This window comes from Adiantum capillus-veneris, chromosome 14, assembly GCF_014529385.1.
Source record: "Adiantum capillus-veneris isolate H3 chromosome 14, ASM1452938v2, whole genome shotgun sequence".
In the NCBI taxonomy this organism is placed as follows: domain Eukaryota; kingdom Viridiplantae; phylum Streptophyta; class Polypodiopsida; order Polypodiales; family Pteridaceae; genus Adiantum; species Adiantum capillus-veneris.
The window spans coordinates 123568187-123640275 of NC_140944.1; the positions used below are offsets into that span (position 1 = coordinate 123568187).

At 42.7% G+C, this 72089-nt stretch overlaps 1 protein-coding gene across 2 annotated transcripts; it reads left to right on the top strand.

The window, feature by feature from the left end:
• Window positions 1-19241: 19241 nt before the first annotated feature.
• On the top strand, window positions 19242-48096 carry LOC147443072 (uncharacterized). 2 transcript variants are annotated; one of them, XM_086529003.1, is made up of 4 exons: window positions 19242-19443; window positions 19631-19831; window positions 47678-47762; window positions 47873-48096. In XM_086529003.1, the coding sequence occupies exons 1-4, from the start codon at window positions 19333-19335 to the stop codon at window positions 48043-48045; spliced, it is 570 nt and encodes a 189-aa protein (XP_086385129.1). In that variant the 5' UTR covers window positions 19242-19332; the 3' UTR covers window positions 48046-48096. The 2 variants fall into 2 exon arrangements, with proteins under 2 accessions (XP_086385129.1, XP_086385130.1); XM_086529004.1 differs by lacking the exons at window positions 47678-47762; window positions 47873-48096 and adding an exon at window positions 19988-20197 and having other exon boundaries at window positions 19244-19443.
• Window positions 48097-72089: the final 23993 nt, after the last annotated feature.

Sequence of the window (72089 nt, forward strand, 5' to 3'; positions counted from 1 at the left end):
AGCGTAGAAAATTGGATGATAAGGCTGTCAAATGTATTTTTGTTGGTTATAGTGCTGAAAGCAAAGGTTACAGGTTGTATCATCCGCAAACAAAGCGTATTTTGGTTTCATGGGATGTAGTGTTTGTGGAAGATTCTATTCAGTCCTTGCTGTCATGTACTAGAGACAATAATGTAAGGTCACATGACATTTATGACACTTTGTTGCCTCTTTTCAGTGGTTGAAGTTCAAATGTAAATTCCAATGAGGCAAATGTACAGCCTATGGGGGTTTCCAAAAGTGTTATAGATCGACCTATTACTGATGTAGATGTACATGATGTACTTGATGAGGAAAGGGCTGAAAATGGGAAGGGTAGAGGTATGCCAAAATGGCTGGTGCACACTTTGTGTGATAGTAAACTGGATGCACCTTTGTCTAGTCGTACTCGTTCAGGCTCTCTCCATGCATCTTATGCATCAGATTGTTATGCTTTGGCTGTGTCTAGCTTACATGATGTTGAGGAACCTCTGTCTTTTGATGAAGCACAGAATTCAGAAAATTGGATGGCTGCCATGCAATCAAAATATGATGCACTTATAAAAAACGAAACATGGACTTTATGGGATTTTCCTCCTGGCAAAAAGGCCATTGGTACGAAGTGGGTTTACAAGTTGAAATGCAAGCCGAATGGTGAGATCGATCGCCATAAGGCTCGACTTGGTTCAAAGGGTTATGCAAAGCAAAAAGGCATAGACTATGAAGAGACTTTTGCTCGTACTTGTCGTATGACTACTGTGCATTTTCTACGTGCATTGGCATCTCATTTTGGTTGGGATGTACATCAATTAGACATTCTTACTGCTTTCTTGAATGGTGACATATTTGAGGAAGTTTATGTAACGCAGCCTCGTGGTTTTGTCAAGAAAGGACAAGAGGACAAAGTGTGCAGATGTAAGAAGGCTTTGTATGGGTTGAAGCAATCTCCTCGTGCTTGGTATGAGAAAGCTGACACTCGTTTGGTCAAACAAGGCTTTCGTAACAGTCCAACAGAAAGCACATTGTATGTAAAGCGTGAGGGTGATGTACTTCTCATTGTGGTTCTTTATGTCGATGATTTGCTGATCACTGGACCAAATGAGAGACATATTGCTGAATTCAAGGATGATTTGAATGCTACTTTCAAGATGAAAGATTTGGGGCTGTTGCATCATTACTTGGGTAGACACTTTAAGCAGTGTGATGGTGGTATTGCCTTGTGTCATAAAAGTTGCATAGAGACATTGCTATGTAAGTTTGGACTTGAGGATTGCAAACCTATTGCCACTCCCATGGAAACAGGTTTGAAGTTTAGTCTACATGATGCTAGTGATCCTGCTGATGTCACTCTTTACCAAACTTCTGTTGGCTGCCTCATTTATGTATGCAACACAAGGTCGGATATTCAATTTGCAGTCTCACAGGTCAACAGATTTATGCATAGCCCAGGGCCTAAGCATTGGCAGGCTGTCAAGAGGATTTTCCGCTACCTTCGTGGCACTTTACATCTTGGCTTGTTTTATCCCAAGGGGGGATCATTGTCGCCAGACTTGCATGCTTTTTTGGACTCAGATTGGGTTGGTTGTTTTGACATGCGAGTGTCCCACAAGTGGTTTTGTTTCATGCTTGGCAGTTCATGTATATCATGGTTGAGCAAGAAGCAACCTATTGTGGCCACTTCTAGTTGTGAGGCTGAGTATAGGGCAGTCTTCACAGCTATGGCTGAGTGTGTATGGCTCGGACGCCTTATGGCTGATTTGGGTGTTGGACAGGACACTGCCAACACTATCTACACTGACAGTCAGAGCACATTGGCAGTTGTGAGGAACCTAGTTTTTCATGCTTGCACAGAGCATATTGAGGTGCATTACCACTATGTCAGGGAGAGGCTCTTAGCAAGAGTGATCAGCTTGGCTTATGTGCCAATACAGAGCAACCTTGCCGATCTTTCCACAAAGGCGTTATCTCATGAGAAGTTCGAAGCTTTTCGCAAAGCTTTTGGCTTACTCCCCTTTGTGGGATGATCATGTCCTCAGGGCATGGCACTTCCCTTTACTCATGTGCCAGCTCTCGTTCACCGCATCACTCCAGGGGGGATTTGTTACCATATGCATGTGGTAGTGATGTGTGTGAACAATAGGACTGCCGGGGCATTTTTTCCCTCTTTAGGAGGTTTTTTGCCCCGTGCATTATTGTGTGCCTTGAGCTTCCTTCGTATTCTCCAAGCTGTGTGTGTTTCTCTGCAACCCTAATTCCAACAAAAACTTTCCACTTGCATTCTAATATTGGGCTCTCTTGATGCTCTGTCATGCTTAACATTTGGTCCACCATATTAGCATATATAAGTGCTTGTTTGAAGTCTAGACGTAGGTATGAACGATTCACATCATGATTGGAGGCTACATGCTCAGGTCTTTTACCACATTTGAGGTCAATACATAGCATCCTATGATCCGATTCCGGATTCCATTCACCAAGTGTAAAGCTTTGTATGCATTCTAGAGTGGCTTTTGAAAACAACATATAGTCCATGATGCTATCACCATTGTGCTTTCTACATGTAAAGTCAGTGGTGCCTTGAGAGAGAGAGAGAGAGAGAGAGAGAGAGAGAGAGAGAGAGAGAGAGAGGTTGATTTTTGAGAGTTTGATCATCGTCTAGCAAAATTAACTATTTCGAATGTAACCACTGTGAATCCAAGAGATGGTGGCGGTATTGTTTTGCTTTTGTAGAACGTATAAGCAAACATCAGCGTTTTGAGAAGAGAGTGGATATGAAACGCCACCTTGAACAAAGCATCAATGTGAAAATGCAGTCCTACCACCGCTTCCAGTAGGTCGGACAAAGGGAAACATAAAAGCACACAAACCCACTTCTTCTAGGTCACACATTCAAAGCAAGTCTCGATTTTTTAATGTTGAGCACAAGCTTAAGAATGCTAGAAAGGCATACGATAAAAGCAAGAGAGAACAAGGAGAGTAAGGATGGGCGCTTTGCACACATAAGCAGAAATGAAAAAAAGCAAAGGAGTCATGGATAGATGAATTTGTCCAAAGGGGGGGCCATCTGTAAAAGAGCAATGTGCAACAATGGGCTTTAAAGACCCTAAGGTTCAATCCATTAAGACTTCCAAAATGCTAAGGTTCCAAAATTCAAAGGTTTTGTCCAACGGTCAAAGCTTAGTTTGGATGCTTAGTGTGTCTACCAAAAAAGTCTTCACAACTCCTACAAAGGAGGGGGCAAGCCTTGCAAGTAGGGGATGAGAGAGAAACACATACACACACACACACACACACTCACAAGCCTCCTTGGCACAAAGGGAATGAGGGACACATGTCAGCTCGCTAGCCCAAATGCCCACAAGATGTACTCAAATCCTAGGATGGCCATGGAGGTGGACCAATGAGAATTAGACTAGAGTAAATCTAGTTTAATCAATTTAAAAATGCTTAATAAAAGAACCAATAAGAATTAAGCTCTCTAGAAGACTATTAGACAGTCCCAAGGGGTCCAATGAGCATTCAACATCCCAATGGCTTGCCTGATTCCTATTGGCCAAGAGACAAAGGGGTCCAATGAGAGTTTAGTTGCATTAATTAACTACCTAAAGCTCTCACAAAAGGGGAAAGGGATACACATGTCAGAAGGCTACCACTTATGCTCCTGAAATCCTATTGGCTAAGCCTGGAGAGGTCCAATAGGGTGTCAGCAAGAGAAAATAGCATGAGGGGTCGAACAAGAGAGAGAGAGAGAGAGAGAGAGAGAGAGAGAGAGAGAGAGAGAGAGAGAGAGAGAGAGAGAGAGAGAGAGAGAGAGAGGGGGGGGGCTGATTTTCTCAAGTCATTATTCCACACACACTCACACAAGCTCATGTGTGAAGCAAGAAGACTCTCTCTCTCTCCTTCTGAAGCTTTAATGGAAAGCTTATCACCTACTCCAAGCTTGTGAGAAGGGAGGCCTACGCCAACAACTCTTGGCTTTGTGATGCAAATCCAACCAAGATCCAAGCTTCAATGCATGCTCATCTCCTCTACCATGCTAATTACTAAGCTAATATATGCTAATATGAGTGATTATGTGAGGAAATGTACATCTTTCTAATAAGACTCCTCCTTCTTCCTCTCAATCTACTCTCATACCCTGCTAGCTCTCACCATCTTCGAAGGTGTGTGAGGTCTTGGGTATGAGACCGTGAGAGAATTGATGTTGTGTTTGATAAGTGTTTTGCTTAGTGCTTGAAGTTCCCATCTTCATTGCACTAGCTAGTATTGAAGGAACACAAAGAATTGTATTGTAAAATGTCTCTCTTGATGGGAAAAACCTATAATACAAAGCCTTTTCCGGCTCCATGAAAATCCGGTCCTCAATTGTTGTCAATAGCTTAATTTCTCTCTTTTGAAGTATTGTTCATGCTATCTAACTAGGTGTTATGCTTTTTGTTGCTCTGTCCACCCAAGCACTATTGTTATTCTCATTAGGAACCTATTCTAATGAAATGCTCTCTATGTTCGTGTTATTTTCCGCTACACACAAGCTACTAGGCCATTAAATGTTACATTGGTATCAGAGCACAAGGTCTCTCTTTTCTTGCTCACGAAGGGAGGTCCTCAAGCTAGCTATAAATGGTTGGTATTATTAATTGCAATTGAGTAAGTAGAATAGGAATTTTTCAACCTTGCAGTGCGCTTGCCTTCGTGCAGATAACGGGGCATCACCGGCGAGAGCTATGGTCTTAATAGTGGAGTCCTACGGGGCTTGCTTATGGCTTAACCACTATTGAGCTATTAGAAGCTTGAGATGAGCCCCTCTCTTCTATTCCTTGCAATTAATGGTATTCGAGCCACGGGTACAATAGCTTGAGTCCTTTTTTCAAAGGGGTAAAGAGAAGTAGCAACTAGGGCTTGAAGTGCCAAAGTACACCTAGAATGGCTGACAATAGTAAAGAGAGTGAAATTAATGTTGATAACTTTAATTTTGCTAATGAGCAGGTTACTAATGATGCCCCTATGCTTGTTAACTACCTTGTTTCTAGGCTTCAACAAGCCATGGGCAATCCATCCCTCCAAAGTGAAGTGCAACAGCAGCTTCGTGCTCATGGGATTCTCCAAACTCCCCACCATGACGAGAGAGTACCTAGGAAGCCTCCTTGCGAGACTCCCAAAAGGGCCTCTCTCCGATTCGGGAAGAAGAAGAGGATCCATACGAAGGGCTCAAAAATTTGCTTCTTGATGATGCACCTCCTTATCAACGGAGAACTCAAGAGCCCCCATCAAAGTAACCAGAAAGAAGTGATTCTCCTGCCACCTCGGTGGAAATGGCTCCACGAAGATGACGGGCTAAACGCTCTCCATCGCCTCCTAAACGGAGAAGTCCATCGCACACTTCTCCACACCATAATTCAAAGAGGGATCTCAAAAAGCAAGAGAAGAAAAAGGCAAGAAAGAGGACACCATGTTCTCTATCTTCTTCATCCTCTTCCTCTTATGAAAGTGATGGCGCAGACAAAGAAGATCAAGGCAAGAGAAAGACGAGAAAGAGGTCACCCTCTTCTCCATCTTCCTCGAATTCTTCATCTTCTGGAGAAAGCGATTGTGCAACTTTTGAACCATCGAAAAGAAAAGGCCATAGGAAATCCTATGCCGCTGGGAAGAGGTCGTCCAAGCTCAAGAAGTTCAAAGAGGGAGGAAACAACGTCTCTTTCCTTACCTACGATGGCACCTTTGATGCTACGGACAAAGTCTTGGCTTTTATCCAACAATTTGATGCGGCGTTTTGAGATGAGGGCTTCACGGAGTCCTCTAAGCTACGCCATGTAGCTTGCACTTTCAAAAGTCCGCAAGGCAATGGTGGTCTAGCCTACGGGCCAATGGTGAAGCTCCAGAAACGTGGAAAGCTTTAAGAGCTTCCATTATGAAGTATTTTTTGGCCATCGATGCCAAAGACAAAGTACTCACCGAATGGAAAAGCTTGAAGCTCTCTCCCTACGAATCCATTCACAAATATGTAGACAAGTTTTGGGACCTACATCTCAAAGCCATTGTCTCCAAAAAGATGGATTTTGGAGAGCAAAAGCAGCAATTTTGTGCAGGCTTAACTAAATAAATGGCGGAGTATGTCAACTCCCAAAGGCCACGCACCATATCGGCGGTTATACACCATACTATGGTGGCTTCTTGAATCAATTTCCAAACAGGGGCTAAGAGAAATTCTAAGCCCACAGAAAACAAGGGTTCTAATTAGCCTAAGGGGAAGGACAATGTCCAAAAGTCTCCTAAGGGCAATTCCAACAAAGCTAAGGAGAAGGGAGTTTACAAAGGCAAAAACAAACTCTCTCCTGAAGAGGCTGAGCGTTATTGCAAAGATAACCGTTGTTTCAAGTGCGACAAGCAAGGGCACGTGTACCGCGCTTGTCCCCAAAAGAACACCCGCCATGAGCCTCCTAGAGCTACCTTGGTCAAAATCCAAGAAGAGGAAGCTCACCACAAAGGATCTCCTCTATGCCATGCTTGGGGAAAGGTAAGAGAACATGATGCTTTTATTCTCTTTGACCCTGGTTCTACTCACAAGTTCATATCCAGAGAGTTGGCCACCAAGATAGGCATACAAGCCTACGAGATGGGAGATGTCCTACCCCCGCAGACGGTGCTTTCAAGGGGCAAGAAGCTTCAGTCACTCCCTTAATCGAGAAATTGAGGCTCCATGTCCAAAGCTATGTGGACAAAGAGGACTTCTTTCTCTCTCCACTCAAGCACAAGGATATAATCCTAGGGGCACCATGGTTTGATTGCATGGCTGCCAATGTTAAGTTCCCTAAAAGAAGAATCTATTTTAGGTTCAGGGAAAAAGATATGTACATAGATGCTAAGGAAATGGGTAACACCATACCCATTATACATACGCAAGCTTTCAATAAGTCAATAAAGAGCTCTATTTCTGTGTACATGATTTTTGTTGAAGATTCTCAAAATGAACCTAATGCTTTAGCAAAAGAAAATATAAACAACCACAAGGAATTAGAGTTATCCAATTTTCTCAATGGGTTTCAAGATGTCTTTATTGACGACATCCCTTGTGAACTACCTCCTAAAGGAGGCAATGATGACCATGCAATTGAACTTCTTCCAGGAAGTTCACCGCCTAATAAACCTCGTTATAGAGTTTCTCAAGCTCAACAAGAGGAGATTATGCGGCAAGTGCATGAGTTAGTTGAGAAGGGCATGGTTAGGCCTAACTCATCTCCCATTTTGCTCACCTGTGCTATTAGTGCAAAAGAAAGACGGCACATATCGTATGTGTGTCGACTATAGAGCACTGAATAGGATCACTATCAAGAATAGGTTTCCCGTTCCATAGGTAGAAGACCTATTTGATAAGCTAGAAGGATCGACCTACTTCAGTAGGATTGACCTAAAAAGTGGCTATCATCAAATAAGGATAGTCGATCAAGACATTGTAAAGACCGCATTTCGCACTACGTTTGGTCTTTACGAATATATTGTCATGCCTTTTGGCTTGACCAACCACATTCAATCGCTTGATGGACAAGCTATGCCACACCGAACCTTTACTGGGATGTTCTTTGATGATATTATCATCTACTCTAATTCACTAGATGAACACAAGCAACACCTCCAAGTAATATTTCAAGTTCTAAGAGAGAATAAACTTTATGGTAATTGAAAGAAAAGTGAATTTTCTTGCAAGAGATTCAATATTTAGGTCACAAATATCTCTCAAGATGGCATCCAAATGGATCCATCAAATTTAGAGGTTATAAAAAAATGGCCTAAATCAAGGAATCTTCATGAACTAAGAAGCTTTATAGGTATGTGTGCATACTATAGATGGTTCATAGAAAAGTTCTCACAAATCGCAGGACCGTTACATGACCTAACAAAGAAAAACGTTAGGTATACATGGTCTACCAAGGAGAACAATGCTTTCGAAAAGCTTATCTCCCAACCTGTGCTTACACTACTGGATCTCTCAAAGCCATTTGAGGTCCAATGTGACGCTTGTGGTGATTGCCTTGGAGCTGTCTTGCTCAAACAAGGGCACGCCATAGGCTATGAATGTCGAAGGCTTGACCCTGTTGAGCAAGCTCTAGGCATATATGAAAAGGAACTCCTCGCATTTCTACATGTCTTAGACTCATGGAAGGACAATTGATTGGGGACTCCTTTCATTGTGCCAACGAATCACCAATGCCTTAAGTACTTCATGACACAGACCAAGCTCTCCGACAAACAAATTAGGTGGGCAAATTTCCTTTCGCAATTTCGTTTTCATATTGCTCATGTTGCTGGAAAGCATAATCAAATAGCCAATGCACTCTCAAGACGACTGAGAAGGAATGCGGTTTCCATAGCAACTCGCAATGCTCTATCTTCTATGATAGATGAGTATGCTATTGATCCCGATTTTAGAGATGTGATTGGCATGAACAATACTTTTGCAAGAGAAAGACTATTAGAGAACATGACAATAGTTGAGGACTAGATTTATTTGGAGCTGTTCCCCCCTCCAAAAGGCGTTTGGATTATAGATTCTCCCATCAAGAGAGACGGTACAATACAATCTTTGTGTTCCTTGTGACCTTGGTGATGCTATGAAGATGGAAAGATTCATGCATCACACTAGCATAACATAAACTTTGCAAAAAGCATCAACTATCCCAAGGCCTCAAACACCTTTGAAGGTGGAGAGAGCTAGCGGGGAATGAGGGTAGGGAGAGGAAGAAGAATCATTCATAGGAAAATGAAATAAATCCTCACTTATCATCACTCTTCTTGTCTAGCATAGTAATGAAGATGAAGAAGATGGCAAGCTTAAGCATTGAAGCATGGCTCTTGGTTGGATTTGCATTCCATAGCCAAAATTGTTGGTGTAGGCTCTCGAGAAACTTCTCAACAAGCTTGGAGAAGGAGATGGAGCTCTTGCACTTTGCACTCCACACAACGAGAGAATGTGTGTGTGAGAGAGAGTATACCCCCTCTCAAGCTTGGTCCACCCCTCTCTCTCTCTCTCTCTCTCGTATTATTTAATTATATCATTTAGACACGTGTCCTCTTTTTCCACTTTGAAAGAACTTAATTACTTATTTTTATGCATCTAAATTCTCATTGGACCCCTTTAAAGCCTATTCAATAGGATTCAAGCACATAATGAGGGCCACATGTGGAGGATTTTGACATGTGTCTTTTATGCTTCTTAAGTCATTTGGTTTGAATTGAACACTTCAAGCACTTAGTCAATTAAGCATGGAATCTGTTTATGCCTCTTGAGAGTTTATCTTTGAATTGAACACTTAAAGAACCTTAGTCTTTTAAGCATAAAAATCACCTCAAGCTTTGAGCAAAGTCCCACAAATACTTTAAGCACTTTAGTTAGCAAGCCGACAAGCACCTCATGCTTGGGTAGGATTCCCACCTCAAAGTCAACAGTCCTAGCTTGCCTAAGGTCAAAGGACTGTTTTAAACTACCTTTTGGACGTCTTTAATGAAGCTAACTCTAAGGTCTTTTAAGCTCCATTAGATGCAGGTTGCTCTTTGATATACTACCTCCTTTTAGACCTCTATTGAGATGTAACCATCTCTCCTCTTGGTCCCTTGCCGAGGTAAATCTAGAAACACTTATTGCACATTGCTCTTTGGTAGACCGTCTCCTTTTGGACCCTATTGAGATGCAACCATTTCTCTTTTTGGTCCCCTATTGAGATAGGTCTAGAAGCACGTATCTATATCCTAACTCTTGTTCCCCTTTCATCTTCCCATATTAAATGATCAGTTTAAAATGAGAAAATCATTTGGTAAAGTTAGATATCATATTTTATGACAATGCATGAGGAAGATTAGATGGACACTTCCTTGATGGTGTAAAGGATATCAATGAGCAACTTATTTCTGCAGGCAAAGTCATTTCTGACAGTGCCCTTGGGCAGACTGTTCTTGATGCTTTGCCAGATTCTTACCAGACTTCTGCTAGTACTTTGAGACTTATGACAAGGAAATCCAAAAGTTGTCAAGTTTGATGCATTATGCACATTGTTGATGCAAGAGTCACTTTTGAGAAAAAAAGACTAAACAGTGTGCAATGGAACATGCCATCATTGCTGCTCAATGCAAAGGTGGTAACAACAATGTAGCCACTTTCCATGGTTCTTCTACGAGTGGTAGATCACCTGTTTCTAATGCTTCTGCTGACAACAATTTGTTTGGGAATTTTTGTGATAAGGGCAAAAAAAAGAGATGCATTGCCATTATTGTAAAGCTAATAATCACTTGATCAAGCAGTGCCCAAAATTGGAGGCAAAAAAGGCTAAGACGAAAAAGGTTGGATCAACTACAAGGTCCAATACAATTGCATCTATTGTAGAGGCTTCTGTGAAAGGAGATTGTGATCCTGGTGTAGATGGAGAGTGGGCTTTTAGTGTAGAGTGTACTTATGATCCTCTTGTCCACAAGGCATACTTGTCAATTGCTACAGATTCATTTGACATTGGTGCTACAAAGCACATTACCTCACATCGTGATTTGTTTCCCTCTCTTGAGTTTTTCCCTCGTGGAAATCCAGTCACTTGTGCCAACAACGCCGTTGTTGGTTCAGGGAGTTGGAAAGATTGCGCTTACTGCAAAATGGTAGTTATTTTACACTTGTTGATGCATTATAAGTTCCTAGCATCAAGAAGAATCTTTTGTTTGTATCTGCACGTGCAAGACTTGGCCTTGTAGTCAAATTTGTGAATGACAGATGTACAATACGTGATCTCAGTTTTGGTAATGAAATTGTTGCATCTGTCATTTTATGTCGTGGGCTGTATAATCTCACTTTATATGAGAAGTGTGGGCAAAATTTTGCAAATGTAGTTGTAGATTCTAAGGCTATTTCATATGCAAAACTTTGGCATGCATGTTTTGGACATCTGAATTTTGCCAGTTTGTTGCGTTTGCCAAAATCTGATATGGTTGCTTCTTGACGCCTCTTGAAGCACTTGTCAAACATGTTTGTGAAGGCTGTATACTGGGTAAGATGCAGCATTCGAAGGATGGTTCAGTTAGGGCCACATGCCGATTGCAGCTTGTGCATAGTGATGTTGTGGACCCATGCAAACTCCGTCCTTGGGCAATTACCTTTACTTCGTGACCTTCATTGGTGATTAGTTTAGGCATGCATGGGTGTATCCACTTAAAGCAAAGTCCAAAGTGTTTATGTGCTTCAAACAATTTTCTACTATGGCTGAAAATGTCTCGAAATGTACTATGGGCACCCTCCATTCCGATCGAGAGGGGAGTATATGTCTCATGAATTTAATGCATTTCTGGCGAGTCGTGATATAAAACACCAATATATAATGTTGTATACACCTCAACAGAATGGTATTGCTGAGAGGAAAAACAAGTCTCTTATGGAAATGGAATGATGGATGGTCAAAAGTCAAGCTTTACCACATTTGTTTTGGCTTGAGGCATTATGTGTGCCACTTATGTACTTAACAGGTGTCCTACAAAAGCTTTATAGTCTATGACTCCTTATGAAGCATGACATGATAAAAGCCTTTATTGAGCACATGCGTGTTTTTGGTTGTTTGGCATATGCTTTGGTGCCACAAACACATCGCTAAAAATTGGATGATAAGGATGTCAAATGTATTTTTGTTGGTTATAGTGCTGAAAGCAAAGGTTACATGTTGTATCATCCATAAAAAAAAGTGTATCTTGGTCTCACGAGATTTTCTGTTTGTGGAAGATTTTGTTCAGCCCTTGTTATAATTCCAATGAGGAAGAGATTCTTCAATATATATTTCCTGAAATTTGCTCTCCATTTGTAAGCCATAAGTTAGGGCTTATGCAATACTTACATTATGATCATGCAACATCTCTTCCATAATCTTTTTCATTCCACCTTTTCCAAAATTGGTTTTAAGGTGTAAACCTACTTCCCTTAGGTGAATCTTACTATCTTTCCAAAAGACCAAATTTTTGCTCTTAGCTTCTTCAAATTCTTCGCAATCATTCTATATGTGATCAAGGCTATCACACCCTATGTAATGAAATTTCTCACTAACTTTTTGAGGGCTTGGTTGTATTTGATGTTGAGTTTTTATCATCAAACCTGAATTTTTTTAGGTTGAGGTTCAATTCCTGTATGCCCTTCACAAGCTCATCTAGAAGTCGCATCTCCACCTTCAAACCCTTTCTCTTTTGGTCACAGAAGTACAACTTCATCGATTGCATCAAAACATGTGCTAACCACAATTAATTTGTCAAGCCGCTTATGCCACAATTATATCTACTGCTTTAATCACCTCCTTCCAATCTGACTTCAAGCCTCATTGACCCGTCGATCCTCAAGAAGATCCCCCAAGTTCTTCTCCAATTTTTTATCAACAAATTTTACAAACAACTCCACTTTCTAAAGATAAAATGCTCTCTGCTCGGTTAATTCCCTGAGCAATTTTGGTGCAAACACACCCTTGTTCTACTATTGTACCCATTTCCTAAAACTTTTCTTAGTTACACGCTCTTTATCTTCAATGAAGTACTCCTCTTTGAGAGCTTTCTTAAATCCTGTCCATGTGTTTCCATGCATGATATAAATCTCATCAATTTGCACCCACAATTTTGGTGCCATGATCAAGGTAAAATTCTTAACCGTGGCTTGTTCATTCCCCCCTTTTTCCTCCATTGCATGCTCATAAATTTTGCAAAAAATTAGACACATCATGCCCTTCAAATTCACCCAATTTATTTGTTATCACTTGTCTTGCTTTTCACTCTCTAAATGCGATCACCTTTGCTTGCACCTTGGAGATATAAGCTATTTGTGCCATGGCAATAGGATACTGGTGATATTTAAGAAAACATATATGGCCAATATGTATGCCAAGTTCACTGCACTTCTTTGTATGCGAATGACTATGGGGTCTTGGACTAAAACATCGTGGGTGGCATTGCTTTTGTAGGCATGTGAGTGTTGTTTTTGCTCCCTTTTGTATTGTTTATTCACAAAATGACAAAAAGTGCAACATGTAAGCATTGTTTTTTATTGCGTTGGTGTCTTATATTCACAAAAGGACAAAAGTGGCTAACAAGAAACATGTTTGGAATGCTACCTTTGGGAGAGCATTGATCGCAAAATATGTATAAGATAACATCTCTCTCTCTCTCTCTCTCTCTCTCTCTCTCTCTCTCTCTCTCTCTCTCTCTCTCTCTCTCTCTCTCTCTCTCTCTCTCTTCTCCCAGTCTCTGGTCGTCCGGAGGATGGTCACACACTCATGATTATAGAGAGAGAGAGAGAAAAAACTATGACTTGTGGAATACCTTGAAAGATACTGGAATGGGAACTGGTCCCATCAGACAGCTTATTCCAGAGTTAGAGTTTAAAGCTATTCATTATATCGGCAGTTCAATTAATAAGAACTAGAACAAAGTACTAGACTAAAATAGAGAACTGACCTGGAATGATATTTTGAAATGAAAGACAAGGCTGGAAGACTGGAAATGATAGTTGCAGATTCAGATTAATAGCTCAAGTATAACCAGTACAATGTACAATGGGTTTAAGCTTAAGGTGATTACAGGAGTAAATCTAGAAGCTAAGAGCTCGTAAACCAAAAGTGTTTAGAAAGCCAAAAGCCAAAAAACTAAGAATCCCGATTAGAGTGTAGCGGGTCGAATTTATAGCTCTTAGGAGTTACTGCAGCAATTGCCTTCGATAATTACTGCCAGTGTAGCTGTTCTCACTTCCCGTTGGTCGGCCTTCTAAGGGGAAGTTCTCGCCTGCTGGGACTATCCTCGCCTTCTATATCCATCCCTCCTTTCTCGAATTTTGGTATAAATCTACCTGATTCTGATTTGGTGTTGAGAAAACCATCTGGTTTTTTGGTATGGCCATCTGGTTTTTTGCTTGTTGAGTGCTTGACACCCCTATAGTTGTAATTCCAAGGGTGCTCAACCAAGGAGATTCCAGTGCCTAACTGGGAAAATCCATCGTCTGATTTTGAGATGGAACTACCTAGTATCCTTCCACTGAACCCGCTTCCTCTTGCCCTTCTTTTGTGTTGGTGCCTCAGAAGTCCCAGTGCCTAAGTTTGTAAATGGCCTCCTGCTCAAGCTGATCCCGCCTTTCATTGGACATCTCAAATTCATAAGGCGTGAGGACGTTGTAGGATTTGGTGTTGGGATCATACAAACTATGTTTGCCCTTTATCAAACGGGTTCTGGCCAATGTATGACAATGCGAGGGTGTGTGGATGCATCCCTGCAAAAGAGGCTGATTCGTCTTAATTCTAGCTTCAAATAGAATCTCAGCCATCTCTCTGTATTGTGGCCCCAGTCCTGGTTTGGCAGCGATATCCTTCTCAGGAATCTTGGAAGACTCCACAGTCAGTTGAAGTAACTGATTTATGATCTTCGTTAATCCACAGAGCTGGATCTTACACTATCCCATACAGAGTTTGACCTTCTGCATTTCTCCATGCAGATCCATGACAGTATCCATTTTGAGGGCGTCATTGATCAGTGATTTCCAGGCTTTCCATTCCATAGTGGCTCGCTTATACCAATCTTGGAGTTCATTAGTGATGCTGAAGTAAGTGAGCCGATCCGCTGGTTCTGGATGATGAGGATACAAGGATGGAAAAAATCTAGGCAGTTCAGCCTCTTTAGCAGGTAATGCATACAGGAGAACTAGAGAATCAGACACAAACTCCATAAAATTGAGAACAGTTTGGTTCTTTTGCTGCATCATATTCCTAGAAATTCGGACCAGCTGAAAGAGTTTTTGGAGAGCAGTTGCATGTTCTCCTACTGTCATTTGAGTTCAGGGTCCTTTACTGCTGGAAGACTAATCTTTAATGATGGCCTGCACGCTCTGATCCAAAACTCCTCTAGCAATTTGCATCTGAAGCAAGACTTCTTTCAGTTGAGTCCTGACCTCCTTCATACATCTGTATGTAGGTCTGTTTCCTAGTAGTAGATCAAGTTCAAGAGCTAGAGAGTGTCGATCTATAGTGGATTGTCGCTGCCAATGTGGACTGATTGTCATATCATCAGAAGTCAGCGTCCACTCAAGTACCCTTTCCAGTAGCTGGATCCTGCTGGGATGCTCAGGTAATTGACACAACTCTTGATCATGAAAGGCAGCTGACTTCTAGTGCTGAATCATTTCTATGGCTCCTACATATAGCCTTTAGAAGCGTTCCAGATCAAAGATAAGAGTGTCATCCTCCAAATACTTTCTAGTAATAGGAGCTTGCTGAAGTCTTAATCTCTTGTTCAATGTGATGAGCTATAAGGAGCGTTGCTCATCAGCCTTAAAGGATGCAGTCACAGCTTTGGCTTTTCCTTTGCTGTCTGGAATGTGCCGTGACTAGTGTACTAGAGAATCTCCAATGTTGAATATTCATTGCTGCCAGCATCCTCTCAATCTTCTTAACCCCATACTTCTGGCAAAGCTCTTCTGGTCGCAATGCCTTCTTCTAGCTTTTGGTGTTGTTTGTATGGATCTGAATTCTTCTACTGGTGCCTTGTATTGTCAGGGTCTGATTGGCATAATCATGAACAGCATGCGCCGTCTGCAGCCATGGGTGTCCCAGTAGCATCCCATATGCTCCTTGAACATCCAGTACCAGGAAGCTGGTTTTGAATTTTTCTTTCCCCACCCTTATCTCCATATTCTCGATCATACCAGTTGCCTGAAGAACTCTATGATTGACCATTCGAACCTTAAAGGGTGCTGGTTTCAAATATGTGATGCCCAGACTTTGCTGAAGGTGTGCCCCAAGGATATTCACACCTGCTCCTCCATCCAGTATGACACCGGATAGCGGCTCCCATTGTTTCCTAGATTTGTAGTCTACCTTGATTACCGACACTTCATCATCTCTGACAACTACCAAATCAACTGCTCTAGCATCGGCTTCAGACTTTCTTCGCTATCTGATGAATTTTGCTGCTTCAGGCAAAGTCTTCCTGATATCTTCTAATTCAACTATCAGTTTTTGAATTCTGTCACAAATTTTGACATGAATTTCTTCTCTCTTGACCAGAGTTATTATTAGAACTCGAGGAATCAGGACTATCTTCACAGTGCCAATCCTCTGTCATGGTGTTTGCTTTCCCCAATTCAATGTTTCTCATTGCAGTCTGATTTGACGTTCCCTAGATCTTCCACCAGTCCTTGCACTATAGCAAGCATAGTCTTAGAGATTCCAGATCCTCACTGATCTGGTTGCCTTTTCTCAGAAGACTAGGCTGATATCTTTTGAATAACTCGAGCATCAGAACTTTCTGGCTGTTCTGGTAACTTCTTAGCTAGATCTTCTGTGATCTTAGCTGCCAGTTCTCTCTGCTCTTGCCATTCATCGACTACCTTCTTCTTGCCCTTTGCCTTCCAGACCTCTCTCTGTTGAGTCCATTTGCTAGTTTCAGGAGTGACTAGTTTCACAAACTCATATGGGATTTCTTCAATGACTACCCCTTTACTGCGTGTGACTGCTCGTACTGGAACTAGTTCTCGGGCTTTGGCCTCAGTAGCCGCAATACTGGGTGCTTTTGGACACTGAGCCGCAAAGTGCCCATACTTCCCACACGTATAGCAGTTAAGGCTTTGATTTTGAAAATTAGCCTCGGCCAATACCCCCTTGGTATCTGCCGCGCCCAGTACCAGTGCCAATGGTACCTGATTTTTCCTCTTGAGGCACACTGGTCATCTCTACCTTAGTTGGTTCAGCATTGGTAAATGCCACTAGAGACATATCTTTTTCCTTCTTGAAATTGTGAATTCGAATGTCACAAAGGTTCCATAAATGGCCATATGCTTTGCAGTAAGTACATTGTGGGCATTCATTGGAAACATGATCTTTAGATTTACATTTGGAACATCAGGTTTCCATTCTCCTAACTGGTTGTCTGGTCGGGCTGATTCCAACAATTTGTCTAGCCATTTCATCAAACTTCCCGGACCAAGACCCTTTCTTAGCCTTGTCCTTGCTCTTTTCATTTGAGCTGCTGTCAGAGCTGCTGGAGGTCTCACTAGAATCGGAATCTCAATAGAAGACTGCTACTGCTGGACCTTTGCTTCTTGTGGCTTCTCTCCTTCTTAGCTTGCTGTTCAAGCTTCAGAGCTCTCTGCACCAAGTCATTAAACTTCTTTGTTGGTGCAGGTACCTGTTGCTCTCTCAGCTTCTTGCTGTGGAACCCATCAGAAACCATGCGCGTAGCCTTTTTTCAGAAGGTGGCTCCTGTAATTGCCTTGTTAACTCCTTGATCTTTTCAACATAACTTCTCATAGACAATTTCCCTTGTCTGATCTTGTCCAGCTCACAAAGGATGTCTTCATCACCTCTGTTGTCTGAGTACTCAAGTCTGGAACTTGATGTTGAGAGCGAGATCCAAGATATTTACATGTAGCAAGAAGAGGTGCACATTGTGAAGATCTATCACGAAAGAGAGTTGATGCGATCTAAGCAATACCTAACGTAAGGAAGAAAACAAAGAATATGGAGCAAAGAAGAGCCATACTATATTTAATGACATTTGATGCGTGTAACCATGCTTATTGTTTTTCTACTTCAAGAGTTATTTTCTCTCATGCATGTATATGTGCCCATGTCCATCATTAGCACTACAAATACTCACTCTGTGATATCCACCTACTTTATTGATGTTTTGAGATGTGTTGTGTGTGCATGCGTGCGCCCTTTGCTACAACCTAGAGCAAAAAAGACATGGATGCTACAAAATCATTTATACAATACTCTCTTCATGAGACTTCATAAGGGAGGGTTCATACTGCCTCGAACACCATGCTCTTCGTCGAGGTGGCGAGCCTTTTCAAAAAATGATGGTAAGGTTCTCGACCCACCCACCAAAAGCACGAGCAACCTTCACCCCTCGGAACAAATGCATGTCCGTGTACTTTTCATCGCAAAACATGGAGGAGCGTTTGATCTCTGGCCTTCACGTGTAGCGCTCAATCGTATAACCACGGGCGCTTATCTCCTTTGTTTGCTACAACGTTGAAGTTTTCTTTTCCATTATTTACATCAGTAAGGCTCCCCAATCTCGAAAAAACAAAAATTCTTTCAAAACATCTCAAATGCATAAGTGAAAGGTGAGTCTAGGAAATGAAAAGCCGCATGGAATTGGAAAGTCAAAGGACTTTTCATCTCTATATAAAGAAGTGTTCGACCTTAAAGTGTGAATTGGTTCATTTTATTCTTTCTTCTTTGTCTAGCGTTTTCTTTCCTTTAGAGCTTCTTTGCACTATTCACTATGTAGGTAGTGAATTTATTTCTTTTGAAGCCATCGGTATGGGGTACCCAATCATTTTAAAGATTTTATTAAGAAGAATCGTCAAAGATCCCCGCTGGCAAACATGTCGTAGGACGAGCTCGCAGGCACGATGCTGTGCAAGAATTGAAAGGAAAAGAAATGGAAAGAGGGGAGGGGGTGGGGGAGGCTACGACGAAGCAGGAGGCAGCGACGAAGTAGGGACGAAGCAAGAGTGAAGGCGGGACGATGTAGGGCAAGGAACCCATGCCTTAAAAAAAAAAAAAAAAAACCCCATCAACTGCAATGTCGAGCGCGAAGGCATCTGGTTAGACGAGCTCATGAAGAGACAAATCTCCGATTGTCTCAGGTTCGAAACTGCAGTGCGCCTTCATTTTAGATGAGGTTCTCCTTAGGAGGAAGAGACTGGATTCGAGGGAATCTGTTGAACAAATTGAATATAATAAAGATGAGCCAGTAGTGTGAATAGGCGGATGTTGGAAAAGGCGCTGCCCGATGTCGTGGTGCTGTGCAGTGTAAGGCGTGTGTCACACTAGGACAGGCAAACGTTGGCCATGCTTAGGTGGCAAGCAACGATTTGCTTTCTGAAAAGTGAAACATGGCCATGCTTGAGTGTCAGAGGGGCGGCCTCAACCCCCCGGCCAACTTCGCAAACTGGGAGGCCATCTGCAAAAGTGATGGCGGGAGTGCTCGCGACAGGTTTTGGACTCTGCAAGTCAGCGTCATAGCCGGGGAGCTTTCCACTAGGCTAGCGCAAGTTCTGCGTGCAAATTTGCTCGGTGCCCCAGTGTGACACAGCTTGTGTGTCCACAGTCACAAATAGCAGGCTGCTGGATGCCCCAGTGTGACAGGGGCCTAAGTGCAGCCTTCTCACAATTATAATTGTAACATGCTTTTTTTTTCGGTTAGTTTGACGTGCCATGTGGGATTTGAACTCTCACCTCGGCTTGCAAGTTGCAACCATGACACAGGCTTTGCTCCAGCAAAGACGTTTGTAAGAGTGTGTGTGGCTGTGGCGCGAGGATGCCCACCTTGAATATCACGACCAATGTGCCCTTGGATGGAGTATCCATCTCCGACATCCTCCGCGATGCCAGCCGTGCCGTGGCCACCACCATTGGCAAGCCAGAGCAGGTACACGCGCGCGCGCGCGCACACACACACACACACACACACACAGAGAGAGAGAGAGAGAGAGAGAGAGAGAGAGAGAGAGAGAGAGAGAGAGAGAGATTCCTGCTGCATGCAAGAGGAAATGCTGGAAAGTCTGACGAGGAACCTTCAGCTTACATACTAATGAATGGGTGGGTATTTCACGCAGTATGTTATGGTGCTCTTAAGAGGAGGTGTACCAGTCATGTTTGCGGGTAGTGAGGAGCCAGCTGCATATGGCGAGATAGTCTCCATTGGTGGCCTCAGTCCTTCTGTGAATAAGACCATCAGCTCAGCGATTTCAGAAATTTTGGAGTCGAAGCTTTCTATTCCGAAATCTCGGTTCTACCTGAAATTTTCAGATGTCAATGTGAGTCAAAATATGCCTATATCATGTATTCCAATCAGTTATGGGCTGCTTATGTTGTTTTTTTCCCTTGGATACTTAAGCATAAGCTCAAAATTCAATTGCATGTTTGAATGCATGTTAAAGAAGAAACGTTGCTAATGTCATCTGCATTCACAGTGCAAACAGCTGGGCATCTGTGATATTTATAAGTGGAGTGTGGTCTTTGAAAGTTTGAACATGAATGTGCAAATGATCAAAGTGGTTTTAGAGGTGAGCATTTCGACAATGCAGCAACTCTTATGGCACTCTGGAGAAACTCAATTCTTTGGTAGGGCCATGGTGGAGATCTTATTGTCGAGGGACTTTGCATAGTTTTATAGTCACCCACGTCTGTTAAAGTCTCTCTACATAGGAATGTCACCATGGGCTATGCTTGTGTGATCAGTGAGAAGAAGAAGAAGAAAAAGAGAGATTTATTCATTGTTGGCCTCAAAGATCTATCCGACGAGTCTTGAACTCAAGAGGTGATCCTACAGAGAGTGAACTGGGATCACCAAACTATAGCACTTGGGTGATAGAAAAGTTGTTCTTGTTTCCTCTCTCTCTCTCTCTCTCTCTCTCTCTCTCGCCCACACACACACACTGTCACGTGACACATCCAACCCTATGTGTCCGTGGACAAGCTACACCATGACCAAGGTTCAGTTCAGTCAGTCAAGTCTAGAATAGGAAGTGATCTGGCACTTTTGTGAGTCTGTTCGCAGACCGTACATGTCAAGACACTTAGATTACATGCATATGCTCTGGTTGCACACAACATGACCATCGGATTCCCATAAGAATCCATCAGAATCCTTCAGGGGAATTTTCCAGTGCATTTAACCTATTCTCCCTATTTTTGACATTTTTCACTTCTTATTTTTAAGTGACTTTTGTTGGAAAGTAGGTAGGGCAATTTTGCTATGTTTATATATAAGCAAACCAAAGCTAGCACTTTCTGGCAGAAGAGGCAGCAGGAGCACACGCTCAACAGGCAACTTCTTAGCAGAACCCCCAAGAGGCCTAGCGTTTTTGCTCCACAGCATCAACCTAGCATTTTGGACCAGATCAGCCATCGTTTTTGGATCTTGCAGATTCCTGGCGATAGCAAGAAGCAGATCAGCCCTAGCGGTAGCAAATTTCCACAGCAGGACAATTTTCAGCCCTAGCGTTTTTGCATCTGCAAGACAACTCAGCGTTTTTGCAGATCTCCGCGACGGAACCTCATTAAGCATCAGCGTTTTCAGTTTTCAGCAGTCAGTACCTGCAAGCAGAATCCCCGAACCTCGCAGATCTCACCTTCCCGCAACAGATTCTCGTCGTAGTGTCAGTTTCTGCAAGGTTTACAGTTTCAGCCCGAAAAACGCAGATTTCAGCATCTGTGTTTTCAGTGCGTCGTTGTACCGTCGTCATCGACATTGTCCCCGACATAGAGTCAGAATTTAGCAAATAAAGATTTGCAGATCTCAGCCTTAGAGTTTTCAGATTTCAGCCCCCGTCTCGTCGTTGTCCTCATCGTCGTCGACACCGTCGGCAAGTCCAAGCATTGTAGAGATTTGTGCAATCATAAGTAGACCGCTCTCGCCATAGAGAGTGGGGCCTTCAGAGGAGTGTTTTACAACGTCTCTGGTGTCATATTCTCTTCTCTATCTCTTAGTCTCATGCACTTTCATTCACTGTGTCCATTCACTTTGTTTGTGTCCATTGCACTCTCACTAAAGGAATGGAAGGCTCTCCCTTTCGTAAGTAAAAGGAACCTTAAGCATAGTTCGGAGCACTCATCTTGAGCAAAGTTCAAACATTCATTCCGCTGTATCAGAGTACGACTTGGAAGCCAAACAAAGTAAAGCCAAATTGGATCGCGAGAACAACGAAAGAGAAGTACCTGACATTGGTATCGGAGCTTTGGCAGTGTTCTGTATCACTCAAGGAAAGAACCACAAGAATCACAAGATTTTTTTTTGCTTGTTGCGGTCGTACGAACCCAAGCTCACTTGGGCGTGTCGATTCCTAATCGTGTTTTTGAAGAGTGACAGGAAACCCACGAAAGAAGGGCTTGTCCAGCCTCCCCTTGTGCCTCTTTTCACTCATTGAGAGCGGACCGTGCTCTTAGCGGCTGGCCAATCGACGTGAGGTGGGAAAAAGCAACCTTGGTGTGAGCGCAAGGCCGCTAAGGGGTGCGCCCGCGGAAAAGAGCAGAACTTGGGTAAAGAGAGGATCCTTCTCTAACACAGATTGCAAGCGAAAGAAGAACCCCAAGAACCTCAAGAACCTCAAGACCCGCAAGAACCTCAAAAACTCAAGAACCCCAAGAACAAAGACCCACAAGAACCCAAGTTCCTCGTGAACTTCAGAACCCAAGACTTCAGTGGATGGTCATCACCCGAAGCGAAATGGATACTTCGCTTGGAGGTGGTGAGCATGGGAGTGGCGAAGGAGAGTTTTTCCCACCGGAGGTTTTTCCGGCCCTCCCCCTTCCTCATCTACGACAAGGATTGCATAAACTCCTATGGAGACTTTCGACAAGAGGATGATGGACAAGAAGTTAGAACGCAAAGCAAGAAATGCCGAACGAAAAGAAGAAATAGAGCGTGAATACGAAGAAAGAATGGCAGCCATAGAGCGTAAATACACAAAAAGAATGGCAGCCATAGATGGCGAGAACAAAGCAAGACAAACAGAATTCGATCGCAAGAACAACGCAAGAAAAGAAAAGAGCGACCAACACGTGAAAGAGTTCTTGCGACTCTTTTCTATTGTGCAGGCGCAGTTTGAAGAGAATCAGGAGAAGGAGACTCTCTCCGTCCCTTCTTCTCCAAAGCATGACACACAGGATTTGCATGATTATGATAAGCATGATGATTTGAATGATTATGATAAGCATAATGATTTGAATGACAATGATAAGCATGAGGATTGGGATGACAATGACAAGCATGATGATTTGCATGATCAAGATGCGATTTCTCACGAGCATGATGATTTGTATGACCACGATGTGATTGCTCACAAGAATGATGGTTTAGTTGATGCTTTTTCTAGCGAAGCTAACCTTGTTGCAGATTCGATCAATCATGAAGAGCAGATCTTGGCTCTCGAGTCGAGGTCCAAAGCCCCCCCTCATAAAGAACCCTCTCAGGAAGAATCGATCTTGGCTCTCGAGTCTAGGTCCAAAGAACCCTCACAGGAAGTATTATGTGTTCGCATGATTAGTCAGCACGCATTGGTCGAGTGTTTCATTCGTGATTGTTTTCTGTATCTTAGTCAGCGTCTATATGAGATCCCTTTTCCTAGGCATGACATATTGTACGTTGAGCATGTTTCACTCATGAATGAGCACGGATGTATGCGGATTTCATGAAAAGCTAAAAAGTATGCATTTAAGGAAGTCACATTCCATCTCTCTTCCTTGGCACGACACAGTTGTAGAAAGAGCCTACAAATGGATTCAGTGTATGTGTCACGTGCGCATTGCACTTGCGTCACGTGCAGAAGCTTCTGCTACAGCCTAGCGTCAGTCTTAGTTTAGCATAGGACCTAGCCTGACACCTTGTGAGCTTGTACGCAAGACGTGCATGTGCTTGCACTTAGTGTAGTTGCATACCCTTTGATTGGACAACCCATTAGCACCAAGCATAAGCATTACCCCGCATGTGAATTCACCGCATATGAACCACCTCTTAGTAGCATGTGAACTACCTCTTAAGTCATTTCAATAATAAGTGACTTTAGGCATTTAAAGTCAAGATCGTGGGATTTGAAGAAAAGCCTGCTCGACCCAGCTTGTATCTGATATATAGGCAGCCCTTGGGTCAGCGCTACCAAGTAGAAGAAGAGTATCCGCAACACCTAGCCAAGTATCAGCATCTTCTTAGCGTTTTCAGCACACAGAACCAGCGTTTTCAGCCCCACTTCCTCAATGTTATCAGCCATCAGCCCAGCGTTTCTAGGACCTCCAGTGCCATCAGATTTCAACGTTTTTAGCATTCAGCCTTTAGCCTCGCAGCATCAAGTACGTACAGCAAGTACCCTTCAACACTCAGCATCATCGCAGAACCAAGCATCTTCAGCAAGTCCTCACCAACATCCTAGCAATACCAAGCATCTGCATCAAGTTTCCCTCAACATCTTAGTATCCAGGATCATTGTAATGGCATTTGTGCAAGAAATAAAGGAGTACTTGCTCTTGCAGTAGACCAAGGGGGTCCTTGAGGGTGGTTGGGACCCAACATGCTGTGTCGTCTCTCTCTCTCTCTCTCTCTCTCTCTCTCTCTCTCTCTCTCTCTCTCTCTCTTATGGAAGCCTTCAAGTGCCGAGAGAATTTATGCATGTAGTCTTTCGCATTTACCAAAAAGTGAGATGTCGATTACGTATGGGAGATGGAATTTCAGAATTTTTTGCAAGCACCATTGGTGTCAAACAAGGATGCCCACTTTCCCCAACCCTCTTTGGGCTACTCATTGATGAATTGGAATGCATGGTTCTTGATTTTATGCAGCAAGAAGGCATAGAAGAGGTTAAGATCGGAAATGCGGTGATCATGCTTTTGCTTTATGCCGATGATGTAGTGCTCTTGGCACATACCTTAGAAGATGCACAAAAGCTCATGAGTGTCTTGGAACGCTTTTGCCTACATAGCGGGCTCTGATCGTGAATGGATCCAAAACCAAGGTTATGCTTGTAAAGACTCTCAATGACGAAAATCCATGCATTGTATACAACAATGAGTAACTTGAAGTGGTAGATCGCTTCAAGTACCTTGGCCTTGAGGTTCCATCCAATCATAAATGGAAGGATTGTGCAATGCGTCGCTTGGAAAGAGGGCTTATTATGCATTTGAGAACACGTGCAATGCTAGAGAGATCAAGTGTTGGGCTCTCAAAAGTACCTTTTTGACACATTGGTGACACCAATGCTTCTTTATGGAGTGGAGGTGTGGGGTGGAAGCATCGGGAAGTCTACTTGGAAAGAGTTTGAGAATGTCAAAAAGCGTTTTCTCACCAACTTTCTCCAAGTCAAGACACAAACACCCTACATGATCTTACTTCTTGAGTCCGGATCGCTTCCCATCGAGGTCTTGGGTATGCAAAGGGTTGTGGAGTACATGCGTAAGACACAACGTAGCCCTTTGCATCGACTTCCTAGAATTGCATATGAAGCAAGTCAAAAGGTTCAAAAGACATGCAAGAGCAAAATACTAAGTTTGGGGTGGATGCTTGACATCAAGAAATGGTTTGGAAGATGGGATGCATGTCACTTGGTCAAGGATGCGTCGATCGACTCCCAAGTTAATGAGGCCTTCTTACAACGCCAATGTATCACGGCTTGGGAGAAATCCGGAGGTTCTCGCTTCAGCCATTATGTCACCAGCGTGTGACTACTATCTATCCTTTTTGTTGATTTCTTTCTTATTATCTATTTACTTTCACTTTTTGGAAACACTCCTCGGGAAATCTAACTGCCCTGCATTGCATAGCTAGTGTGGAACTGTCCAGAGGGAGTCCAGGCCTGAGGGCAAGAGAGCACTAAGGTTGGACAAGGACTATGGTTAGCCAAGTGGGGTCATTGACTAGCCAAAGTGGAATCCTTTGCTACAGAGGCTACATTTCAGTTCTGGATGTGGCCGCAGTGTACAAAGAGGGTCGGATGACCTAGAAAGATACAATGGCAGTATCTCCTAAAATTTAGGGAATTGCTATTTTGGGACCTGAAAATGTGTTGACGTCATTACCTCCGGAATGACAAGGGGAACATTTTCTTACTCTGCTGTGAAGCCAACTGGGCAACCGGTTGGGAGATTTTTAGGTGGCAACCCCGAAACGGGAAAATGCTTATAAATGTGCCAAGTGGCACCTTCTGGTGCACTTGCCTCATGCAACAAGAAGTGGCGCTGAATTTTAAGCTGGGAGAGGCTCATTTTCAGTTTTGTCACAGGTTAAGAGCTATGGAGTGCTTGCTTTCCCTCTTATGCACAGTGCGGTGCCAGGAGTGATGCCCTGCACGCTACGCACTGCCCTCTCTCTCCCCTTTGGCAGTATGTTATGCCCCTCTAGTGGGCTCTTCATTTGACCAATGTACAGTTGTGTGGGTTCATGCGCGATTGCCGAGGCAAGAGCCTCTTGCACAGGTACTGGATTAGCTAGCGGCTAATCCCCCCGCAGGTACAGGTGAATTCGGAGAGGTTTCACGCCAGAAATCTCGTCTGATTCAAAGGGCAAGTAGCCCTACAGGTGCGGGAACTCGAGGACTTGCTACGGATGCGACCGGCACGCGAAACGGAGCCCGAAACAGTGAATTACAGCCTGCTGTGTATTTTTGCAGGTTTATGGTTTTGGCCCTAAACGGACCCTAATACCCCCAGGAGGTTCGGGGACGCAAGGGGACCGCTGTACAGGTGATCTGGCGCTTTTTCAGGGCTAAAAACAGAGAATTCAGCGTGCTGCAGATTCTCGCCAGGTTTTGCAAAGTGCCCGTATGCGTCGGGAAAGTCGGTCAATGCGTGGGAATACTGACTGTGAAGGGTCCTAGTACAGTTATGCTGCCGAAATCAGGCCGGAACAGTTGAAATTCAGCCAAGTTTGTGCGGGGCAGCTTGTAGGGATCCACAGCGTTTATTCCCTCTTTTGAACAATAAAGAAATACCGAAAGGGGCGCCTAAGTTAGGGGCCAATCTGGTGTCCGTCTTCTCATACAGGTGCATTCTAGCATCTGTATCCCATTCCCCTCTCTTGTGTCACTATAGCACAGGTAAAATAGACGACTAATAATGGGTGAAAGCTAAATCAAGGTTTGAAGTAAAGTCTACCGTCCTTTTTGGATTGAACAGGCCGGTTTCATGGTTCCATTGCCGGGATTAAATCACTTTTTCCCATAGAAGTGAGCCTTTGTCAGTTTAGGCTTGAAGACACAGGGGATCATAGACCAAACACAGGGAATTGCAATTATGGCTGACAGACTAGATGATGTGACTGAAGAGGTTTCCTCTTCACAGGGTCAACAGACACATGAAGTGGGTGAGTCGTCAAGACCACCACAGACAGATGATGATATATTCAGGACCCAGTTGGCTACTGCTGTGGCTATGTTCACACAAGTAATGCAGAATCCGAGGTTTTTAGCCTTTCTCCAACCTCCTGTTCCGTCTCAGCAAGTTGGGTCACTGGATCATATTCAAAAGCTTGTTAAGGCTCGAGCACAGGTGATTCATACCGCACAGTCAATGGAAACACCTGTACACTTGACGGAGAACATGCAGTCTCCACAACCTATGCCTAAGGTGCAAGAACAGGTGGCTGAGATGCCTGTCTTTCAAGCTGTACCAGTTCAGCCCGCCAGCCTATAGCTGGTTCTAATGGGCAGGGAAGCAACTTACAGGCTATGCAACAAGTCTTCCCACCACCTTCAGTACACCCTGGCTATTTTGGAGGTGGATCGGTATTCCAGAGCATGGCTGGTCATGCACCTGGAAATCAGTTTTATACGCCAAGAACAGTGTTTGGGGGTGCTCAAACGATGATGCCTAACCCCATGTACAGTGTCATGGGTATGCAACCAGGGTTTCAAAGCACTCAGGGCCAATTTGGGATGCCACAAGCAAATTTTGGTATGGCTGGAATTACAAATCAGCAGCCAAATATGGCATTTCCAGGTCAAGTTAATAGTGGCCAAGGAACACAGATGAACTCTAATAGTGTTCCCATGTTTCAGTCACTCCCATATGACAATTTAACGCCGCTGGAGAGGCCAACTCCGTACAAAGAAGGTGGCAAAGGTGTGTCATTCACGACCTTTACAGGGTTTGATGACAGGAAGAAGGCTCTCTCATTCCTCAAGCAGTTTGACAAGGCCTATGCAGGGGGAAACTTTACAGAGGCTTCAAAGGTCCGCAAGGCAGCCACTTTCTTGACAGGGAATGCGGGACAATGGTGGACAACTTTATTGCTTCAAGGGCAAGCTCCGTCCACATGGATTTACTTCAAGCAGATTTTTGCAGCAGCATGGTTATCTGATGACTTTGAAGTAGATGTCATGACAGAATGGCACCAGCTAAATGCTGCCACTTGCAGAAATCTGGATGGTTACAATCGGAAGTTTTGGAAAGCTCTACTTCCAGTAACTTCCTATAGGTTTGTGCCATTGACAGAACAGATTGAAAAATATTGTTGTGGCCTACCTAAAGGATTGAGAAAATACTGCATGAAGACAAAAGTCACTACTTTGACGCAGCTCATCGAGGTAGCAAACACTGGCAATGGTTTGCTCAAGGGAGAAGATTGTGAATTTAACACTGGCGTCAAGGCAAGATCAGGCAAGAAAAATTCAGCCAAGAAGCACGTTCCCAATGAGGCTCCTAAAGGGACTCAGGAGTCGGCCAACGCAGGGAAAGATAAAACTACGGCTGAATCAGAAAAAGGACCAACAAAGAAATGGAAAAGACGTTTTCCTCGCAAGTCAGAAGAGCAAAAGAAGGTCCTGAGGACAGAGAACAAATGCTTTATATGTGAGCAGCCTGGCCACATTGCTTACAATTGTCCTACAAAGAAAAGGCCAGCTGATTCTGATGACAAGGAAGACAAGAAAGGAAAGAAGCCCATGGCTGGTCTAGTGCCAGATATGGTGGGCGACAAGCCAAACTCAGATGCAAGTGAGCTTTGCAGAGCATGGGGAAAGGTCAGGGATCAAACAGTGCTTATCTTCTTTGATCCAGGTGCCAAAGCCAACTTCATTTCCCCAGAATTGGCTTCAAAGTTGGGAATCAGACCTGAAGAGATGGGGTATACAGCAGAGGCAGGTTTGGCATGTCCTGGCCATACAGAGGCTGTGACACCCATCATTGGAAAGTTGCGTCTACATATCCAGTCCTATGTAGATGCTGAAGAATTTTACATCATGCCACTGGACGGATGTGATGTGTTGTTAGGTATTCCTTGGTTGTTTCGTGTACAGGGAATCATGGATGCCTACAACAAAAAGATCGCTGTACAGAGCAGGGGAAAGACTCATATTCTGGATGTAAAGCTTAAAGGGGAGTCTATTCCTACTGTATCAGCTTCTGCTATTACTTCTGTAATGAAAAAGCATCTTTCTGCGTACTTGGTTTTTGCACGAGAAGTGTCAGATTGTGATGAATCAAATTTATCTGTGCTAGATAAAGAAAGGTCAATGTTTTTACAACAGTATAGTGACTGTTTTTCCGATTCATTACCGTCTCAATTACCGCTAGAGAGACCCGAGGACCATGCGATAGATTTGGTGCCAGGCAGTAGCCCACCAAATAAGCCTCCGTACAGGGTTAGTGCGGCTCAGCAGAAAGAGATAATGGGCCAAGTACAGGAGCTGTTAGAAAAGGGCCTGATTCAGCCCAGTTCATCTCCATTCTGTTCTCCAGTGTTGTTGGTGCAGAAAAAGGATGGCTCATGGCGTATGTGCATCGACTACCGTGCACTGAACAAGAATACCATCAAGAATAGGTTCCCTATACCTAGAATTGATGATATTATGGATAAATTAGGAGCAGCTATGTTTAGCAGGATAGATCTAAAGAGTGGGTACCATCAGATCCGCATTAGATCAAAGGATGTGCACAAGACTGCTTTTAGAACGACGTTTTGCCTTTACGAATTTTTAGTGATGCCCTTTGGTCTCACAAATGCTCCTGCTACGTTCAATAGGATGATGGACAGAATTTTCCGTCCACACCAGCAATTTGTTGGTACATTCTTTGATGACATGATAGTCTACTCAAAGAATGAAGAGGAGCATAGGCATCACTTGGCCATTGTGTTCAAAGAGCTACGCAGTCATAGGTTGCTCATCAATTCAAAGAAAAGTGAATTTTTTCTGGAAGAGATCCACTTTCTGGGACACATTGTCTCAAAGGATGGTGTCAAAATGGATCCTGCAAAAGTTGAAGCGATCAAGTCATGGCCAAATTTGAAGACGGTGCATGATGTCCGAAGCTTTTTGGGACTATGCTCCTATTACAGAAGGTTTATCCGAAATTTCGCTGAGATTGCTTCACCTTTACATGCTCTTCAAAAGAAGGCAGTCACCTTTAGATGGACACAGAAAGAGATTTCAGCTTTTAATCTCTTAAAGGAAAAGATGATTTCAGATCCAGTCATTGTGTTGCGAGATCTTAGGAAGTCATTTGTGGTCCAGTGTGACGCCTGCGGTAGTAGCATTGGTGCAGTGCTAATGCAAGATGGCAGGGTAGTAGCCTATGAGAGGAGAATTTTACAAGGGCAAGAGATGACCATGCAGGTCTATGAGAAAGAGTTACTGGCTGTGATTCATGCGCTCTTAAGTTGGAAACACTACCTGCTAGGTGCAGATTTCGTTGTCCAAACGGATCATCAGACCTTGCGATACTTCTTGACACAAACAAAGTTATCTGAGAAGCATATGCGATGGGCAAATATCTTGTCCATGTTCCATTTTCAGATTGTGCATGTGGAAGGCAAGAAGAACGTTGTGGCTGATGCCTTGTCAAGGAAGCCACAAATTTCAGCTGTGTCGATTCCTTATCATCATGAACTTGATGATATGAGAGAACAGTATGCAAATGATGAAGATTTTGCAAGGGTCTTCGAGCAACTAATGGATGGACAACGTCATGAACACTATCTTCTTAAAGACGGGTTCATGATGATGCATGGCAGATTGTGTGTCATAAAGCCATTGCGACGCAAAGTTATAGAAGAGAGTCATGTCCCACCGTATGCAGGGCATCGTGGTATTGATGCTACAGTTAAAGCGGTTGAGACATTCTTCTACTGGCCTACATTGAGAAGAGATGTGGATGCCTTTGTGCGAGAATGCCTAATATGCCAAAAGGTCAAGTTTGACAGGCAAAAGGCACCAGGGTTATTGCAACCACTACCTATTCCAGATAAACCATGGGAAAGTATTGCTATGGATTTTATCTTTGATCTTCCGAGAACGCAGACAGGAAACGATGGTATTTGGACCATTATTTGCAGATTCAGCAAACAGGCTCATTTTATTCCTGTTAGGAAGAAGATAAAGCCAGATGAGATGGCACGCTTGTTTATGAGCAATATTTTCAAGTATCATGGCATGCCACAGTCGATTGTTAGCCACCGTGATCCACGCATGACAAGTTTGTTCTGGAGAGGCTTGTTTGAGAATATGGGCACCGCGCTCAAATTCTCTTCGTCGTTTCATCCTCAAACAGATGGGCAGTCAGAAGAGGCAAATTCTACTGTCCTAGATCTGCTGAAGTGCTATGTGTCAGAGCATAAAAGAAAGTGGGAGCAGTATTTGCCATTGGTGGAGTATGCATACAATAATATAGTGCATTCATCAACTGGCAAGGCACCCTTTGAGATAGTTAAAGGTGGCAAGAAAGTTCCTCCCATACTGCATACAAAGGACAAGATATTTGAAGCAGATAAGTATGTTCAGGACATGGATAAAATGTACAAGAAGGTCAAAGTGGCCTTAGAAAGGACTCAGGCAAAGCAAAAGAAAGTAGCTGATCGTCACCGTCGTGAAGTGGTATATTCACTTGGTGATTGGGTGCTTTTACGCTTTGAAAAGGCAAGGTTAAAGAAGATGAAGGGCAAGGAAAGATTGTTTCCAAAGCTCAGCATGTGTTACTATGGGCCTTTTCAAGTGTGCGACATAATCAGTGATGTTGCATATAGGCTGAAATTGCCTGACAGTTGGAAGATTCACAATGCGTTTCATGTGAGTCTTCTCAGACCCTATGTGGGTGATGTGCCAGAAGATATGCCAGCTGAAGATCAGCCGGAAGTCGAGGAACTTGACGAGATCTTGGTCCCTAAATAGATTTTGGCACACAAAGAAAGGAAAGTGAAAGGCAAAGTTGCTAGGCGTTACTTGGTAAAGTTCAGAAACTATCCACCAATGGATGCTAAGTGGATGGAAGAAGGTGAACTTGTAGAGTCACCAACTGTGTTATCACTTTACCTGGAAGCCTTCGATTTGCAACCTACCTTGACCCCTTGAGTTTCAAAGCTACATGGATTGTCAGTCTGACAATGGCTTCTGAAACAAATGATGTACAAGGTATTTAAAGTGAGCTCAAATGAAATACCTGTTATATGAATGTTAGAGCTGTACAGATTGTCAGTTTGGCAATTGCTCTTATGGAATGTCCAAAAGTTTGGTTAGTGCTATAGAAGTGAGTATTTCTTGTCAGTTTGTCAAGGATACAGTAATTGCTTCTATTAAAGAGTACATGTGTAACTGCATTCTTAAACTGTCGGTTTGGGTATGCTCGAAAGTGTTACGGGATCCAACGTGTACTATAAGACAGTGGCAAAATGTGCTGCTACCATTTTGTCATTGGAAAGTTAGTGACTCAAAGCAATGGCACAGTGCGAAGCTACCACTATGTCATTGGGACAGGGTTCACACGCAGGCAATACATGAGTCGACGAGGTGTTGAATACACTAGGGTTGACAATGAGCATGTATGTGTCGTACATGTGTCGACAGGTGTTGAATACATCAATGTTGACTAGGAGCTTGTACGACATAGATGCAAACGAGGACGTTTGAGATTTCAAGAGGGGGGTATGTCACCAGCGTGTGACTACTATCTATCCTTTTTGTTGATTTCTTTCTTATTATCTATTTACTTTCACTTTTTGGAAACACCCCTCAGGAAATCTAATTGCCCTGCATTGCATAGCTAGTGTGGAACTGTCCAGAGGGAGTCCAGGCCTGAGGGCAAGAGAGCACTAAGGTTGGACAAGGACTATGGTTAGCCAAGTGGGGTCATTGACTAGCCAAAGTGGAATCCTTTGCTACAGAGGCTACATTTCAGTTCTGGATGTGGCCGCAGTGTACAAAGAAGGGTCGGATGACCTAGAAAGATACAATGGCAGTATCTCCTAAAATTTAGGGAATTGCTATTTTGGGACCTGAAAATGTGTTGACGTCATTACCTCCGGAATGACAAGGGGAACATTTTCTTACTCTGCCGTGAAGCCAACTGGGCAACCGGTTAAGAGATTTTTAGGTGGCAACCCCGAAACGGGAAAATGCTTATAAATGTGCCAAGTGGCACCTTCTGGTGCACTTGCCTCATGCAACAAGAAGTGGCGCTGAATTTTAAGCTGGGAGAGGCTCATTTTCAGTTTTGTCACAGGTTAAGAGCTATGGAGTGCTTGCTTTCCCTCTTATGCACAGTGCGGTGCCAGGAGTGATGCCCTGCACGCTACGCACTGCCCTCTCTCTCCCCTTTGGCAGTATGTTATGCCCCTCTAGTGGGCTCTTCATTTGACCAATGTACAGTTGTGTGGGTTCATGCGCGATTGTCGAGGCAAGAGCCTCTTGCACAGGTACTGGATTAGCTAGCGGCTAATCCCCCCGCAGGTACAGGTGAATTCGGAGAGGTTTCACGCCAGAAATCTCGTCCGATTCAAAGGGCAAGTAGCCCTACAGGTGCGGGAGCTCGAGGACTTGCTGCGGATGCGACCGGCACGCGAAACGGAACCCGAAACAGTGAATTACAGCCTGCTGTGTATTTTTGCAGGTTTAGGGTTTTGGCCCTAAACGGACCCTAATACGCCCAGGAGGTTCGGGGACGCAAGGGGACCGCTGTACAGGTGATCTGGCGCATTTTCAGGGCTGAAAACAGAGAATTCAGCGTGCTGCAGATTCTCGCCGTGTTTTGCAAAGTGCCCGTATGCGTCGGGAAAGTCGGTCAATGCGTGGGAATACTGACTGTGAAGGGTCCTAGTACAATTATGTTGCCGAAATCAGGCCAGAACAGTTGAAATTCAGCCAAGTTTGTGCGGGGCAGCTTGTAGGGATCCACAGCGTTTATTCCCTCTTTTGAACAATAAAGAAATACCGAAAGGGGCGCCTAAGTTAGGGGCCAATCTGGTGTCCGTCTTCTCATACAGGTGCATTCTAGCATCTGTATCCCATTCCCCTCTCTTGTGTCACTATAGCGCAGGTAAAATAGACGACTAATAATGGGTGAAAGCTAAATCAAGGTTTGAAGTAAAGTCTACCGCCCTTTTTGGATTGAACAGGCCGGTTTCACATTACACCACACGTTGCCCCAAACTATAAATCTCTCTTCTTCTCCGAACGAGGTAACCGAACCCATCCCTACATCCTTGAGCCCATCCCGTTGAGTGTGATCCGCACCATTGCCTCCATTCGTCTTAGCTCCCATTCACTACGCTAAGACAGGACGTTGGGTGCACCGGTGAGGAGTGTCATCGACTTTGCACCTTATGCCCTCGTCAAGTGCGAGAGAGTGAGTACCACACACGACTTGAGTGCTCAACTTTTGACCCCATTAGGTCCTCTTTTCCCCATATATTCAGCCATGAGCTCTCCCTACATACCTTCCGCTCCCAACCACGATGTGGACTCTCTATTGCGACGCTCATTTCAACCATTTTTGAGCATCGAGAGTCACTTATGACCTCCACTCACACCACGTGACATGTTCATTTGGTCCCATAGGTCATATTTGACCTCCGAGGACGATAATAGAACTATAGAACTATCTCTCTCTCTCTCTCTCTCTCTCTCTCTCGTTCATTGTGTTTAGTTTCTCTTTTCAAGTGAGATAAAGTAACCTCGTGTTTGTGTGGAGTACTAGATCTGGGCTAAATCCTTAAACACTTCCGCTGCACCGGACAATATGAAACCCACTAAGAGGAAATTGCTGCACCCAATCACTTGGGTGAAGAAGAAACCAACGGGGATTCCAGGAGGAGCCGACCACTTTTTGAGGGATCGAGAGAGGAGTATGGTCTGCCTCCATCCTCAGCTTTTGAAAAAATGGAGATACAATGTCAACAATAGGTCGACAATCGTGTACGACAGATGATACTACACTCCAAGGATCCCCAGTACGCGAAATTTTTGGCGAAGCATCCACTTGATGGGGTGCACTCTCGATGGCGTGCCACCATCCACTCACCTCTTAAGTCGGCTTTGAAGAAGAAACCTACACTGGCGGCATCCGGACAGAAAGTGTTCTCAGAGGATGAATTTGACGAAGAGGTGGATTGACGAGTCAGCACTCATGAAGACGAAGAAGCAGTTGCGACAAAAGAGAAGAAGCAATGCGACAAAAGAGTCGAGCAGTAGACTATCCCGGCTACTTGGGTTGCAAATCTGCCTTTGAGGCTTCAACAAACCGAAGAAGCGTGTTTGCTTCTAGGATGATCTGAGTTCATCATCGTCCTTTTCAGAAAGTTCAGAGAGCTGCTCTTTCTCTTACTCAAGTGATGACTCCGGGGAGCAAAAAAGATAGGAAGGGCAGAAAGACTCAGAAAAGCAAGAAAGGAAAGAAGGCGAAGAGGAGGAGATCCCGCAAGAAGTCTCGAAAGCATTCAGATAGTTCGGATGAGGACTCCTAGTCCTTTGAAAGTTCAGATTTCGATGAATATCGATGTAGACGAAGAGAAAATATCTGTATTGAGCAAACCAATACGACCATTTGGAAGGTGAGGGCAAGAAGGCTAAGGATTTTTAGCGAAAGGCGAGCATGCTCTAAAGTTGGATACGTTTTCAGGCTTTAGGGATACCCATAGAGCCCTAGCTTTCATCCAGCAGTTTGACATCGCCTTTTCTGCACAGTAACAGGGAATGGCCATTTTCAGGTCCTCGTTCCCCGTTCCCATCCGAATTTCCCGTTCCGGATCCCCGTTCCGTGTTTCAAACGTGAGTATCCGAAACAAGGAATGGCATTTCATGCATGTTGCCGTTCCCCGTTCCCCGTTTCGGGTAACTATGCGTTTCGGGAGGGCGATACTCAAAGCACTCCAAGGTACAAAGTGTGGCGTCATATTTGAAAGGAAATGCCCAAACATGGCGGTCTACCCTACAGTTACGCAGAGAATCACCAACCAAGTGGTTGCAGTTCAAGAGAGTTTTCACTTCTTCATGGCTCACACAGGAATCCGAACAAGATGTGATCACTGCTTGGAATCATTTGAGGATGACCATAAATTACACCTTGGATACCTATTGCTAGAGATCTTGGGATACTTTTCTTCCTATTTCCTCCTTTAAAAAGACAAGTTTCAAGCAACAAGTTGAGCGGTTCTACTGTGGACTTACCGAAGAGATACGGAGTTATTGCCTACAAAAGAAGTCCGAGTTCATGCAGCGGCTCATGGACAAGCCAAACAGGGTTTTGGTATGCATGGTGACACACTCACCTATCATACAGACAGCCTTGTGGCAATCAAATTCGGATAAGAATTGTCTAACGGTAAGAAGAAGAAGAAGAAGAAGAAGAAGAAGAAGAAGAAGAAGAAGAAGAAGCAACAGAAAAAGAAACCATTGGGCCCTAGATTGTCAGCTGAGCAGCGACAAAGAGGGCAAATGCTATGGATGTGGGGAACAGGGACATGTTTTTGCCAAATGCCCCAACAAAGCGTCCAATGATCAGGTCGAGGACAAGCCAGAGAGTTCCAAAGCAGCAGAGGCGTGAGCAAAGAAAGGAAAGACCAAGGTAGTATTGGTACCAGATTTTGTGGGGACCAACCATAACAAATGGATGAAAGTACGGAGCTCTGTAGAGTGTGGGGCAAAGTACGAGATCAAGAAGCCCTTATCTTCTTTGACGGAGGAGCCAAGGCCAACTTCATTTTGACTGAATTGGTGGCTCGACTTGGAACTACGCGGAAGAAATGGGACCACAGGTCGAGGCAGTTCTAGCGGCACCAAGACGGGATGTTGCCATTACACCTGTCATAGGCAAATTTCGATTGCATTGTTCGGGGTATGTAGGGCACGAGGACTTTTAAATCATGCCTCTAGAAGGGTGTGACATCCTTTTGGGAATCCCCTGGTACCATAAGAACGGCTTGTTGTCGACTACATGGCTAGGAAGGCGACATTGAAGAATGAAAAGAGTAGAGATATTGTACTTGAGTAAAACTGAAGGGCGAGTCCGTCCTAATTGTATCGATTTCGACCGTTTCAAAATTAATGAAATCGAGCCTTTTTGTTTACTCTATCTACTTGAATGTGCTAAATGACAATAAAACGTCGAGCTTGTCAGACTTGAGAAGGAACGACAAGATTTATTGCAAGCTCAAGCTGATTGCTTCTCTGAGGGCTTTGCTAGGAGAGTTACCTCCTCAGTGACCTGAAGATGACATGATTGATTTGATTCTCGGCAGTTCGTCACCGTACCAGCCACCTTACCGAGTTAGCAAAGCCTTGAACAAGGAAATTATGAACCAAGTGAAAGAGCTTCTAGAAAAATGTCTCATTCAGCCCAACACATCACCTTATTGTTCGCCAATTTTGTTGGTATTGAGGTCTGAAGAAAGATGGATCTTGGAGAATGTGCATTGACTATAGAGCTCTCAACAAAATCACCATCAAGAATTGGTTTCTAATACCCAAGATCGAAGATATACTGAATAAGTTATAGGGTTCTACATGCTTTAGCTGAATCGACCTGAAAAGTGGCTATCATCAGATCAAGATCGCCCCTCGAGATGTATACAAGATCGCATTCAGGACGTCCTTTGGATTGTACGAGTATTTGGTGATTCCTTTTGGTCTCATGAATGCTCCCGCAACGTTCAATAGGACGATGGACATGATTTTTAGAGAGTACTGATCATTTGCGGGCACCTTTTTCAACAACATGATCGTATTCTTTAAGAGTGAGGCAGAGCACAAACACCATTTGATACAGGTTTTCGTGGCACTACGACAACACAGACTGGTGGTTAATGGGAAAAAGAGCGAGTTTTTCTTGTGTCAGGTGCAGCGAAAGTGTTTATGGATTTAGCTCGGATCTAGTACTCCACACAAACACAAGGGACACTTTACTTCACTTGAAAGAACTGAAGTGAAGAAAGAGAGAGACACAAGAGAGAGCTAGAAAAGAGACGACACCGGATGTTGGGTCACAAACCCTCAAGGGCCCCCTTGCTCTGTTGCCAGAGCAAGTACTTTCTTTATTCTTGCACAATGCTGATAGTAGATACAGTGACTAAATGCTGAGATGCTGATGCTACTGGGTGCTGATGCTACTGAAGGTACTGTGGGTATTGAGAGATCCCATATCAACGACGTTGATGACGACGACGGGTATTGCTGGGTCTATGTCGACGATGATGAGGTACTGATGGAGTCTACATCGACGATGAGGTACTGATGGGGTTTACGTCGACGACGATGATGTCGACGATGAGGTTCTGTGGATCTATGTCGGTGACGACGAGGTTCTTGATGGGTCTGTGTCGTCGACGACGACAAGGTTCTTGATGGGTTTTGTGGATCCTTATACCGAGCCAAGGCACAAAGGGTACCAGCTGCTGGGGTATTGTGTCAATGACGGCGACGGCGATGATGCTATGGCTAAGTGCCAGCATTCACTAGCGTTGTGGGTGGCTAAGGACTGCAACCAATGACGAGTATAGGCTGAAATCTGCAAGCGCTCCAAGCTGAAAACGCTGGCTGTTCTGGTTGAAAAACGCTGTCTTCAAGGCTGAAAACGCTGGTCATCTAGAGCTGAAAATGTTGGCGGATCTGGGCTGGAAACGCCAGGGAGATGAGGCTGAAAACGCTGACTGCCTTCTGCGGCCCCCTCTGCTGAACCTAGCATCCAATGGGCTGCCTAAATAGGTACTGAAATCTGGGTCGAGCAGGCTCAAAGACAGCCCCACGACCATCTGAAAATAGGCTGAAAAATGACTTATTAATAAGGCCATGCTAAGGGGTGGTTCACACGCGGTAAATGCCCGAATGCTTGAATGACTAAACTGTGTAAGAGAGGGTATGCAGCTATGACCGGCCTGGGTGCGAGGCTAGGTCCTAAGCTAAGACTCCTGCTAGACTGTAGTAGAAGCATATCCACGTAGCGCAAGTGAAGTGCGCACGTAACATCTTGCCAACGATACACTGTTTGGGAGGCATTGTTTGTGCGGAGAGTGTAAAAATAGACCCGGCCAAGGTTGACACCATTAGAGATTGGCCAAATTTGAAGAATGTACATGAAGTTTGCAGCTTTTTGGGCTTATGTTCGTACTACAAGCGGTTCATTGGAAAGTTTGCAGAGATGGCTTCTCCTTGGCACAATTTGACCCAGAAAGGGTTACTTTCTCTTGGGGACCATGGGAAATTGTTGCATTCAAGACTCTACAGGAAAAGTTGACAATTCGTCCAATGTTGATTCTACCAGATTTGCAGAAACCATTTGAGGTTCACTATGATGCGTGTGGTTGCAATAGTATGGGGGCGGTCTTAATGTAGGAGGCCGTGTTGTAGCTTATGAGAGTGAAATTTTCCTGCAACCAGAGCTGGTTGCACAAATTTACGAAAATGAGCTCTTAGCTTTCATCCATGCTCTTACTTAGTGGCGTCATTTTCTACTCGGAGTCGATTTTTGTTAAAGTTATGGCCTCTCAAGTGAACTATCCAATCTGATCCCATTATTTATTTTGGCTTTTAGGTATTTATTTTACTTATTTGTCAAAGTCTGGGAGGGGCAATTTACTTAGATGGGCATATATGCAACCCAATGCCCCCATTGTAAAATTATCAATTTATTCTTTGCCAAGGTTGACCACATCAATGACCAAAACCAACTATCGGCTATGGAAAGCAGATCAACCATTGAGTTAGGAGCATATGCTCGACAGAAGTTCCCAAGGAAACTGTTGTTTTGTTTGGCTCGAGAATGTGAAGCCAAAAGCAAATGTACAAGTTCGCTAAACCTGTCAAGTACTTTTGCAATGTACCTTTCTTGAGATAAAAACAATAATTTCAGCTTTCTATCTCTTTTAATACGCATGCCCAAAATATGCTTTGCATCACCCAAATCCTTCATAGAAAATGCTGAATTTAGCTTACTTTCAGAGCATCAAGACTAGTCTTATGTTTCCTGGCAAACAACATGTCATCAACATAGAGAACAAGTATGATGGGACTACCATCTTCATCCCTTTTTGTATACAAACAGTTTAAAGCCTTGAGACAGCATAAAAGTGTCAAACTTCTTATACCACTGCCGTGATGATTGTCTCAAACCATACAGAGCCCTTTTTAGTTTGTAGACAAGTTCCTCTCGTGTAGGAACTACAAAACCTTCATGTATATGTCCTCTTCAATGTCACCATGCAAAAACGTTGTCTTTACATCCATTTGATTCAATTCCAAATCAAGCACCGCACGAGAGCAAAAAGGACACGTAAAGTTGTAAGCTTTACAACAAGGGAACAAAGTGGAAAGGTACGTAGTGTACGACATGTTTTACGTACGTACGGAACGTACTTCCGTACTGAACCACCTTTCAGGTACGTAATAGATACGTACCATTTGTAAAAAACTCATGTTTTAGTGAAAAACCCTTAGACTCATAAACAAATTTACATTACAAATTACAATGCTGAAAATGAACATATTGACAATTGGACATAAAACTCAAATGCCTCAAGCCTCGATGATAAATCATAAAACAAAGTTCAACTACAAGCTGCCAGTTGGGGTTGGTCTTGCGTGGCATGATGAATTTCTGCGAAGAGTGCAAAACACATGAGAAATAGAGAGAGGGGTGTCGTGAAGAGTACGCGCAACGTAAGGAGAAAGAGTGGGAGGGGCAAGAAAGAGAGCGGAGCTTACCTTTCTACGTGGGAAACGACTCCTGAGTCCTGTCTGTGAAGTTGTGAACTTCTCTGCAATCTCTGTTGCTCTCTGGAAAGTTACGTGCAGTGAGTATAAGGCATACAGCCTTGGGCTATTAGCCTATTAGCATTCCAGACCACCAAAAGGCCCCAAATCGGCTCGCGTTCAAGGTCTCCATCCTAACGCTACACATTCAGATTTTTTTAACTACAGCACCGTACGTATCGTACGGTACATACCTTACCGTACTGTACGGTTGTACCGTATGAAAGGTAAGGTACGTACGTACCTATGCAGCCTTGCAAGGGAAAAGATTTCTTGAAAATCAATTCCTTCTTTCTGTGCATATCCTTTTGCAACCAATCTTGCCTTGTACTTGGATCTTCCATCTACAATCTTAATCTTGTACACCCATTTGTTAGGAAGAGCCTTTCTCCCAACATTACATGATGCAAAGAGGGATTAAATCTTTGCGGTTGCCTTCTCAAACGAGTTGACCTGCGTACCCAATGATCTACATTTTCAGGCAACGGTTCTACATCATAAGGCAACTCATTTTTAGCTCAGCTTTATCATGCTGTTGAAAATCATTTTCAGTCAATCCAGGTGGCTGTCCATCCTCATTAGGAGCATTAATATCATGTCCTATCTCTATTGGCTCAAGGTTAACTGGCTGATTATCAATTTCAACTCGCGGTAATGCATCATGAGGGTCTTTTTCAACATCAATGGGTGGCACGGAAGGCTGAAATCTGACTGTTTTGTTGTCAGCATCAGATTTTGTAGCATTCTTAAGCAATTTTGCCTCATTGAACATTACATCTCGGTTGCGAATCACCTTTCTAAACTGTGCTAACCACACTCTATAACCCATTTCACCTTCTTTCCCATAACCTAGGAAGACTCCCTTAATGGACTTCATATCAAGCTTTGTTCTCAAGTCATTGCGTACATGAACAAAAGCTTCGCAGCCAAATACTCTCAAATGATCTTAAGAGGCAGGTTTGCCATACCAAACCTCCTCTGGAAGGTCATTTTTCAACGTACTATTAGGAGAGCGATTGTAAATATGAACTGCAGTTTTCAATGCCTCCCCCCAAAACTCTTGGGAAAGATTAGCGGTGGACAACATGCAACGCACTCTCTCGCATAAAGTACGATTATACCTCTCAACCACACCATTAGAAGACGGATTATAAGGGGCTGTCAACTCCTTTTCAATCCCATTTTCATCACAAAAATGCTGAAATTCAGCAGATACATACCCTCCTCCATTATCAAATCTGAGACATTTAAGCTTAGTACTCTTTTTCGTAGTGACAAAAGCATTAAACTTGTTAAAAGCATTAAAAGTCTCACTCTTACTTTTCAACGAATGCACCCATCCTTTCCTAGTACAGTCATCAATGAATGTAACAAAATACAATGCACCACCAAAAGACTTAACATGCATAGTGCATACATCAGAGTGAATAAGATCAAGAGGATTAGCTTTGCGAGAGACATCAGAGTAATAAGAAGATTTCTTTTGCTTTCCATAAAGACAATCATTACAAAAATCCAAGTTTTTGTCTTTTACATCAATCCTCTTTAGAGAGGAAAGCACATCAATACCCCTTTTGGCTCATATGGCCAAGTCTCTTATGCCACAATTCCGTGTGTGAAGCAACTTCATCATCAGCAAGAAACTTGCCAGGCAAAGTTTTGCATCGAAGATAGTACAGAGTACCTCTTTTAGACCCTTTTGCAACAAGCATAGAGCCCTTAAGCAACTTCCATGAACCCCCAGCAAAGATGGTAGTATAACCATGTGCATCTAACTGGCCAACAGATAGCAAACTTTTCTTAATGCCTGGGACAAACCTGACATCATTCAAACCATTGTTAAGAGCCAAACGCATAGTACCCATTCCCTCAATATTGCAAGCGAATTTATCACCAAGGTACACCTTGCCATAATTGCCTGCACCATATGTAGCAAAACACGATGGAGTCACATGGAATGAAGCACCTAAATCCACTATCCAAGACTGGGATAGGCCATCATTAGTACTAAGCAATGCATCAATGACATCTTTCTTCGAGATAAGCATGTCTTTTGCATTAGCTATCACCAAATCTGAGGGGCATGATGCCACAACCCAGATTTCCTTAACGTCTGACAATTCCTCAATGACCACACTAGAGGATATATTCGCATTCTCAGCATCCTTGGAGGAATTACCTGCTGATTTTTCCCCTTTCTTCTCATCTTTCTTCTTTTTTTCTTGTGTTTCCTTCTTCCTTTCCTGCTCTTTTTTGAAATACCTGCAATCAGGTTTCTTGTGACCCTTTCTGCCACATTGATAACAAGTGACATTCCTATTCTTTGTCTTGCTCTTACTTCTATTTTGAGTCCTGTTGCCTGCATCACGCTTTTGATTTCTACCTCTTGCATTGTAGGCAGAACTGCCACCTTTCCCACTAGACTTGCGTCTAATCTCTTCATTGAGAATAGATCCTCTTACACCGTCATACGTGAAGGTGGGACTCTTGCTCAAGGAGACAACCAAAGTTTCCCAAGTATCTGGCAATGTCATAAGCAAGAAAATAGTTTTCAACTTATCATCAAATTGGTGAAGCTCACTATCTTGCAACTGACTCAACACGCCTGTAAAAGCACTCAAATGCTCAGAAGCTGACTTCGAGTCATCAAGCTGCATATTCATCAACTTTCGCATCAAATGCACCTGGTTCACAGGCGTGATGTTTTCATAATTGGACTTTAGCTTTTGCCATATTGTATAAGCAGAGTCCAAACGCTTGATGTCCGTCAAAATGTCATCATTGAAATTTGATAGCCATTTTGATGTAGGCCATAGCCTTCTTATTTAACCTGGCCCACTCTTCGTCAGACAAACCTAGTGGCTTATTCTCTTCCAATGCATCTTCACAATCTTTTAAGAAAATGATACCTTGCATGCGTTCTTGCCAAAGATCGAAGCCTTGACCATCGAATGGTCTGATTTTCATCAAACTTTTAGTGTGAGATGCGGAAGAGGAAGAAGCCATCTTAATTTAACCACTAGTGTGTATACAATAGAGATGCAATAGGCTGAAAATTTCAGCAAATAGTAGCAACCACAAGACTTTGCATACAAAGAGCCATAGTTTCTTTACATGAAACAATCCAAATCTGAATTTTCAGCTGAAATGTGCAATTTCAAGCACCTATACTTAGCTTTTCACTCAATTTGTTGCGACAAACATCAACACATGTGATCCCACAACTTTGGTACACTTGTGTATTGCTGTTTTGACCTGCAATAACCTGTAAATCACTTGTTTTGACCTAAAAACAGTCTGTTTTGGTAGTCTTTGCGATGGAAGCAAAATTGATCGCAGGAGAGCAATTTTAAGTCGCTGTTCAGCAGACTGCGCAGGGCTGTTTTGAAACCCTAGGGCTTTGATACGAGTTGAAAGCGTGAAGCAGAGGGTATCGGTAGGTGCGCGTCGCGATGTAGTGCAGGATTGGAGCAAGAAGTAGGAGGCACAGTGCAGCAGAGAGCTAGCGCTAGAGGTCGAAAGCAGAGGGAGAGAGAGAGCTCGTACGATTTGGGGAAAACTCAATTGAGGGAGTTTTTGGGCTTTCCCACTTTTATTATAAGTGACTTTAAAAAATGTGAACCTGTTTAAAAAATACAGGCTCAATGTGAACCTGGAGAAAGTATAAAAATATACAATAGAGGTCATTTAGGGCCTTTAACCCAACAAGACCTACATTAACGTATAGACCTTAAGAACATACAAAGCAAGATGGCACTTTGTAATGGGACGACACCACGTGCCAACAGAAAAGAACAGACTGAACAGGCTGTTAGACGCTTCAAAACAATTGAAGTGAAAGAGAGAGACTTCACACGAGACATGGAGTGACATAGTTCCACCTTGAGAGTGCACTGGTCCCAAACTGTGGCGCCCCTTTCCATATTTCTATATATTGCTTCAACGAGGTACAACATTGGCGGCTCTGCTCTACATCTACTGTCGGGAGAGAGAGAGAGAGAGAGAGAGAGAGAGAGAGAGAGAGAGAGAAGAAGAAGAAGAAGAAGAAGAAGAAGAAGAAGAGAAGAGAGTTTTAACGTCGTAGGAAACTATCCCAAGAGACCTTAAAGATCTAGCCGACGAGGAGAGTTGAACTCAAGACTTGTTATTCAAGAGAGAAATGGCATAACCATTGACCAATCTACGTCACTTGGGTGATAGAAAGGTTATACCATTTTCCTCTTTTTATTAGCGCGCACACCACACCTACACACCCACACACACACTCGAGAAGAAGAGAGTTTTAACGTCGTAGGAAACTATCTCAAGAGACCTTAAAGATCTAGCCGACGAGGAGAGTTGAACTCAAGACTTGTTATTCAAGAGGGAAATGGCATAACCAATCTACCACATTTGGGTGATAGAAAGGTTATTCCATTTTCCTCTTTTTATTAGCGCGCACACACACCCACACACACACCCGAGAGAGAGAGAGAGAGAGAGAGAGAGAGAGAGAGAGAGAGAGAGGCTACAATTCATATTCAAAGGCCCAAGTCCAAAAGCATGTGGTCGCCAAAAGCTAGCGTCCTAATGGGTTGTTCGTACAGCAATGCCACGTCATCAGCTGTCAAGGTAGTTTGTGGATTTCCGTACAATTGCTATGTTAGCATGTCAACGCAAATCGTTGGCATGTGTATAGCAAGCCACCTCATCACTCTTTAAGAGAGAGAGAGAGAGAGAGAGAGAGAGAGAGAGAGAGAGAGAGGCTACAATTCATATTTAAAGGCCCTTGGCCATCCATAAACAGTTGCATGAAAAGCATTAAGTCTAAAAGCATCTGGTCGCCAAAAGCTTGCGTCCTCAGGGGCTGTTCGTACAGCAACGCCACGTCATCAGCTGTCAATGTAGTTTGTGCATTTCCGTACAGTTGCTATGTTAGCATGTAAATGCAAATCGCTGGCGTGTGTATAACAAGCCACGTCATCACTCTTTACGTAGTGTGTATGTGTTTGTGCTTGATTTGCTCTAGGTCCCATCGGTTGTAACAAGCTTGGACACTCTAAGTGAGAAATCAGTAGCAACACACGAACAAAAACTTCAAAATCTCTGAACTTTAATAGAGAGAGCGAGAGTCTTCCGTGCCCAAAGGTATTGGCCCCAAGGTTTGGCGCCTCTTTCCATATTTCTTTATCATTAATCTTTACAAAATACAACTCTCCAGGGACCTCTGCTCTCAGACTTTGCGTCTACATGCTCTGCAGAGTGAGGTCCCAAGCTTTTATTCTTACAAGCCCGAAAATAGAGCCCCAAAAGCAATCACATGAAAAGGTTCAAGTTGGAAAAGCATCTGGCCTGAAAGCTAGCGCTGGAGGGAGCTTTCGTGATTTACGAAAATTTGTTCAGTGCCACGTCAGCAGTTAGCGGAAAATTCGAAAGCGTTCGTAGAGCCCTTGCGACTCAACATCTTCGCGATCTCTTTTTTTATTACCACTATGTGTCCCCAAGGCCCCATCGGAACAACTTCTAATCTTTTAACACTGTCAATTCCGGGTAGACATGCCATGTCATCATTTTGTGACATAGCCCCCTCTTGTAAGAATTGTAATCGCCCTCGATTACGTTTGCAAAATCAATCATAAGCCATAAACTAGCTTAATAGATACTGACTCTAAATATTGACGCACTAGACGACACCAATCAAGCACTTGCACAAAGACGACAATCACTGAACGTTCAAATTACATAAAGTCCATGGAGATCTCGCACCATGATCTCTCGGCAACGTGTTTAGCAATTGCCTCTAGATCCACACCGGATCTCACTGATGTTGAATTGACTAATTCTTATTGCTATCATGTCCATCTTATACGGAAATCTCAAGATTGAAATGCTGCAGTCATTTCGTCTTTCAAACATGCACTGAGAGCACACATAAGTCAGATTCAGGTCGGTAATTCCCATGTTGAAGTACTTCTTTCATAAAGTCATATAGCATAATATTGTCAACCCATCAGTTTCCCCGAAATCCCAAGGAAAGTTACTGAATCCATCTGAGTAACTTGTGGCATAGGAGCGGAGTGACTCCCCTCGTGTGAAGTCTCCTCTGCACCAGATTCAACCCTATTGATCCACGGGATCTCTCGGAATAGTAAAAGCTAGACCGAAAACCTCAAGGTAAAGTTCCAATATCTGAGGAGTATCTGCTAGGTCCTCCTCCTCCATCCACTTCGCAGTCAGTGCCGGATAGTTCTTGACTAAGAACCACCGTTAACTTTACCTTTCTCTTTCCTTCCCTGGTGCGCCAATATCTGTTCCAGAATGAGAATCTCGTCGCTCTCTTCGACTTCAGGTTGCTCCTCAGACTCCCTGTCAGTTGACACCTCACCCTTGAAAGGTTTCAACTTTCAATAGACTCACATGAAAAGGATTGTGAATCTTCTAAGTATCTGGCAACTTCAAGATGAAGGATACATCATTTATCTTGGCTTGAATCTTGAAAGGGCCATAGTACTGCATTCTTGGCTTTGAAAAAAGCTGCTCCTTTCTCTTTCGTTTCCTTAGGCGTGCCTTCTCAAATCCTAAGAGCACCCAATCATCTTCCTTCAAGCGTCGATTGTTGTCAGCTACCTTCTTATGCCATGCTTAAGACTTCTTAAGAGCCTCGCGAACCTTGGCAAAAGCAGTGTTCAAATCTCCCGTATATTGTTCCGCTTAAAAAATCTTATCCTTGGTTTGGGGAATTCTCTGACCTACTAGCTGATTCTCTTTTCCTTTCTTTTCTTGTGCCTTGGGACGTGCGGGTAGCTTCTTTAGCTTCCCCGGTCCATTGGCACGTCTGTCTCAATCATCGAAACGGTGAGATGCACTATCATCTGATCCCCTTTCTCGGAATCCTCTGATGAACTTGCATCGGGTTCTTTTAGTTCGTCGGAACCTTCGGATGTGCTACCATCTAATTTTTCGAGAATCCTGTGATGAGTTGTCATTCATAAGAGAGTGTGCCAAGACTAGACAGAGAAGAGAGAATGATACTGTGAATGAAGGTTTTGTGAGTGATAAGAGAGAGAGAAGACTAAACTAGATGGGGTCCCAAACCCCCCTCTGTATTGCTAGAGAGGTATTTGCTTTCGATTGCACAAATGTTGATATAATGGTCCTTGATGTTGAGATGCTGATGGGATCTTAATGTAGGTGCTTGGATGTGCGAGGCTAAGGGCTCAAATGCAAAAACGCTGTCGTAATGCTCCATGCCTACTGGGAGAAAAACAAACGAATAGTAGGGTTTTGTTAATTTTTGCTAGAGGACTATTATTTTTTGTGCGATGGATGCAGGTAATATCTACTTGACATTAGGAAAAAACAATTTCCCTTTTTTTTTGGCATCAGACAAGGCTATTGATTGTATTGCAAAGTATTTTGGTGCACTTAAGGATCTCGTGGAGCTTCTCTCTTGGAATATATTTCTTACAGGATTGTGCTTAGTGAAGCCTTGGTTGGTATGTTTGTGTACTGCTGTGCGATTCAGAGGGCACAATAAGTGCTTGCGGGGATATGCTTGACAATGTTACAGTGTCGTGTGTCTCTGTTTCTCTGCCTTCCTCTGCGTCATTTGAGGTAACATGTTACACTTCTCACTTAAATGATATAATAAGGGTGAGTGGTGTTCGACAATATGTTGCGAAGGAGGTTATGCTTGGGATTGAGAGGTGAGCTTCTATGCTACAAGGAGTTGAACAACTTGTTGATGATATGAAAGTAACTATGGGTCCTAAGGGCCATACTGTCGTCTTTGAGCAAAGCTTTGGATGTAATGATTTCATTGAGCAAATCTTGGAGTTGTTAAGTGCATACGAATAGCCGCTTAAAGTGTTATTTTTTTAAAATAGAAAAGGTGGACGAGCTAGAAAAGAATAGCGGACGAGCAATTGTTTATAGGGCTTGTCGACTACAGGACCAAAATCGTCGTTGGCTAAAAGGTGAAGCCGAGTGCTGGTTGCAGGTATCGAAGTGGACGACGTACTCTGCCGGTAGCGAGGACGAAGGGAAGTTGGCATCGACTGCAGAACGTGAAGGGCATCACTGTAGAAGAGTGGAAGGGGTTACAGAGCAGCGCTATTGCAGGGCAACGCTGGAGCAGAGGAAAGAGATACAGAGCGAGCGAGCAGGAGAAAGCAGCCAGCACAAAGGAGAGCGTGCATCAAGGGCGGGGATGAGCCACCGGGTTGCAGTTGGACGAGGTGAGTGAGGCGAGCGCTGTATGTGGAGTTGAAGCTGACAAGCAGATACGCACTTGGAGCAAGGCATCGAAAGCAAGCAGGGTGACCCGCGAGTTTGAAGCGAAGGCCTGTGTGCAGTGCAGAGCAGTGAGGAGCGTTTTTTTAGCCTTGGTCGCCAATGAGGCGTGCTACAACTTCTGGTCTAGAGAGAGGAGTGCATGCTTTGGAGACGAAGCATATCTATAGAAGTCCGAAAGTCGTTTACTGAAGATTGGGATGGAGCAGGGAACAAGACATGTTTGTGATAAAGGAAGAGCATGGCGAGGAAAAATAAAGTCAGCTTTCACTCGCGCTCTTTTATCCAGCATGGTTCCTCGTGCTTCACTTTTGACCAAGTGGATAGCAGCTTAAGTGCTCTACTCAGCAGAAGTTAGAAACATTTATCTTTGGTTGTACTTAAACACTGCAATCCAATTTCTCATTTGTCAAGAAAGTATAAAAACATTTTTTGAAGCAACATTTCTGTATTTTGCTATTAATTTCTCACAATAAACAGCTCAGTGCTGACCTCCGATTACGACAGGGATGCTGAATGGGATCTGCGATTGCGATGAGGCTAGGGGCTGATCTGCTGTTGCCGAGGTTGATGGTGGGCTGAAAACTGAAAATCGCTGGCTGATCTGAGGGCTGAATCTGAAAACGCTGGCTGATCTACTTGCTTGGGCTGAAAACTTGAAAACGCTAGTACGGATGGTTGTGTTTGCGATGGTGTGGCGAGGTTACTGAAAATGCTGGTGCTGATGGCATGATCTGGTGCAAAAACGTTAGAGATGTTGAGGTACTGTGCGTACTTGGTTCTTGTACTGAGGGTACTGATTTATGCTTGAGAAGTGACTCCTAGGGTCACTTATACATGGGATTAAAGCTGGGTTAGGCAAACTCATTAAAAACCGCACGATTTCTAAAACGTCACTTACTAATGAGTTAATAAACTCACTTATAAGAGGTGCTTCACATGCAAATAAATACCTAGGTTGGGCACTAATGCAAATATATGGGAACACTTCCTAATGCCTACACCTAGCATACATTGGCTTTGCTCACGTGCAATCAGAGGGTATGCAACTATTCTATAGTGCCTAGACATGCACGTCCTGCGTACAGGCTCACAAGGGTGCCAGAACATTTCGGAGGCTGTCTTAAACCCTAGAGATAGGAGTTAGCTTGTCCACATGCACATAGGGCTAGAGATAGGAGTTAGCTTGTTCACATGCACATAGGGTTAGATGTTAGCATATCCGCCATTCGTGCTGGCTGTGCAAAGATTCACGTTATCAATTTTTAGGGTTTTGGTCCCCCCCAAACGGTTGTCCACAGTTGGGCTTTAATGCCAATTCCTAGGGGTGGTGCCACGTCACCAGCTTGAGAGAGAGAGAGAGAGAGAGAGAGAGAGAGAGATATTTGTTTATGTCCTCCTAAATTGGAAAGACTACACGGGCATCGGGGAGATGGAGCTCTAAATTCTTGAGTGCAAAAGAGGTTGAAATTATGTGCAAAGCGTAAAACCATGAAATGCATGTCTATCAACCTAGCTGTATCCAATACCAAATTGTAGGTGTAGGATATCATGCATAGGTGGGTAGGGGTTGAAGAGTCCACATAGAATAGCACCCACATAGGTTGAAACTATGTGCAAAGCATGTCTATCAACCTAGCTGTATCCAATACCAAATTGTAGGTGTAGGATATCATGCATAGGTGGGTAGGGGTTGAAGAGTCCACATAGAATAGCACCGAAATACGAGAAACGTAGTCCACCCTCTCCGGTATGGCTTGCTCAGTTGTCATTCTCACCTCTTTGATCTCCCTTTGATGTAGCACTTTGAGAGCTGTTCTCGTGGAGTAAGACCTATATCAATCAATTTTCCATTTTTTAGTCAATATGACCCAACTTCCATCGTGTTGAGGTCAATTGTAATCCCATTAGACTCTAGGCCCTTTACGGTGGCAAACACATGCAACAAAACTACTTGCTCCGAGAAAAACGAAATGATGGGCGGCACATAAAACCTGCCCAAGATGAACGTCCAACACCTAAAGATCTGGAACCAGTAGCCTTCCTACACGGAAGTAGAGGGAAACCAATAGCGTCAATGCCTTTCGCTAGCTGCTAATCCACATAAGCACTTAAGAATGGACAAATTTCTCCAAGGGTAGAGCTTTGGTTAGTAGATTAGTAGGGTTATCATCTTTGTGAATTTAAACAAGCTCAATGCGCTCGTCCTCAAGCACCCCTCAAATGAAGTGATACCTCAAATCAATATTTCCTCTTTGCATAAAATGGGCATGTAACATTTGATATCGTGCTAGTTGGATAGTACTCTCACTATCAAATAAAAAACTCCTTTTGCTATATTATCCAAATCTTCCACTAGACATGTGATCCAAATAGCTTCCTTGCTACTATTTGACACAACAATGAACTCCATTTTTGCGGTAGAGTTAGATATACAACCTTGCAAACAAGGTAGGTCACCATGAGATTTTGCACCACCAGCAAATGTAAAGCCATAGCCTGATGTAGACTCATTTTTTCCACGTTTTAACTCTTTTTTCCACGTTTTGTGCATAATTAGCACTTGTGTAGCCAACTTTACATGTCTCCTTTCCTCTAAATTAAAAGCACAACTAGCTATGCAGTCCAAGTCGCTTGCCGATGACAATAGCAAGACCAAGTCAAGATGGTCAGTGACAATGGAAGGGCCGCAAATGGGGATGAGGGAGGCATGTAGAGGCATTCTTTTTCACATGCTGGTCACTCTAGGAGTGTGCCTAAGTGGTCTAGCACGCCTGATAGAGTCGAACCCCAAAACTTTGGGGTTTGACCCTCCCCCAAAGTTTTGGGTAGCAATTAGCTACATATGAGATCTTGAGACATGAGAGTAGGGATCTTAGGGTCTTCCTATGATTAAATCTACACTTAAATCTAGTAAGTATGTGGTATCCAATTTTAACAAGTTGTTGATTTTATTTAAAAAATTAAAATTTTCTTAAGTAGCACGTCTGACCCCACTGCAATAGCGCTCTAATTCGTTGTCGCCAAAAGTAGCACCGCCCCGTACTGAAATCGGCCTACATTGTCATGTATTGGGTTTGATTACAATCACGAAGGTCATACGAAGGCGACATGTTAGAAAAAAAAACCGGGGTACAATGTATTTTAACCGACTAAAATTGTAAAGTCCCCGTTAGATTTTGAGATTGCCTTTAAGAAAACCGGAAAATTTACACAAGTTTTAGTGTAATTACCGGCAAAAGTTTCAAATTTTGACCTAAACACCGGGAGAATTTTAAGTTTGTCCTTATTTTCACCGGTTAGGGAAAATGTATTTTTCTGGCCCTACGAGTCGGAAGGGGTGTTGAAGTTGATAATATTTAAATACATAAAAAAAAATCCTTTGTAGGTAGCTTTGAAAGCTTTGATTACATAGCAGTTATTGAACCTACTTCGGTGCGGATTGGTTCCGACATGTTTCACAAGGGTTTAGTAGTTCCTACACGTGAGGAACTTGTATGCAAACTGAAAAGGGCTCTGTATGGTTTGAGACAATCATCACGACAGTTGTATAAGAAGTTTGACACTTTTATGCTATCTCAAGGTCTTAAACGCAGCCATGCAGATCATTGTTTGTATACGAAAATGTCACGTGACACATCCAACCGTATGTGTGTGTGGACAAGCTACAACACGACAAGGGTTCAATCAGTCCAGTCAGTCTAGTTTTATAAGTATTCTGGCACTTTTGTGAGTATGTTCGCAGACCGTGCATGCCCAGATACTTAGTATAGATGCATATTCTCTGGTTGCACACAGCATGATCATCAGTATTCCCACCAGAATCCATCAGGGGAATTTTCTAGTGATTTTAGCCTATTTTACGTATTTTTGACATTTTTCACTTATTATTTTTAAGTGACTTTTGTTGGAAAGTAGGTAGGGCAATTTTGCTAAGTTTGTATATAAGCAAACTAGAGCTAGCACTATTTGGTAGAAGAGGCAACAGGAGCCAAGCTCAGCAGGCAACTTCTCAACAAGACCCCTTGGCGGTTCCCCCTCCAAGCAAGAAGAACCTTCCCCCATTGGCGTTTTTCATCAGCTAGCGTTTTTGCATCAGCAGATCCTCGCCGCAGCAAGCCCAAGCCTAGCGTTTTCGCATCAGCAACCATCGCCACAGGAACTCCCCATCAGCTAGTGTTTTTGGATACCCCTTCCCCTAGCGTTTTTGCAGATCAAAGTGTTTGCAGATTTGCAGCGTTTTCAGCCACAACAGTGCAGCGTTTTTCAGCCATGAAGAACTTGCAAAATCAGCCCTAAAAGAGTAGCATACTCAGCCCGGAAAGACCATCAGTTTTCAGCCCAAAAAAACCTCAGTTTTCAGTCCTAAAACCTGCAGATTTTCAGCGTCAAAGACCTACAGAAACAGCCCCAAAGTCATTGTTTTTGGACTAGCCGCAGATTTCAGCCCATAGCATTTTTGGACAGCAGTAGAAAGATTGCAGATTTCAGCCTTAGGTCGGCTTCGCCATCCCCGTCGTCGTCGTCGACATAGCCTAGACTTGCATCAGTCTCATGCATACCGTTTGTACGAGTTTGTGCAATCATAAGTAGACCACTCTCGCCGACGAGAGTGGGGCCTTCAGAGGAGGGTTTTACGTCTCTGGTGTTGTATCTCTCTTCTCTCTCTATCTCTCAGTCTCATACACTTGCATGCACAGTGTCCATTCACTTTGTTTGTCATCATAGCACTCTCTCATTAAGAACGGAAGGCTCTACCTTCCATAAGAACAAAAGGAACCTTGAGCAGACGAGGCTAGGGGCTGATCTGCTGTTGCCGAGGTCGATGGTGGGCTGAAAACTGAAAATCGTTGGCTGATCTGAGGGCTGAATTTGAAAACGCTGGCTGATCTACTTGCTTGGGCTGAAAACTTGAAAACGCTAGTACGGATGGTTGTATTGCGATGGTGCGGCGAGGTTATTGAAAATACTGGTGCTGATGGCATGATCTGGTGCAAAAACGCCAGAGATGCTGAGGTATTGCGCATACTTGGTTCTTGTACTGAGGGTATTGATTTATACTTAAGATGTGACTCCTAGCGTCACTTATATATGAGATTAAAGCTGGGTCAGGCAAACTCATTAAAAACCGCACGATTTCTAAAACATCACTTACTAATGAGTTAATAAACTCACTTATAACAGGTGCTTCACATGCAAATAAATACCTAGGTTTGGCACTAATGCAAATATATGGGAACACTTCCCAATGCCTACACCTAGCAGACATTGGCTGTGCTCACGTGCAATCAGAGGGTATGCAACTACTCTATAGTGCATAGACATGCATGTCCTGCGTACAGGCTCACAAGGGTGCCAGAACATTTCGGAGGCTGTCTTAAACCCTAGAGATAGGAGTTAGCTTGTTCACATGCATATAGGGCTAGAGATAGGAGTTCGTTTGTTCACATGCACATAGGGTTAGATGTTAGCATATTCGCCATTCGTGCTTGCTGTGCAAAGATTCACGTTATCAATTTTTAGGGTTTTGGTCCCCCCCAAACGGTTGTCCACAATTGGGCTTTAATGTCAATTCCTAGGGGTGGTGCCACGTCACCAGCTTGAGAGAGAGAGAGAGAGAGAGAGAGAGAGAGAGAGAGAGAGAGATTTGTTTATGTCCTAAATTGGAAAAATTGGAAAGACTACACGGGCATTGGGGAGATGGAACTCTAAATTCTTGAGTGCAAAAGAGGTTGAAACTATGTGCAAAGCGTAAAACCATGAAATGCATGTCTATCAACCTAGCAGTATCCAATACCAAATTGTAGGTGTAGGGTATCATGCATAGGTGGGTAGGGGTTGAAGAGTCCACATAGAATAGCACCCACATAGGTTGAAACGTGTAGAGCGTAAAACCATGAAATGCATGTCTATCAACCTAGCTGTATCCAATACCAAATTGTAGGTGTAGGATATCATGCATAGGTGGGTAGGGGTTGAAGAGTCCACATAGAATAGCACCGAGATACAAGAAACGTAGTCCACCCTCTCCGGTATGGCTTGCTCAGTTGTCATTCTCACCTCTTTGATCTCCCTTTGATGTAGCACTTTGAGAGCTGTTCTGGTGGAGTAAGACCCGTATCAATCAATTTTCCATTTTTTAGTCAATATGACCCAACTTCCATTGTGTTGAGGTCAATTGTAATCCCATGAGACTCTAGGCCCTTTACACAGTGAGTGCCATATTTGGTGCTCACATGCGTGGGAGGACGTGGCAAACACGTGCAACAAAACTATTTGCTCCGAGAAAAACGAAATGATGGGCGGCACATAAAACCCGCCCAAGATGAACGTCCAGCGCCTAAAGATCTGGAACCAGTAGCCTTACTACACGGAAGTAGAGGGCAACCAATAGCGTCAATGCCTTTCGCTAGCTGCTAATCCACTTTTAAAATGTATCATTTGATGTGCAAGCCCTTTCTGCACAATTTCGCGTGGGGCTGGTGGTTGGAGGTTCAATGTGTAACCACCCTTCACTCTCAATCGCTCAATCGGTCAACTTTTATTCAATAAAAACTTCTCTATTCTAGCATGTATAAAGCACCAACAACATGCCCCACACTAAGATGTCTCAAGGAAGAAAATATTTTTCTAAATTATTTTTGTGAGGTTGTGCAAGCTATTTTACATGAGTTAATATTTCTATCAAGAGTCTTTTGTGCATCAAGTATTTTTTGTGTGAAGACTTGTTAAAGACTTTATATTCATATTGGCTCATGTTTCTTTTTGTTTGATCATTTCAGCGACCAGATTTTGGGTGGAATGGATCTACATTCTGACACTGATTTCATGTAAGATGAAATGCATTGTTTGGTTGTGGCGCTTGAAGTTGTCTATCTAATAAAAGCTGCTAGAAAACATGAGAGGCTATTTGTATTCGAGCAAAATATATTGTATCAAATTGGGAAATTAAATATGTATTTGATGTATAATGCCCCCAAGCGATAGGGACTTTGGAGGATTCCATGCACCTATGAGAGTGTATTTTTGAAAGAATTAGGGTTCCTTCTTGTCGTATCATGTGCTAACTTTGAGGCAAAGAGTGAGCACAAGAGGTGGGCTTTTTCTCTATTCCTAAGAGAACCGTTGTAATCTTCTCTGCTCCAAGCCTTCCCTTTGATGAGAAGATAATACCACTAATGAAGTTCATTACCACTTTCTCTATTCTCTCTATTCATTCAAATCTTGAATGCATGCAAGGTTTGTAAATGTTTGCTTCGGATATGTGAATAATGGTTAATCATCTTGCTTGTTTTCTTGTTTATGTGTAGATTTAAGTTGAAACTTAAGAAATTTGAGTTTTGGATTTAGGGGAGGTATCCTTGAGCCTGGGAAGGTGCTATGACACCTTGTTGTAGGTTAAAGCTTCCATTACTAGCATGTGCTTGGCATGACGTGGATTGATCCGAGTGAAATGAGTGAACTATTTCTATGGGGAAGAATTTCAAAGCTACGATAGGAGGTGTCTTTTGATTGATTTTGCCACTTCTATTTTTGGAACTAAAGGTTTTGATTTGTATCACTTTAATGTGGTTTGATTGAAATTTCAAAAAAAGTGTAAATATGTTAAAATAAAACGTAACATATAAGAAGCCTAGGAATATTAGAAAGGTTGCATCACAAAATCATTGTTTTAAAAGTCTTTTATGAGTTTTTTGTTTATTAATTTGTTGAGAGCTTCTAAGGCAGTTTCACCTTCCAATAGTACAACCAAATTGTTACAATTTTTTTGATCATCGAGAGCTAGTCAATAAGCACATTAGGCAAAATATTTGGACCCAAACCAGGAAATTCTGTCTTCCTCCTCTGTGATACTAGTGAGCACTCTTTAGATTCAGATGTTCTGTATACCTCTTCATTTAATGATCACTTGTGAAAGCAACAAAAAGTTTATTGATAATGAATGTATTCTTCAAAGCCACAATAGAAGAGCTTGAGTCCCCAATCTTACATAAATGAATTGAGCTATGTTGCTAATCGTGGTACTTGCTCAATGGCCGATCACCTAGAGGAAGTGCAAAAGAGGAGTCACAATGTGTAGGCTATGTAAACATCAAGGTGGTATGTACGATGAATGTAAAATGAGCCGTTGTTGAGATGTGTAATGCCATGTAATCTGTCCTTGATCTTAATGGAAGAGAATTGACGAACGTGCCTATATGCAAGGAAGATGCATCGACGTTGCACCGTTGCATGAAGGAGCCGGGTGACGAATCCCACAAGGTGCGACAAGTATGCCGCAACTTTGTACAAATGGCTGTCAAAATAGTGGACATAGGGGAGGAATGTGAGCCCATAATGTGGGCACATCTAGCCTTCCACAGGGATCGTCTGTAGAGTGCCCAGTCTAGAACCCAAGGGAGTAAGAAAGAAGACCGAATCTGTCGGCAAGCCATACTAGCTATGCATAAGGACCCACTCTGAAACAGTGCCTCAAAGACTCATGCTCTAAAGTACATCTTCGATAAGTGGGATAGTGACCAGCGAGGATTGTGGACCAAGTACCAATAGGCAATCTTGCATGTGCTATTATCTACATGGAAAAAAATATCTTGCGGTTGATTCGGAGGGTCTAGATGCATGACCAAAACTGTCTCTAGAAAGCGGGGAGGATGCGCTAATCGTGCCATACCTCTAATTTGGCGTGGACGGTGTGGAGGGTGCTTATGTCTGCAAAAGAAGCCGCCTCCCAAGGGAGACAAATTACTCAAAAAAGGATAGAGGGGCTCCATCATTGCTCAAGGAAGGCCACTACCACTCACCAGGATCCCAATCCAACTAAACAAATGGCTTTCCTTGCCAAATCCACAGTTTTCAAAGTGGTACCTCCTCAGTAGTGAAAATAGGTCAACACATGACCTCCTCTGGAAGAGCCTACCACTCTAATAGGTTGCCAATGGGTAGGCGAAACCTCATGCCAAAGCTCCAGTATGATGTGACGTCCATGATGGATAGTCTCTACAATGCTAAAGATGAGAGTACACCCACCATCTGTGATGAGAAGGTAAAAGAGTCTATCCCTCGATGAGGGAATGCCAGTCGGGTGAAATAGCTTCATCAATCTCTCTCATACGTGCAGTAACCCCCTTGCGGATCCCGTAGGTAGCTCCGATCACCTATGCCAACGGTGTAAAGAGCCTACTGCCCACCATTACATTTGGCCCACTCATTGTGTGTCCTCTCGCCTACCTGTTGAGAGCCTTCTAAATCTGTCACATCTGCATTCCATACAAGTGGCTACCTTGCTACTTCTCGGACACACGAAGGTGGATGGTGAATCAAACCAAGATGCAATTCCTTCCAAATCGGCTATAAGTAGCACATAAATGAAGATGAATGGGTCGTATCCAAGGGTGCATCGGTGAAGTTGAATTTGATGGTCAGGCGCCAAACGTTGGAGATCCGAAACGAGGAGAGGTATGTGACAAAGCATGGTGCGGAAACTGTTTCCAAGGCCTTGTCCCTAGAAACAATCTGCATACTATGAGCTTCGAAGGCAATGCGTTGCTGTGCATCTTTGGATCAATAATCCTCAGTCCTCCCTCCTCTCTAGGCAAAAGATTGTGTCCCAGTGAAATTGTGGTCAAGTGTCTGTAGAGCCAACTAGGACACCCTACAAGAAGTTGCGTACAAGGCGCCTCAAATGGGTTACAATGCTTGAGTGAAGAGTCATGTAGGATGTGGTGAACCAAGCCGTCGCATGAAGAATCTAATTCACCACAAGGGCTCTACAAGCCAGAGAGAAATGCAAGGATAACCAATGATAAATTTTCTTCTTGATAGATTGTAGTACGGGTGCAAATTACTGCTTACCTGACACATCAATGTTGACATGGAAACCCAAAAATCTGTGTATAACTCCTTTATCGTGTAGGTTTAAGAAATAATCAATGGGCTAATAAGTGGGCAATCAGACATGCATGTCTCACTAGGGAGTATTGAACCTTTATCAAATAACCTCCCACTAAAAGGTCAACGTGCCTTTAAGCAAGCTATGGGCATATAAACAAGGTATGTAGACATTGGACCTCTCCCAAATCCACATAAGCACTTAAGAATATTCAAATTTCTCCAAGGGTAGAGCTTTGGTTAGTAGATTAGTAGGGTTATCATCTTTGTGAATCTAAACAAGCTCAATGCGCTCGTCCTCAAGCACCCCTCAAATGAAGTGATACCTCGAATCAATATTTCCTCTTTGCATGATAGGGCATGTAACATTTGATTTCGTGCTAGTTGGATAGTACTCTCACTATCAAATGAAAAACTCAAACTTTTGCTATATTATCCAAATCTTCCACTAGACATGTGATCCAAATAGCTTCCTTGCTACTATTTGACACAACAATGAACTCCATTTTTGCGGTAGACTTAGATGTACAACCTTGCAAACAAGGTAGGTCACCATGAGATTTTGCACCACCAGCAAATGTAAAGCCATAGCCTGATGTAGACTCATTTTTTCCACGTTTTGACTCTTTTTTCCACGTTTTGTGCATAATTAGCACTTGTGTACCAACTTTACATGTCTCCTTTCCTCTAAATTAAAAGCACAACTAGCTATGCAGTCCAAGTCGCTTGCCGATGACAATAGCAAGACCAAGTCAAGATGGTCAGTGACAATGGAAGGGCCGCAAATGGGGATGAGGCAGGCATGTAGAGGCATTCTTTTTCACATGCTGGTCAGTCTAGGAGTGTGTCTAAGTGGTCTAGCACACTTGATAGAGTCGAACCCCAAAACTTTGGGGTTTGACCCTCCCCCAAAGTTTTGGGTAGCGATTAGCTACATATGAGATCGTGAGACATGAGAATAAGGATCTTAAGGTCTTCCTATGATTAAATCTACACTTAAATCTAGTAAGTATGTCGTAACCAATTTATTTTTTTATATAAAAAAATAAAAAATCTACAACAGCAACGTCCAACCCCACTGCAATAGCGCTCTAATTCGTTGTCGCCAAAAGTAGCACCACCCCGTGTTGAAGTCGGCCTACACTGTCATATATTGGTTTCGATTACAATCACGAAGGTCATACGAAGGCGACATGTTAGAAAAAAACCGGGGTACAATGTATTTTAACCGACTAAAATTGTAAAATCCCCGTTAGATTTTGAGATTGCCTTTAAGAAAAGCGGAAAACTTACAAAAGTTTTAGTGTAGTTACCAGCAAAAGTTTCAAATTTTGACCTAAAAACCGGGAGAATTTCAAGTTTGTCCTTATTTTCACCGGTTAAGGAAAATGTATTTTTCTGGCCCTAGGAGTCAGAAGGTCTGCTGAAGTTGATAATATTTGAATACATAAAAAAAACCCCTTGTAGGTAGCTTTGAAAGCTTTGATCATGAAGGTCATACGAAGGCGACACGTTAGAAAAAACCCGGGGTCCAATGTATTTTAACCGACTAAAATTGTAAAATCCCCGTTAGATTTTGAGATTGCCTTTAAGAAAAGCGGAAAATTTACAAAAGTTTTAGTGTAATTACCGGCAAAAGTTTCAAATTTTGACCGAAAAACCGGTGAAGGAGTACGAGCGGAAGTGCGACGCGAGAGAGAGTGCGAGAAGAAGAGCACGACGATATGGTGAACTCGCTCTACTGTAATGTGTAGAGCATAGTGAGTTCTTATTAGGTTTTAACAAAAGAATATGTGTACATACCTGGCGGCCCGCCCACTTACCTGGGCGACCACATTGGGCTTTATACCCCAACAACCTCCCACTTAAAGTCCAATGTGGTACTTTAAGTGTGAGAGAAGCTACTATACAAGCTAATATACAAGAGATGTAGAGAAGTGATGTACTACCCTACACCTAACTGCTTGCGAAAATGCGCAAAGCTCTCTGAGGGAAGTCCTTTTGTAAGTAGATCAGCAGGATTTTCTGTGGTGTGAACTTTGACAAGCTGAAGTTGCTTATCCTCGAGCATTTCCCTGATGAAATGATACTTCACATCCACATGCTTTGTCTTTGAGTGATAAACTGGATTGCGAGCCAATTGTATAACACTTTGACTATCACAATATAACACAGGCATCTCTTCTTTGATTCCCAAATCTGTTACTAGTTGATTAAGCCAAATTGATTCTTTGCATGCCTCTGATGCTGCAACATATTCAGCCTTTGTAGTAGACTGAGTAACACAATCTTGTAATCTAGAACGCCATGATACTGCTCCACCAGCCAATGTAAAGACATACCCTGACGTAGACCTTCGGTTGTCTAAGTCACCTGCATAATCTGAGTCTGTAAAACCCTTTGCACTTAGCTCCTGACTCCCATAGCATATACGCATACTCTTTGTAGCTTTCAGGTATCTCAATATTCCTTTCATTGCCTCCCAATGTTTCTTGCCTGGGTTTGACATGTATCGACTTACTACTCCCACTGCAAATGCAATGTCTGGGCGAGTAGCAATCAGTGCATACATCAAACTACCCACTGCAGACGCATATGGAATCTTATCCATTTCATCATGTTCCTCCTCAGAAAATCTTGTTTGCTAAGTTTCACATATGGTGGCAATGGAACACTCAGTGCCTTTCCCTTCTCCATATTGAAACGTTGCAAAACATTGTCAATATGCTCTGTTTGAGATAACCAGATAACCTTCTTTGATCTGTCTCTCTCAATGCGCATACCAAGTATATGACTTGCCTCACCCATGTCTTTCATGTCAAACGATTTTGCTATCTTTGACTTCAAAGCTGAAATTTCTTCCAAGTGCTTGCCAGCAATCAACATGTCATCCACATACAAAATAAGGATCAGCCAACTGCCATCCTTAGCCTTCTTTGTATATAGACAGTGATCGAACTCACTACATTTGTAGCCTTGAGAAAGCATAAACTTGTGGAACTTATGGTACCATGCCCTCGGTGAGCCATAAAGACTCTTCAACAATTGGCATACCAAATCTTCCTTGCCTTTCTCAACAAACCCTTCTGGCTGCTGCATGTAAATTTCCACATCTAAATCACCATGCAAGAACGCTGTCTTGACATCCATTTGGTGCAACACCAAATCTAATATGGCAACCAATGCAAGAAAGCATCTCAATGTAGTCATCTTGACCACCGGAGAGAAGACTTCATCAAAGTCAATGCCTTGTTCTTGCTTAAAGCCCTTGGCAACAAGCCTTGCTTTGTACTTTGGCTGACTATCATGAGCGGTGATCTTATACCTGTAAACCCATTTACAAGGTAGAGCCTTTTTGCCCCGTGGTAATTTAACTAGCTTCCATGTCTGGTTTTTATGCAGAGCTGTCATCTCTGACTGCATGGCCAATTGCCAATTCCCGGAGTCCTTCATTTCCACTACTTCCTTGTAACATGAAGGCTCATTGCAATCAGTCAACATGACATAGTTCATAGATGGAACAAACCTATCAGGAGGTCGCTTGACACGTCCAAATCTACGCACAATAGGTGGCTCAGGCTCAGCCACAACCTGTGGTTCTAATCTATCCTGTCCTTGCTCCTCTTGAGCCCTGACATTTTGTCTTGCACGTGCAGGTCCATCTTCTTGGAAGACAACTCTTCTAATCTCCTCAACTTTCTCCGGTTTAGAATGATATTTGGCTTCATTAAAGTGAACATCATTGTTGCGGATAACCTTTTTGGATTCGGGATCCCAAAGTCTGTACCCCATCTCACCAGAATTACCATAGCCTAGAAAGATGCACTTTCTACTCTTTGGTTCAAGTTTGTTCCTAAATTCCTTTGGAACGTGAGTATATGCCTCACAGCCAAACACTCTGAGATGCTTGTATGAGGGCATTTTGCCTGACCATACCATCTCTGCCACTGAATCCTTCTGCAAAACCTTGCTAGGAGATCTATTTACAAGATGAACAGCTGTTGATACAGCTTCAGCCCAAAACCCATTTGGCAGCTGTGCATTAGACAACATACTTCTGACCTTCTCTTGTCTGGTCCTATTCATCCTCTCAGCAACACCATTTTGAGGAGGATTGTAAGGAGCAGTATGTTCACGTTTTATACCTTTTGACTCACAAAAGTCCTGAAAGGCCTTTGAAACATACTCTCCACCATTGTCAGTGCGTAAGCTTTTAAGCTTCTTGCCACTCTGATTCTCCACAAGTGTCACAAACGTTTTGAAAACACTAAACGCTTCATCCTTGTGCTTGAGAAAGTAAACCCATACTTTCCTCGAGTAATCATCTATAAATGTCATAAAGTAAGAAGCTCCCCCTAGAGATAGGTTAGGCATAGGTCAACACAAATCACTATGAACAAGTGCCAACTGTGTATCTCTTCTACTGCTTCTATGCTTATGTGGCTGTTGTGTTTGCTTACCACACAGACAATGTTCACAGAATTCAAAATCATTAAATGAAAAGCCAGGCAAATAACCAGAACGAGACAAGATTTCCATTCGCTTCTTGGACATATGTCGTAACCGGCTATGCCACAAAGAAACGTTCGGCTGCTCGGTTACATTGATTACATTTTTAGAGACATTTGATACATAAATCATGTAAAGTCCCCCAGACTTTACTCCATGTGCTACTGTCATAGAACCCTTGGATATCTTCCACATGTTCTGTCCAAAAATGGTGACGTAGCCAACATCATCAAGTAAACCTGTGGTGATCAAGCTCTTTGTAATTGCAGGAACATGTCTCACATTCTTCAGCGTGAAAGAAGAGCCATTCTGAAACTTCAATTGAACATCTCCAACACCTAAGATCTCACATGTCTACCCATTGCCTAGCCGAACATGATCTTTAGTGGTCACATAAGAGGTAAACCACTCCTTGTTTGGAGACACATGAAGTGATGCCCCTGAGTCTATAATCCAGTCACTCAGTGCATTTCCATCAGATGCTATAAGAAGAGCTGAGTCCATTGTATTCTTCAAGAAGTAGATGTCTTCTGACACTAGACTGTCATCCTCTGCAACAGTGTTTGTCACATTTATTTCTTGAATCTTCACTGAGGACTTGTTCTTCTCACCATGGTCTTCAGCTTTCTCTTTGCCTTTTTCTGCTTTCCATTCTCTGCAGTCTCTTTTCATGTGACCCTTCTTGCCACAATGGTAGCATTCTATGTCACTCTTTCCTTTAGCACTGCGGGACTTGCTACGAGACTGATTCCTCTTTCCACCTTTGTACTTTTCTTTGGTCCTTCCCCTGACAACTAAGGTTGTTCCTTTGCCTTTGTCCATTGTCTTTCTATTGGTTTCTTCAGTAAGCAGACTTCCTTCTACACCGGCTATGTTCAAACCATCTGGAGGTGCAGAATTACTCAAAGCTGTGCGAAAAGTGTCCCAACTTTCCGGCAATGTGATCAACAGGAACATAGCTCTAACAGGTTCATCAAACTTGACACCTTGAGCTGACAACTGACTATAGATTGTGTTGAATTCATTCAGATGATTGGACATAGGTGTCCCTTCTTTCATCTTCAAGTCAACAAGCTTCTTAAGCCAGTATACCTGTGAAGCTGCACTCTGCTTCTCGTAAAGATCACTCAGCTTTAACCATGCTTGATAAGCCGACATCTCGTCTGCTACATTGAAGTAAACGCTTTCTGCCAAAGTCAGCATAATGGTAGAAAGTGCCAATTCATCCATTTCGCTCCATTCATCTTCGTCCATAACTTCTGGTTTTATCCCCTTGAGCTTTATAGGTTTTATCTGCTTCTTTTGTACCAACACGTGCCAAATCTGCTTCTTCCACAATGGGAAATTGGTTCCATCTAGCTTCTTGATATTGTAAAGAGCAGTGTCCTGTGATCCAGCCATAGCTACGCTTCACAGTAGTTTACTTTCCTGGGAAAAATTCGGCAGAGTTTCCCCTGTAAACTGACCTCTGAACCTATATCAACCTGTCAAATGAACCAAGAAAGCTTCAGATTCTGCAGAAATTTTGGCAGAGTCTCCTTTGTAAAATGGCTCTGGTGTACTAAAAACAGACCAAAAAATAGCTCAAAAAACCACTGTCTCTCTAACACTGTAAGCTGTGGATAAACCTATCCTGCACCTGCACTGTCTCTGACTGCCCTGTCACTGTCCTGTAAGCATAGACTACGACAATGCCTCAACGGCAATAAAGCAAAGATGCAATCCCAACTGTGTAACTCACAGTCAATACATCCTAGCTGCCTATCTAAGGGTGCTCGAGGGATCGCTCCAAGACCTGTATCACCGAAAGGATCTCAACATTCGAGAATCCCCCAGCTCAATTAAACCTCACTCGACCCTCAACAAAGGCTGCAATAAATCTGACAGTACATAGACTTCCCACAAAGTCATACATCCACAAATTTCCCAATGTATGCTGTAACCGCTGCGGCGGTTGTTTGCTGTGTGGCTCACAGTCAGCAAACCCTCAACAGACATACATCATCTCTGACAATACATCCCATGTGGAAGTACGTGCAATGTCAGGATGAAATTTGGAATATCAAGCAGCAAACACAAGCTACCTGATGAACTAGTTGATGTCGCCTACAGTCTGTGTGTAGATGCGCCCGTGTCGTATGTGACACGCCTCCAAGAACTGTGAGCCGTCCTTCGATGTGTAGACAGCCACAAATCAAAACTCTAGGAGTGTCGATATCCTCAGCACTTGCAGTCGTAGGCCGAAAACCCCAAATTTGCAGAGTCGGATCTGCACCCGTCGAGACCACGTAGTCGAAAATAACCTGCGCAGACCTTTGTAGAAGCCGAACCGTGGCCGAGATGACCTCAGAAATGAAATTCTGAGCACACCATGCCCTACGGACTCTCCCACAAGATTTGGGGCCGTGTCTTCGCCTGTCAAATTTCACTCCAATCTGAGTTGGTGACTCTAGCCTCCTGCAATGCTGCCCCGAGCCTCGATCTGAGCTCTGATACCAGTTGAAGGAGTACGAGCGGAAGTGCGACGCGAGAGAGAGTGCGAGAAGAAGAGCACGACGATATGGTGAACTTGCTCTACTGTAATGTGTAGAGCATAGTGAGTTCTTATTAGGTTTTAACAAAAGAATATGTGTACATACCTGGCGGCCCGCCCACTTACCTGGGCGACCACATTGGGCTTTATACCCCAACAACCGGGAGAATTTCAAGTTTGTCCTTATTTTCACCAGTTAAGGAAAATGTATTTTTCTGGCCCTAGGAGTCAGAAGGTCTGCTGAAGTTGATAATATTTGAATACATAAAGGTAGCTTTGAAAGCTTTGATCACGAAGGCCATACGAAGGCGACATGTTAGAAAAAAACCGGGGCACAATGTATTTTAACCGACTAAAATTGTAAAATCCCCGTTAGATTTTCAGATTGCCTTTAAGAAAAGCGGAAAATTTACAAAAGTTTTAGTGTAATTACCGGCAAAAGTTTCAAATTTTGACCTAAAAACCGAGAGAATTTCAAGTTTGTCCTTATTTTCACCGGTTAAGGAAAATGTATTTTTCTGGCCCTAGGAATCAGAAGGTCTGCTGAAGTTGATAATATTTGAATACATAAAAAAAACCCCTTGTAGGTAGCTTTGAAAGCTTTGATCACGAAGGTCATACGAAGGCGACACGTTAGAAAAAAACCGGGGTACAATGTGTTTTAACCAACTAAAATTGTAAAATCCCCGTTAGATTTTGAGATTGCCTTTAAGAAAAGCGGAAAATTTACAAAAGTTTTAGTGTAATTACCGGCAAAAGTTTCACATTTTGACCTAAAAACCGGGAGAATTTCAAGTTTGTCCTTATTTTCACCGGTTAAGGAAAATGCCCTAGGAGTCAGAAGGTCTGCTGAAGTTGATAATATTTGAATACATAAAAAAAACCCCTTGTAGGTAGCTTTGAAAGCTTTGATCACGAAGGTCATACGAAGGCGACACGTTAGAAAAAACCGGGGTACAATGTATTTTAACCGACTAAAATTGTAAAATCCCCGTTAGATTTTGAGATTGCCTTTAAGAAAAGCGGAAAATTTACAAAAGTTTTAGTGTAATTACCGGCAAAAGTTTCAAATTTTGACCTAAAAACCGGGAGAATTTCAAGTTTGTCCTTATTTTCACCGGTTAAGGAAAATGTATTTTTCTGGCCCTAGGAGTCAGAAGGTCTGCTGAAGTTGATAATATTTGAATACATAAAAAAACCCCCTTGTAGGTAGCTTTGAAAGCTTTGATCACGAAGGTCATACGAAGGCGACATGTTAGAAAAAAACCGGGGTACAATGTATTTTAACCGACTAAAATTGTAAAATCCCCGTTAGATTTTGAGATTGCCTTTAAGAAAAGCGGAAAATTTACAAAAGTTTTAGTGTAATTACCGGCAAAAGTTTCAAATTTTGACCTAAAAACCGGGAGAATTTCAAGTTTGTCCTTATTTTCACCGGTTAAGGAAAATGTATTTTTCTGGCCCTAGGAGTCAGAAGGTCTGCTGAAGTTGATAATATTTGAATACATAAAAAAAACCCCTTGTAGGTAGCTTTGAAAGCTTTGATCACGAAGGTCATACGAAGGCGACATGTTAGAAACTCCACTTTTCTTTTTTCCTGGGAGGATCTTGCATCCTTAGAGACCCTTTTTCTTTTATGTTCAGGAGGGGATGAAGTCTGTTCAGGAAGGGGTGGTGGTGAGTTAGGTTCCTTGGTGGGTGATGACTTGGGCTCCTCAGGGCTTGGCATGGGGGACTTGGTAGTGGGTTCTATGGGGATTTTCTACTTTTATATCAATGGAAAATAGTATATCCCTCTCCACCATATTCAATGCCTGCTTAATATCAGGGAGGATTACTATATTGCAACCATTTTTGAAGCTTCTGAGGTGGCCAAAGACTTCATTGATACAAAAGAAGAGTCGAAGGAGGAGTTTCTGGCACTTGATTTGTAGACATCCGATAACTTATTTCTTCCTGCTCTTGATGCACTTGCTCTATGCATGTGGAAGAGGAGAAACCTACTCTTAAAGATGAGGATGTTAAGAAGAAGCTTGTTGAGCTTGGTATCCAATATTTTGGTAGAGACTTTAAGTTGAAGGAGGTTGAAAAGGATGTTGACAAAAGAGAGATGACTGGATCATGCAATCTCCTTCAAGAAAAAGTCATTTCCAAGGATGAGTTGCAAAAGGTAGAGTCAGGCTCACCCTGATCTCCTTTTCTGCAATCTTTTTTTTTCAAGTTTTTGTTAATTATTTATTACTTCTTATTTTACAGATTGAACTCCTTGACAAGGATAATTTTCTTGGGTGATCTAAAGGCTCTAGAGGGAAAGCAACAAAGGGCACTTCCAGAAGGGATGCCTCCTCCCTCATGCACTACATGCCTACATAAGATAATGCCACCTTCTGTGCTTTTCACATGCATTATTATGAAGATCCTAAGTTTCCAATATTTTCTCTGAAGATATTTTCACGGTTTATGAGGTACACTTTCCTTAGAATCAATGCAAACAAGGTCATGCTACTTGAGAGAGCTGCAACACTTATAATATTTGGGTATGTTGCAGGATTCAATACATCAAGAGTGGGATACTTTCTTTGCTACTCTAGCTATGCAGCTGCATTTGAGGAGACAAGTGTCAACCTCCTTGGGGCCTATAAAAGAATAAATCTCTTGAGATGCAGGGGTGTCATGCCCAGTGATACCAAAAGAATAAAAAACTGATGTAAAATCAATCATATTTTACGTAAATATATATTTTTTGAATTTTGATCTTTTTAGAAAGAAGTACAAAGTTTCAAAGTGAAGCATTAGTCTCCATTTGTGGTTGAGCAGCATGGTTGTTTGATCTCATCCATTGTAATTGCCTCCTATAGAACCAATTGAATAATTCCTTTAGTGCATTGCTTCTTCTTTGCCCCCTCTCTTTCTCGTACATATGAAAAATGAAGTCCTCGCTTGATAGTGAGATTTTTCCATTCCTTGAGTATTCCATGTTGCAAGGGGTCCTTGTTTTGCAAAGTATGGTCCATACAGATAGAGAATATGCTAAAAAATAAAAACAAATTGTTAGTCGAACTCATAGGATGCAATGTGAAATACTATCCAGACTTTAAGAAGTAATTGAATACTCACCAAGTAATATGTGACGTCTTTTTCTCCCCAAGCATCTGAGATAGCAGTTATTAAAAGCTTTATTACCTTCTTAAAGTCATCTACATAAGTAGTTGAGCTAACTTGTTGTCTCAAGACTTTCAAAAAATTGTCGACCTTCTTCCACACTGCCATGCATTTGTTGGCTACATCTGGTCTACTTTTGACATTGGTTGTTATGACATAGAGATCCTTCCAGCAGTTCCATATAGCGTCCCCTTATTTGCTGTCATGGTTGCTCAAAAATCTTCTAGCTTTTACTCCACCCATTGAAACATCTTGCAAAACATCACCTGTCCCTTTAGAAAGAGTAGGATCTTCTTTTAGATGCACCTGACCAACATGGAAACCCATTCAAGAGAGCAAAGCCTCGCATTTTTCTATGCACTCGTTTGCAAGTGTGTTCGGCTTAATAGAATATGCATAATCAAGATGGAGTCGAAGCAATTTGTCCAAGATTCTATTGCTAGAATTGGATCCCAAATCATAGAAGACAATGGGTAGTCGACGATGTTTACATTATTCCTTGTTGGTGGTTTCCCAACCTCATGCTCTACAAGCCTTCCTTTCATTCCAGTGCTTGCCATGCATGCAATTCACCTGCATTTTGGTTCTGTATAATAGAAGGGATGCCAGTCTGCAAAAAGAGCCATTTCAATGTATCGTGGTTTTTTATTGGTATTTGAACTGCTCCAATCCACCATAGCTCCATTTCTGATTGAGTTTTGTGGTATGGGGAATCTAGCAACCTTGGCTATAGTCCAATGCTCTATTCATTAGGGATATAGTTACTCTTTCCATATTTTGACATTTTTGAATTTGAGCCTCATCCAATTTCATAACAAATATAAGTTTTCCTCTACAATCTACTTCTCGCATTTTATCTCACTTAGCAGATTGAACTTCTTTTGTACTCATCCAAATGTTTTTAAAAACATTATACTCAAAAGAAGATTTCTTTTGCTGTTTTTCGTATGGCATCGTTCCCTCTATATGATAGTATTCTCCAAAATGTTCGGATATTTCTTCATTTTACAGAGTCCTTGCTTTCCCAACATTGTGAGGCGCAGGCAACCCAAAAGCTTTAATCTTGTAATACTTAAGGACCTGGAACCAGGTTTTTGAGATGGCCCTATAACCCCTTCTACTCACTCCCACTGTGTCACAAACCTCTTGCATTTGGACCAATAAATCCATATCTTTCACTAAATTTTGAAATATCAATTTCTTTTGGGTTTGATTTTTGAGAAGTTTCAAAAGTTTTAAAATGTCACTCTTGTTCATTACCTCATTCAAGAATCTCACCCTTGCTGAGCATTGGACATATCGAATCCTAAGAGGCTGGTCACATGTTCTCTAGTAATTTTTAACCTTTTTTTCTCTTTGTTTATATCCTTCTATTAAGTTTACTACATCTCTCATTCATTTCACTCGTGCTCTTCATCCTCTTGGAGTTTCTTTTAAGGTCTACAGCTGATGTTTTTCTTGTTTTAGAGAGGCTATTGGTTTTCAAGCTCTAAAATTCTTGTTGCATTTGAAGATAAAGAAGTTTGGAGATAATGAATGTAATGTATATGATTAATGTGTAACTGAGATAGCTTAGAACTATATCCTAGTAAACCATCAACCCCATCTCCAACAAATCTCATCAAATCATGAGGTGTGTGAAAAGATGGATACCTTCCAGTGCTGGGATCCGATGGATACAAGCTCCCATCTGTCCATAGGTCAATGTGCTTCTTCCCCTTGTTGTGAAGTTGTTGTACTTCATTTACATTTGTAACTGGTCTTTGATAGACACACCACGTAGTAGCATATCATTGCTGAGCTTAATGTTCAAGTGAAACTTGTGATTATCACTAATGAAAGATGTATTACTCATTGTAAGTAGTGAAGAGCACACAAAAAGTATAATGGAGATAACGTAGTAGCAGAGCTGTTAGCATTAGAAGAGAAGAGAGAAAGCTCGTGAAAGGTCATAAGAGAGTAAGAGAGGAAAAATGAGGGATTGAGTCATTCAAAAGTGGAAACAACTATTTGCCACCAAGTCATGTGAATGAGAACAAAGTTCGAGGTGAGTAGCAAAGGAATGGTTTGAAAATGATATCTTTTTGAATATTTAGAGATATGTACATAGATACACTTTAAATAGCATAGATATGCTTTAAATAACCAAAATAGCCAAATTTGGAGTCGTTTTGACCGTCAATAGCTATGCCAAGTAGTAAGTTAACCAATTCCTTACACAACCCTTTTTGAGTCATTTTTGGTCCTAATGAGAAGAGAGATGGCTTAACCCAAGGTATGTTGAACCAATGCCCAAAGAACATAGTGCCCTTGAATCTGAAGAAACTTCCACATACGACACCTTTTCCATGGCATCCACCACAAGGTTCCATGGTAGCGAGGTTTAATAGACACCTAGAGATACTTTGTGACTTGGAATTTTGTTAGGGTTTCAACATGTAAAGAGATTTGAGATTTTGAAGCCTTCACTGCTTTGTGGTAATTTTAGATGTACGACCCTTTTGTGTTGTGGTGTTGGTCGAATCCAGCATGACATGATTATTTTCTTCAATTTACCTTACACTCGCATCAATTTGTCAAGGGTGTTGCTCATATTTGCTGGAAAATTAGTTTTGTTCGTTGATTGGAAAGCCTCAAATATCTCATCTCAACTCTTATAGCCTCTCAATGCTCTCAAGAATGGCGAGTATGTGATTGTATTGGCTTGGCAAAGCTCCTAGTAAAATTGCAACATTATCATACTCTTGAATATCACACGACATATGTACATTGTCTGACAATGCTCTTCATGTTGTTGACTAGGCTAGCAATGTTCTCTCCATATTCAAAGGTTAATTAAAAAGGCTATTGCTTCAAGGTTACTTTGCTTTGTTTTGTTTTAGTTCCAATGCTTTGCTCAAACACATCCTAAGCTTCAAGTGGACTAGTGAATTCCCCAATAGAGTGAAATAATTTTTATGAAATCTTGTGATGACGATCCCCGTGGTCTTAACAAAATTGAAGCTTGTCCAAGCGGTTTCTAGTGTCTACATTCCTCTAGGGTGGCTACACACAATTGCCTCTCATGAGAGAGGGTAGCCCTTTTGGCCTATAAAAGGAGGCCTTTTCTACACGTATTTTAGAGTGTGAAGTTGATGCAACAAGGTGGGTGTGAGGTGGTGAGAGTGAAGCAAGGCATGAGCTCTATTAAAGGGTATAACCCCTTTGTAACCTACTTCT

Bases quoted from the DNA above. Each gene is read 5' to 3' on its own strand.
- LOC147443072 (XM_086529003.1), top strand. From the start codon at position 19,333: ATGCCCACCTTGAATATCACGACCAATGTGCCCTTGGATGGAGTATCC. The intron at 19,444-19,630 runs GTACACGCGCGC...TATTTCACGCAG, and splicing joins CCATTGGCAAGCCAGAGCAG to TATGTTATGGTGCTCTTAAG. The intron at 19,832-47,677 runs GTGAGTCAAAAT...ATCTTAATGTAG, and splicing joins TGAAATTTTCAGATGTCAAT to GTGCTTGGATGTGCGAGGCT.